Here is a 72,089-nt window from a genome sequence, read left to right on the forward strand (position 1 = left end):
AAAGCCAAAAGTAGAATTGTGGCTCAAGTAGTAGAGCACTAACCTTGAGCAAAAAAGCTCAGGGGCAGTGCCCAGGCTCTGAGTTCAAGCCCTAGGACCAGCATAAGCAAACAAAACAAACCCCAAATGTAAGAAAGAACATAGACTATTTTACTGACTCCTACTTGTATAGATGTTTATGCTTCTGATTCTAATTTTAGGTATTTTCTTATGGTTTTGAGTTCCTTAGCACACTGGTCACCCTATCTATACTTTAATTAATCACATTTCTAAGGGACAGCACCCAGGCCCAGAGTTCAAGCCCCATGACCAAACAACAAAAAAGAGAAATAGCTAGATGCAGGTAACTCATACACATAATCCTAGGTACTTGGCAGGTACTTGAGAGGAATGTGGTTCAAGGCCAGTCCCAGGAAGAAAAGTTTGCAAGATCATTTCTCAACCAATAGCTGGGTGCTGTCATGTACATCTGTCATTCTATGTGGTAAGACAAGGTCAGGAGGATCACGGTTCTAAGCCAGCGAGGGCAGAAAAGTCCTCCCTCTGTGGAGGAAGACACCATCTCCACAGAAAGAATCTACACAGAGGTGTGCACCTGTTAACCCAGCAAGGAAAGGAGGCTGAAAGTGAGTGGATCATATAGCTCAAGAAGTTGGACTCTCTCCAGAAAGTAAGCAGTGAAAACCTCAACTGGAAGCATGGCTCAGAAGCAGAGGCTCTGAATCTGAACCCCGGTCAGCGCTGCAAAACATAAAAATAAAGATGAAAGTGACTGACTCATTACTAGATAACTTGCTAACAAAGTTAAAATAGCAGTGTCTTATTTAGATAAATGAAGGGGACAAAGAAATGGGACTTCAGTTGTTTCTTTTTCTCCTTAGAGAATTCAAACACAATGTAGTAAACACAGAATAGGTTCAGAATTCATTATCAGATGTGAGAAGAATTTAAATGGTGTATATAAAATAGAAGGAACAGAGCTAGACTATGTACAACATTCCCCTAAAGATATACACTTAACAGTTGGGTGGGGGTAATGCACACCTTAATCCCAGCTCTTAGGAAGCAGAAGTTAAGTGGATGGTAAATTTGAGGCTATACAGAATGAAATCTGCCTCAAAAAAAAAAAAAAATGAGGGAGATACTTAGCTTTTTTTTTATGTTATTTTAATTGTGAAAGTACCATACAAAGGGGTTACAATTACATGAGCAAGGTAATGAGTACTTTTCTTACCAAGAATTGTTGCCTCCTTTTTTTCCTCTTCCCATCCCTGCCCTCCCATTACTGCCGCGCCCCCCAACCCCACCCCCCGTCCAAGTTGTAAAGTTCTTTTTTCGACATAACATCCTGTACATTTCATTGTTGCAATGGGTCCATCTGTATCCCTATTTAAACAATTTGATTTTTCCCTTCCCCTCCACAAATTATACCAACATCATCAAATACAGTGAAAACAGGGGTTATACCTTGGAGGACGGACATACAAAGCAACAAAGAAATCATCTTATAAATATGTTAGAAACAATAGCAAGAAAGAAAAACCATTTGAGTCCTTACCTTGGGGTTCATTTGGCCTAACATCATGCTCTTCATTAGATTCCTAGCTATAAATACTAGTTTCTAAACAGAAGTATTTCATAGCAACATGCAGAAACATAGCAGGCAAACTTTCATTTGTAACACAAAACCACGTCACAGCTTTCTAACACACGTGGTACTTCCTTTTTCTTAGTCATTATGAAATAAAATCACTTCTGAAAGAAGAAAATCTGTGAATATTCTCTTATGTTCAAGCTGAAAATCTTGCCTAACTTTCCTAAATAAAATTCTATAAAAGTACAAGCTTCAAGAAAACTTTTCAGTCAAGAAGAAATTATTTATCTGCTTTAATCACCAGAGCATGACATTCAAGAAAAGGATTTGGAAATTGTTAATATGACCCATCAACAATTTGATAAAATACAATTTTTTGTTCTGGGGAGACAAAAGTTTTTGGGTGTCTTATGTTTTTTTTTTTCAAAATTTATGTCACATTATGTTGAAATATTTATCTGCTTTGTTATTTATTTCAGGATATTTGCCATTTCTGTATAATTGCTGAGGAATACTTAGTCACATTTATTTATATTAAAATAACAAAATGGGACAAACATAAAAAGGCATTTTGAACTTTGCTATTTTAACCACTTGATACCCTGAGTATACAACTTTCCTTTATGATAAAATGTACCAAGGCAGGGGCTCAGTTAACTTTATTCATACAACACTTGCAAAACTTGTAAGATTTTGACAATATAAACATCTCAGTTCCAGTGCATTGTTTGGAGGGAGCATTATCCTTCAATATTTAACAGATGCAAGTGAGGACAACTGGGTGGTAGGAAGGAATTATTTTTACTATGGAAAGATGGGGAAAGAGATGGATCATTTTCAAAAAGAAACAGATCATATTTATTAAGTAATTCCCTTATAAACTTTAGAGCTTGGGCCAAGTTTCACAGAAATTTTGGATGGGTATTAAAGTCTTGCTTTCTTTCTCTTTTCTTCTTGTTTAACAACTACACACCAAAGGTCATCCAATTTCATAACCTTTCGGACAAAATATGGAAGCAAGTCTCAAATCTGATGCGGTATCTGATACAGATTACTTGTTTAATGATTCCATCACTTCGATGGTTGGCAGTCTATTACAGAAAACTTGAGCTAATTGAATAATCAGAGGAGGGAAAATAGAGAGCCACTAACTAAAGCATGCTAAATATACATCCTAATTCACTGGATAAGTCAAATATGAAAATTTCTAACTCAGTAACTGATGCAAATACCACCTAACTACTTATTATTTGGCATATAAAAGGGATAAAAGTAGATTTCATGTTTCTTAAATGCCATTTTCACTAAAATTAAAGGCAATACTCCAAATGAGAAATATTATAATTTTTAATTTTACTACATCAATCTTCTCAATAGTTTATCAAAACAAAGAAACAGGACACCAATTATTTCTTTATAGTACAGACACTGACAGGCAGAGGAACATGAACTTGAGAGTCCACTGTAATTAGGTGCTGGTATTGTAATTTTAGCAACACACCAACAGACATAATCAACATGTATAAACATAAAATGATTCTAGCAAATACATATCTCTTGTCAAACAGAAATGTTACTTTGTACAAATTCTGAGGAAAAAATACTTAAAACTTTACAAAGGCTGAAAAGATAACTTTTAAACAAATGTTTCCTATAAACCAGGAACAGTAAAGCAGGTAAAATTCTTGTCTTCATTAAAAAACATTTAAACAAATGACGTCTATATAATTCCCTGTCAGAGGATGAAGCATTTGTTTCCTACGCTATGTGTCAGAGTCACTTGCAGATAGATTCTGGTCTGCCGTCACTCTGGGCCATCACTCTCCTTGTCCCAGTCTTTCATAGATGCTCCCATCATGAAGTCATCGCGGAGGATCGTCCAACCCGGGCCCTCTTCTGACTTCACTTCACTCTGAGAAAAATTAGAATCAAAATATTCAGAAATCAATTAAACCATAAGAAGATTTAGAAGTCCAAGGTACAAAACAAACTTCTCAATGCTTAGGTTTACAATACAGGTGAAACCAAAATAACTTTTAAGTTGATTTTATTTACACAAAATAATGAATAGGCCAATATATAATAAAGTACTACTTAAAATAAAATGATTAATACCCTATAAACGATGAAAGCAAAATAAAAAAATTCTGGAGCAAGGTAAAAACATGCAATCTTGGTCTGGCATCAATTTTTATAATTTTGACAATAAACATACAATAAAACAATGTAACCTTGAATGATAATTTATTAGAAAAAATTGGGGAAATTATTTCAATACAAATAGAAATTTAACAAATGCCTTTAAACCAAAATAAATTAAAGGCAAGAAAGAGAAATGAACCTCAGTATTCTGCTAGGGTTTTAATAGATGGTATCTCATTTAGCATTTTATAAAAATTTGAACCAAATGTTCTTCATTTAAGCTATGATCCCTCTACCTGATCCAATCATGTAATCAAAGACTAATCACATGCTAAATTTATAAGTAACTGAAACAGGCAATAAGCATAACAGGCAGTCAATTCGTTGCACTGTCCTAACAGGATTTATGTAATACATGAGCCTAAGAAACATGCTTCCATTCCTCGGGACAACAGTACCACCTTGTGGTATTAATTAAGTAATACAATACCAATGCATACAGAACTCTAAGAACTATAATCAAGTATATTTCTCAGTGTTCCGGAGACCGTGACAAAAAAGAAGTCCTTGTCTTACAGAGTTAACAATCTATATATGTCTATTTATTCCACTTAAAGATTACCGAACTTGAATGTAAAAAAGCAAATTTAAAAAACCATGTTGGAAACATGTGCTAGACTGTTTATTTAACTCTGCTAAAGCTTCTCTTTTTTCTTTTTTGAAACATTCATTCTATTAAGGAGGGGAGGCATTTAGACAAATAGGAAGTTTACTGGATCATTCCTATATTCCTGGAATCAAAAAATACTTTGTACTTAAACCCTATAGACTGGACAGCAAGTGATTCTGGGTGAAAACTTCAGAACTTAATATTCACAGTTGTATAATCTGACCAACATAAAGAAACAAAACATCTATGCTGAAATATTTTAGAATCAATCACAATGGATTTTTTATTTTATTCTGTTTTGTTTGTGTGGGTCCTAGGGCTTAACTCAGGGTCTAGATTGCTGTTCTTTTACCTTTTTGCTCAAGGCTTGTGCTCTACTGCTTGAGCCACAGTTACACTTGAGGCTTTGTGGTGGTGAATTATAGATGTCTCATGGACTTTCCTGCCCAGCCTAGCTTTGAACTGCAATCTTAAGATCTCAGCCTCCTGAAAAGCTGTATTACATGCATGAAGAAGCACATGTCCCTGAGCTGACATAATAGCTCTAATGCTTTTCATCTTGTACTAAGGGGAATAAAATGAGAAAGCAGCACTCTAATCATGATTTGTTAAACCTCTCCAGCCCTTATTTCTACAATATGAAACCTGTTGTCTGGAAACTGAAATTCTATTTCTACTGGATTAAGCTACTTCACTGGATAAGAGGCCGTTTTCTCTGATTCAATTCAAGCTTTGTCAATTTCTTCACCTTCATTAACAGAAAAGCTACTTTCCCCCCTCCTAATTAACACCCCCAATTAGAATACCTTTTCTATATAATTAGCAGTTCAAAGCCCTCAATTAAACTCTAAAAAAATGTACAGCTATCCAAATAACTAACTAGCAAAAATACTTGTCCTAACTTGATACTGTGTTTACTACATATCAATATCTCAATGTTAAGTCTCCAAACTGAAATAACTACACCTACCATTCTGTCAAGTTTCCAACCAAGGACAGGCCAATGGCCACATTCCTAACTTTTATGCAATAAGTCCACAGAAGGACTTCCCTTGACAGTTAGTCCCCTCTATTAGCCTGAGTTACTCTTACTGGTAAGCACCAGAAAAGCCAGAGGCAACAGATAAACCAATAAAGGGAAGAGAGGCAGGAAAGAACACAGGACAACACACACCTTAAAACACTGAAAACAGAAAAAGAAGATAGAGAGGGAGAGAGGAACATGAAGACATCATCTTTAAAAGCTGACCCACCCATGCCAACATTAAAATTAACATTATAATTGGCATCACCATCCAGTAGTAATGGTCCCATGCCATTACTTCTGAATAGGAAACTCTGGGAGATAGGGCCCAGAAATCCACTTATCCAAGCTATCCAGTGATTCTGATGCACATAGAAAATTTGCAAACCACCAGTTTATAGACAGATAAATACTTCTTAGCAACATTTCTGGCTCACTTTTATAAAGCCAAGTATACGGTATAGCTAAGAGAAAAAGACTTTTGAAAGTATATTAGATTTTGTAAATCTATCATCAAGACTGGGTTCTGTATGCCTTAAGACAGCCGCTCCTGAAGCCATCATTACTGTTGTGCTCTGATGCAATGATTTGCAGGAAAAGAAACAAAGGATTTACTGTGAACAAGTCTGGGTCAACATTTTTAAAACAGATATTCTATACAGCAACTGTCAGCAGGGCAGCTAAGAAAAAGTACTGTTTAAAAGGCACAGGGATGGCTGTCTAACTTTTAACACCTACATTTGGGCTCAAGAAACATGCAGTAAGAAAATAGGCAGATCGCCCATGGCCAGGGGTCAGTTTGAACATCAATGTTTCTGCTCCAGTGCAGAATTCAATAAAACTACAGAACAGTGACTTGTTTAAAAGATATAAGCTATAAGGACAGGAGCAGAGATACAACAGAAACACAATTTTAGAAGGTCAAGGGCTTAGGGTATAGGTCAAAGGTAGCATACTTGCCAGCATGCACCAGGCACAGTGGGATTGTTCTCCACAGCACCTCCACAATGAAATAGATGTAACTGAAGAAACTCTTTATATTGGAAGTAAAGGGTGCAGTACTGGGGTTTGAACTTAAGGCCTCATGCTTGCTGAGCTATTTTTCAGATAGAGCCTGTGCTTTTGCCTAGGTTCAAACCTCGTACCTCTAGCCTCCTACATCCACCTCCTGTGTACCAGTTATTACAACCCGGCCCATCATACTTCATTTATTTCTTTTCCACACAGAACCTCCTTAACTTTTTGTTTGTTTGTGTGCCCTGGGATGGCCTCAATTTACAATCCTCCAAATATACACTTCCTGAGTAATTACAGAATTACGGGAATGACACCATGATGCCCTATTAGGTGAAAAAACTAGATAAGTATTAAAGGAAGCTAAATCCTAACACTGCAACTGTAAAGTTGATAGTCAACTTGTTTACACTGCATCGTGTTCAAGAAATAGGAGCTGGTAGTCTTGGGTATTTCTGCAAGTAAGGGTCAGAGTGGAGAGACCAAAATTAAGTGAGTGGAGGTTGCTCTTGGAGAAACCAATCGACCTCCAGAGTCCCTTTCCACAGTCGTGCCATAGACTTGAGGTTTAATGTCCGTGGTCTACACAGTCAACCGCACAGGCACAGAACCGGAAGGAAAACCCCAACTCTTCTGACGTGGGGCTTCCACAACACTGGAGGGCAGACATTCTTCCCGCAGGCAGACTATGAAAAACCTCACCAAAATTAAAATAAAAAATTCCCACCAGAAAACTGTAACATTCATACGTTCAAACCTAGCAGCAAGGCACACTCAAAGAGAACATTTTTAGAGGAAAAAGTCACTAGTATCCACAGGAAAACGTTCTGCATAAAAGTTATATGAAACATGAAGTAGATAACAAAGAGGCTGGGAATGTGGCTTAGTGGTTGAGTGTTTGCTTAGCATGGATGAAACTCTGGATTTGATTACTCAGCACCAAATAAACAGAAAAGGCTGGAAGTAGTACTGTAGCTCAAGTGATAGAACACTACACTAGTCTTGAGCAGTTATTGAGAGTTAATGAGAGGCTCATTAACAGAGCCCAGGCCCTGAGTTCAAAGCCCAGCACTAGCCAAAAAAAAAAAGGAGGAGGAGGAGGAAGAGGAGAAAAATGAGGAGGAGGAGGAGGAAGAGGAAGAGAAAGAGGTGGAGGAGGAAGAGGAAGAAGATAACAGAGTATGAAATTTAAAACACGATGGTAGAAAAAAAAAACAACCAATGAGAGTAAAAAGACAAAAGCAAATGACAAAAAAGAAAAGAAAATAAGGAAATAAGGTAGATAAAATGAAGATCAGTAAATTCAATAGATAATTAATAAAGAATTCTACCCAAGAGTGAGCATAGACAGAAAGAAATTAATTTTATACTGAGTAGTCAAGTGTAAAAAGAGAATGAGGCATTTTTGGACATGCTTATACCTCCACAAAACAATGCTAAGACAGAAAAAGACATACAACAGCAAAACAGGTGGTCTACCACAGGAAAAATATCTTGAGGATCAAAGTGAAAGACCACTCCAGAAGGAAAGCTTCACATCAAGCATAAAAGACATTCTAAGCTGGGTGCTGGTGGCCTTTAATCCTAGCTACTCAGGAGGCTGTGATCTGAGGATTGCAGTTCAAAGCCAGCCTGGCAGGAAAGTCTGTGAGACTCTGATCTCCAATTAACCACAAGAAAACCGGAAGTGGCACTGTGTCTCAAGTGGTAGAGTGTTCACCTTGAGTAGAAGTGCTCAGGGACAGTACCCAGGCCCAGAGTTCAAGCCCCAAGACTGACAAAAAAAAAAAAAAAAAGACATTCTACAGCAGTGTGACTACAAGGAAAGACATGCTAGTGTTTTCACCACCATGCTATCTGCCACTGCACTACCATTCCTACTTACGGATGCTTTGCCAAAATTTAGGAGTAAATGGAGAAAAGACAAAAGTTACAAGAATCACCAATGAGAAGTCAGTCCAAGAGCAGTTCTGAAGATCGCAAGAAATTTAAATCCCAGAATAAAAACTAAACTCAAGAAAGCAATTGACCCAGACAAATGAGAAGTCTTCTAAGAAAGAATGTCTCATAAAAACTGTAACAATGAAGTTTCATTGTGAAAAGTTAAATAAACTGAGGTTAAGTAAATGCTAAAAATCAAACAATTATAAACTAGGAAAAACAAATGAAAAACACATGTAATATTAGTAGTAGACAATACGTGCACAGATATAATATTAAATGTCAAGTAACAATTAACTATGTTGAGAGCACAGAGAAGAAAACACAGACTATAAGAGAACTAAATCTTTCTTTACCTATAACAGGAAGTCAGTAAATAACAGAATTGATAATTCCAAAGCTACAACTGTATACACATTAGTTCTAAACAGAGAAGTATAAATGCCAACTAGATTACATAAAGGACAAGGAGTGGTTCCCTTAGGATAGAAGCTATGTAGTGGGCAGAATGAGGCAGGAAATATGTTTATTAGTAAAATATGGCTTTCAAACTACATGAAAAAATTAATGTAAAAGAAAAAAGCAAAAAAGAAAGGGGGGAGGGGAATATACCTATCATCTCTATAATCTTAAATTTCCTAAACTTCTTATAATGTCCTCCAAAACAATTCCCAAGAAACTATTTTTGGCTTTTTCTTAAAAAGCTATATTGATTCTGCTTTACTTTCCAACTTATTCAATGAAAGAAAAAAAAGTAAATCAATGCTAAAAGATAATCAATAAGAAAACAGCATATCAATAGCCTAATCATCTGAAATAACCTAAATGCACAGAATAAGAACTAAAAGATACAATGAACATGTTCAAGATAATTTCCATGAAAGTCATAAATTGAAAAAAAAAGACATTACATTTACTGATTACGTATACCAATTTACTGTATCTTGTCCATAAGCCTGATCTACCAGTGAGTACATTACTTGGAGTGCCTACAAGGGAAAGATGTATCAGAAATTAATCTAACAAGGGAAAGCCTGAAGCACATTCCAAATATGCCTTTCACTGGAGAAGCTTTCTTGGAGTAATTCCTGAATAGGTTTAAATAGTAAGTCATGCTAAGAATGAAGAGTTTTTACTTTATTTTGTAACACAGAAGTAGCAGCAATTTGATATATTCTTTTTACAACAGCAATAAAAACCAAGTGAGTTCTTCATTTGAATGTTATTCTGCGGATTTCTACAATGTAAGTCATAAAGTTCAGGAGGTCGAGTACTGAGAAATAAAACCTTTTTAAAGCTAAGCATAAAAACAGTTATATGCCAGGCACTGGTGGCTTATGCCTATAATCCTAGCTACTTATATGCCAGGCACTGGTGGCTTATGCCTATAATCCTAGCTACTCAGGAGGCTGAGATCTGAGGATCACTGTTTCAAAGCCAGCCTGGGCATGCAAATCCATGAGACTCTTATCTCCAATAAACTACTCAGAAAACCGGAAGTGGTGCTATGGACTCAAGTGGTAGAGCGCTAGCCTTGAGCTGAAGAGCTGAGGGACAACGCTTAGGCCGAGTTCAAGCCCCATAACCGACAAAATAAACAAAACAGTTATATATAGGTATTCAGTAAAGATCTTCCTACCCCTAGGATCAGCCCAGGATCAGTTAGTTCCACTTATCCCTCTCTCTCACCCTTTTCCTCCTTCCTTCCCTCCCTCCTCCTACTTCTCCTTTTCCTTTCCTTCTCCACCTCTCTCTCATGATCTCTCTTTCTCCTGAGCTCTCCTGATGATGACGCCTGTAGCTGTGCAAATACTATGCACACAGTCTCCATCTCTAATAAAACCTCATCCTTACATATAGGTCCCTGGAACACATTTCAAATCCAAACTATAGCAACTATGTTAATATCTAAGTACAAAATACAATCAAAACTGATCAACCTACTGAATCTTTCAGAGTGACTACAAAGTAACATAGATTAAATGACCTAAGGCAAACTGCAAGATAACTTTTCATGCTTACATGGAAAAGTAAAACTAAATACAAAAACTAAGAGCTTAATAAAAACCAAATGATTCAAGGAAACAAAATAGACTAGTATCCCCATTGCCCTGGCTTTATTCAAATGTTTAATCAAGATTATACAGTAGCAGTCTGTGTCAATTTTGACCAAGGAGACAACAATCAGCTTCTATATCAACAAGCATACACTGGAAAGTATTGAAAAGAACACTGAGCGAGAACATTTGGAATTATTCATTAATCTAACACCAAATAATTAAGAGCTTCATTTCATTTCATATGTTGAAGGAAGAAAATAAAGTCAAACCTTAAAAAGTCACATCTTTATTTAGCAATCAGCAATAACTGACTTCACTGCCTTCTCAAATAAGAAAGTTCACTTTTCATTCTAATCTAGTTTCATCTAAATTAAGAGTGCTAAATTAACCTACTTGTGTTGTTAATTTTTTTAATTAAGTTATTTACAACTTTAGTTAGTAATGTACCTATAACTGAGTAAAGCCTATTTGAAAATGCTTCCTGTGAAATAAAGAATATAAAAGAAATCTCTCTATTAAAATAAATGTTCTGGCAGACTTCATGTGTGAAATGTAGCCCTTGTTTTTATAAGTTGAATAAGCAACTAGATTTAGTGGAGAAGGGGGTTGGTTTTTATTTTTTTAACTATTCAAGACACTTTTTTTTTTTTTTTTTTACAATACTGGAGTTTGAACTCAGAGCCTCATAGCATGCCAGGCATATGTCTATTGCTGAGCATTTGATTTTCAGTAAAATTTGATTCCGTTAAATGACTAGAAAGCTAATTCCAACAGGTAAATGTATAAACATTTTCTAAATCAAGCTCTTTAGTTTTGTAGTCATTCACCCTACATCTGAATCCAGATTCTATTGACTACTATACATGGGAACTGGGTAAGTGATGTCCTGACCCTTAAAATGAGAGTTTCACTTCTTCTGAAAGACCTATCTACAACAAAGGAAACACTAATAAGCCATCTCCCAGGCCCTCAATTAAATACTTTTACTAGCTGAAGCCCACAGATGCCTTCTATCTCCAGAACTCCCAATTTGGGAATCTGTAATAATGTTCTGTATACAACTCATAAAGATAACACAAGTCAAGTTATGGCAGCCTCCTCTTAAAACCCATACTTACTTCTTGATAATGAAAATCCTGTTAGTAATATAGCTATTTCAGCACAACCTAAAATGAAGAACAAGGCAAAAATGGACCAATTTCTAGTTCTTCAAAATCTAGTTGAATTATTTTGTAAAAATTGTGCTTTACTAGATTCAATACATTCAAATAAGTAAAAAGTTTCCAAATTGAAACATAATTATATTAAAGTATTTTAAATATCTTTTCAAGTATCTAACAATTTACATAAGAAGTCTTTGAAGTTTCCTTTAATATTGGCTTCCAGCTGTAGAATTCTCCCTTGAGAAATATTTTTTAGGAAAAAATATGCATACTAAAATATTTGCCTGTGAATGTATATACAGTGCACCTTTCTAAGCACTCTGTGTCTTTCCATACTTAAGAGGGATTCTCAACGTGGCAGTCTAGTTCTAGAATCTTTGGCCTCAGTTGCACAATATGAGAATATACCCAACATGTATAATACACATTCCCCTCAAATATCCTTAACTGCTTACTACATGAAGTTCTGATTTTTAGCAAGAAACTGTATTCTTTTGACTTTAAAAAATGAACTGTAAGTGCAAGCCAGGGACCCAAGATCCACTTATATGGGACAATTATTTGCTTTTTAAAACTTCAGTATTACAATGTGAGTATATTTTCATACAATACGCCATTAATTTTAATTTCAAGTATCATTAACTAAAGATTTCTATGACATTCCATAATAAGTGGCTCTATCCTTCACTTACACCAAATTTCCATGTCAAAATGCTGATATTACCAAACATCAACTCCCATTAATTACAACTGCTGTTCAGGAGAAACTACACTCCCCATGAAAACTAAACTGCCAATTAGAGAAGTGAATACAATGAGAAACTGGCTTCACACTCTTCCTCTTCCCATGAACCGTAATGTGTACAATCCTGCTCATGCTCATTTTAAGCTTGGGAGTCTGCAGCTTTTGTCTCAAATCTAAACTATTTAAGCATTTTCAGTAAACAAACATTAAGCTGAATTATTTACAAAGTTTGGATTCCACACATTCCATTAGAGCAGCTTTTATGTGAAGTAAAATACTGTTGCCCTGCAACAGGGGCAATTAAGGACGGGATCTTCTCACCCCTTTGCAGGACCCTCCACACCCCAACTCCACCTGAAAATTATGTCCTGAAAAGGGCTTCCTAACTACCTGTATGTGTGGAAGTCCTCCCATTCCTAGACTTCTTTCTTTCAGGAGCAAGAACTCTGCAGTCTAGGAAGCAGAAAGTCTGGGTTATATATCAACACAACAAAGAGCTTGTAAGATACCAAAGAATCCAAGTATTTGAAAAGCATTCCCAACACTAAATACTTAGCTATGAAGAAATTACTAGGTGGCATTTAAAAGAAATGTATGAGAAACAGAGCCTCCTAACTTAATTCTGTTTGACATTTAAAGAATTCACCTTACAAAAATCAGACAAAAATAAACACTAAGAGTCTTCCTTCTGGACTTTTGTTGAAATTTGTTGTCTCACAATCATTATGGAAATTACTTTCCTATTAAAACTAGCTAGCATTTTCCCACACTACAAAATTACTTTTGTGGCTTAATTGTAAGAAAACAAAACCTGAACATGATAGTTTTTTTTTCAGCTACAAGTATGTAATCCAAGAGTACAAGTAGCATATAGCCCGTGCTTTCCCAAGAGCAGTCCAAGCACCACATGTACTTGTATCCCGCCTTCAGGTGAAATGAAATCCTACAGAATCTGACAGGATTTAGTTGGCTTTAAAAAAAAAAAAAGAAGCAAAAGGAATAATGACAACATCCAAGACTAAAAAATAACACTAATGCCTCTTCATTCATAATATCTTGGACTCTTGATACAATCAAATATGCTATTAAAACAAATGAAGATGTGGCTCGAGCACCAGCCTTGTGAGAATCAAGCCAAATGAGAACATTAGGCCCTGAGTTCAAGCCTCACTACCTGCAACAAAAACAAAAATCTCTTTGAATAAGTATAGGATCAGAATGGGAGAAGAAACATATTATTCACTTATTAACTTTTTAATATGGTCCTTAAATAAATGTAGGTTATTTTGTAGCCTTAGTGTCTAAACCCAATGCATCCTGCTGTACACTGGTATGTGTACAATGTGGTTGTATTTATTTGGTCTTAGGGAAAGATCATGTGTTCTGAACTAGGAGTTGCCTCTCTCTCTGAAAATTAATTCTCTATAGCTAGACACTTTTCAATTTGTTCATGGAAAAAAACTCTCTGAAATGTATAATTTACCTTTCCAGACTTGGCCAACAGGCTGATGTCCTTAAAGACACAGAGCAGCAGTTCTGGCCACCAGGGTCACCAAGGCATCCTCTGCTCCTGAGACATGCTGTTTCCCTAACTACCGAAGTCCTGAGCTTCACTGTCATCCTTGTCGCTTCTCATGAGGCTCTGCAGCAGGCACTGCCGCCAAGTCTCCACCTTTCAAACATGCTCCAATTTTCCTACTCCTGATTTGGGGCAAAGCTGTCACGTATCTGAACCAATTTGGGAAAACTGTGAAGGTCACTTATTTGCAATTCCCCATTTCTTTTCTGCACAACATGCTAGTCTCAAATCAAGTCATTCTGGACCTCCACACTGACTTCTCAAGTTTTCTGGGTTTTGTTTTGTTTTTCTGTTTATCACCAATACCCCTCCCTCCATCCTAATACTATTTTTTGTTTTCAGAGACAGAACCATGATGGTTGGCCTTGAACTTAATCACCCATCTCAGCCACTGCAGTGCTGGGATAGGCATAAATGATAATGTCTGAACCAACACAATCTTTATTCAGATTCTCCCCTCTAGATTGGATTATGTCAGTAACTTCTCACTAGGTGGTCTTATGAATCCATCTTTCCCTTTTTGCAATCCTTTCTTTACCTTATAAACAGTCAAATCTGGGGCTGGGAAGGTAGCTCAGTGGTAGAGCACTTGCCTTGCATGCCTGAGGCCCTGGTTCAATTCCCCAGCACCACATAAACAAAAAGAAAAAAAGCCGGAAGTGGTGCTGTGGCTCAAGTGGTAGAGCGCTAGCTTTGAGCTGAAGAGCTGAGGGACAGCGCCCAGGCCCTGAGTTCAGGCCCCATGACCAGACCCCCCCCCCAAAAAAAAAGAAAGAAAGAAACAGTCAAATCTGACCATGACACTTATCTGATGAAAATTGGCCCCTGACTAAAAACTAAATTCCAAATACCTTAATAGAAGATCTGAGATTTAAAGTTTGATCTCAACCTACTTCCTCAGAATCTTCTTTATCCCCATCCATCAGCAGACACCCTATATTCCAACCTCTATGTGAGAAGAAAATAGAAAAGAAATAAATTAGTTGGTTCCTGTTTGGGTTCCACTAACCATAGACTAAAAGAACTGTATGTACACCAAACATGAAGGAAATTGTTCTTCATTATCCCCTGAACAAAGCAACACTAACAACACAATACTAGGGACATAGCATTACACTGTATGATAAGCAACCTAGGAATTAAAAGACACAGTAGTGAGGTTATATTAAAATACAAAACCACTTTATATAAAGTATTTAAACAGTCCTAGATATTGGTGTCCACAGCAGTCTTGGAACAAATCCTCCAGACACTGAAAGACAACTATATAAAGAGCAAGAAAAAAACAAAATTGCAGTCTGTTCTTCCTCTATCCTATTCGCTTCATGACATGTTAAAATTAAAGCTATGTTTCCTAGAAGTACATCCTTCCTGAGAGTCATATTTCCTACAAACATCACCACATCACATTTTTTTCCAGCTTTCAGTCTTTCTAGCCAGATGCAATGGCTCACACCTATAACCTCAGCTTCTCAAGAGGCAGAAATCAAAATGATGGTTTGAAGCAGGCTTGATAAAAAGATAAGACCCCACATTTCAATGAAAAGGCTAGGCAGGTGACATGCATGTCACCCTGGCTACTCTGAAAACAGAAGTAGGAGAATTGTAGTTCATTCTAGCCTTGGCAAGAAAGCCCAAAACTCTACTTGGAATAAAAAGGGGGAAGGGGTACAAGGCAGTGTCTCAGAGTAACTGCCTAGCAAGTGCAAGGGTCAGTTCAAACCTCAGTACCACATATGCGCACACATGTGTGTGTGCAGGCACGTATACACACATAAAAGGCAAGATCTTCTAATTATATGTGTAACACATTTACAGCTAGGCTGACTTACAAAGGGTTGCTTTCTTGTTCCTAAATGAACTACTTACTTGGTGGGTTTATTCACTCTGGAGACCAAAACTCCAATTTGACAATCAATCCTTAACCCCAAATTTTTATTTGGGGGCTAGAAATTTTTCTTTGCTTGGACGTTCTCTATTCATCTATCAGTACTCCTTTACATAGCTCTACATAACAAAAATAAAATAGAATAAGCTCCTAAGATTCATTTAATAGGATTATAATATGATATGATAGTGGGAAAGAAAATGAGCACTGTAGAGAAGCAGACCATGGGAATGAATTCACTTCCTGTTTACCTGCACCTACACAGAGCACTGAAACATGAGTCATTTCAAAGAAGAAAGCATTATTGCTAATGTGTACTGCCAAAGGTGTCATGTGTTTATATTTGACAAAGTCATGTATATCCTCTATACAAATAACTGATCTAACATGGAAGTAGAAAAATTAAACATTAAGTATATAACTGAAGAAATATCTCATGGCTGTAGATGACATATTACTTAGAAAAATAAGTGCCCTGAGCTCTAGTTGAAAGCCCTCTGATTTATAAGTATTAGCTGTTATCTCTTCTGAAATGGGCCCATCAAGTACCGTTTTGTTTTACTTTGCAATGTCCAGGCTCAGCTCCAAAGAATAAAGTATAATTAGTGACTCAAACATAATTTATCACTTTGACATCTTTTAAAATACTTCTAAGTCTTCTAAAAATCTTTCCCTAAAAAGATTAAAAAGCTATTGGTTATTTTTCCTTAAAAAAGTTTTCTGAAACATAACTTTCCAAGTACTTTTGCTTCACCTTGTATATAACCACGGTGCATAATAAAATTAGAAAATAAACAGATGAGAAATATCTTAAGGATATTATTCAAGACAAAAGGATCTGACTAAAAATACCTTCATAAGAGCAATTCTAACAAAAAAAAAAAAACAGCTATAAAAGTGTAAAATGACCACGGAGGAATTTAATCAAAGAGTATCTACAAACTGTACGACACCAACAAAAGAAACTGAAGAAAAGAAAACAACAGAAGCACCCACATTCATGGAATGGAAGAATCTTATTAAAATATTGACTACTCAAACTGATTTACAGAACCAATGCAATTGCTACCAAAATGCCAGTGACATTCTCCATAGAAATATAAGGCACTCCTAAATCTGTGTGTAATCATCAAACCAAAGACCCCAAATAGCCAAAGTAATCCTGGGTAAAAAGACAAAGCCTAAGTCATTACAACACCTGACTTCACATTTACTACAAGCTTACTACAAAGCCACAGTTAATCAAAAGGCACAGTCCTCGCATGTATATAAAAATCTAGATAGTTTGTATGTTAGGTTGTTCGGTTTTCAAAACAAGGTCTTCTTCCTATGCAGCCCAAGCTGGCCTCAAATTCAAATCCTAATTCAGTCTCCCAGGTTCCTCGATTACCAACATGTATCATCACATCTACCGCCAACACATTTTTGAACAAAGCATCAAGGGCAAGAGATGAAGGAATAAAATATGGATGTGATATGTATGTCTGTGTGCTTGTTTATACATACAATGTACATGTACAAATGTATATAATAGATATTTTTACAAACACATTGTGATGAAATAGGTACTATTATAATGGTATATAATTTGGCAAAAAGGGGAAAAGCAACGAAATCTTGTCCTTTTTAACCACATGGATGGATCTGGAGGTCTTTAAACTAACTGAAGTAAGCCCGGCACAGAAAAACATCCCACTTGTATGTACAATTTTTTAAAAATGCTCTCACACAAGTAGATAATTACCAGAAACTAGAAAAAATAAGGGGCCAGAGTAGAAAAGGGCTGGTCAATGGGTACAAAGTTACAGTTAGATAGAAGGATAAGTTCAAGTGGTTTTTTTTTGTTTTGTTTTGTTTGCTTTTGTTGTTCTGTTGGTCATGGGGGCTGAACTCTGGGCGGGCCTAGGCACTACCTTTCAACTCTTCAGCTCAAGACTAGCACCCTACCATTTGAGCCACAGTGCCACTTCCAGCTTTTTTCTGCTTATGTGGTACTGAGGAATGGAGCCCAGGGAACCCAGGGAACCCAGGGAACCCAGGGCCTCATGCATATGAGACAAGCACTCTACCAATGAGCCAACTTCCCAGCCCAAGTTCTAGTGCTTTAAGGCTGATCACAAAGCACTATATATCTCCATTTAAATACAAGAAAGGATTCTGGGTACACTCACTATTTACAAAAAAGAAAAAGGTAATAGAAATATTTAATTAACTTGACTTAATCATGTATACCTAATGTATACGTGAATCGAAAAAAAATTACACTATACCTCATAAATCCCTACAATTATGATGCATCAATCAAGAAAATTAAAATATGAATTAGGCAAAATGGCAACCAAATGGCATAGTCTCTAATGCTCTTTTGCTAGTTTCTAAACATACACATTAAGGGACAGAAACTGTTGTGTTATGATTGACTAAAGCACAACTATATACATCATAACTTTTCTTTAACCCAGTCCCAATGAGATTAAAATGTAGTTTACACCTTTTCCCTCAAAAGGTTAAAGAGCCAGAGAAGCATTTATAATCATAATCACCCAATCACATGATCCTCATCAACCCACTTCAACACAAAAATGATGTTTGAAGCTTTGACTCTTTTTTTTTGGGGGGGGGTGGAGGTCGGTTGTGGGGCTTGAACTCTGGTTCTGGGCGCTGTTTCCAGCTCTTCAGCTAAAGGCAAGCACTCTACCACTTGAGCCACAGTGCCATGGTAGTTTATTGGAGATTAGAGTCTCACAGACTCAGGCTGGGAAGGTGGCTCAGTGGTAGAGTGCTTGCCTTGCATGCATGAGGCCCTGGGTTTGATTCCCCAGCACCACATAAGCAGAAAAAAGCCGGAAGTGACACTGTGGCTTAATGGTAGGGCAGTACCCTTGAGCTGAAGAGCTGAGGGACAGTGCCCAGGTCCAGAGTTCAAGCCCCATGACTGACAAAAAAAAAAAAATGCCTAGTTGAGGCTCATGGACTTTCCTGCCCTGGCTGGCCTTGAACCGAGAGCCTCAGATCTCAGCATCTTGAGTGGCTAGGATTACAGGCATGAGCCACCGGGGCCTAGCTGCTGACTCTTCTCAATTTCACATCATCACATTTACCTCAGTGGGTAAAACTTTTAAACGAAGCTGCTGTCCTCACCCACCATAGGATTTCAGATAAGAAAGATGCAAGTCCCACCTATGATGATTTACATGATCTATCAGGCTCTTGAATTCTAATAGCAAGGACATGATATCTACAATTGGTAACTTCCATCTTGAAGAAATTGTCATGCTATGGGTGTGAAGCAACTTGAATAAAATATAAAAAGAAAACAAAAAAAATTCTGTACATTATACTTTTGGTCCATTTCAAAACTCTTTAGTTTAGGAACAAGAGTCTGTTGTGCTGGCTCCAGGTAAAGGTCTTACCTGTTTGGCTTTGGGATTCTTCTCATTTGTGTTCCCATCCATTCCTCTCAGAACACTGATGAAATCTTTCTTGGAAACAGTAGATACCAACTTAGCTTGTTTTCGAATAGAGCCTCCTGCTTCTTTTACCTTTTCATCCACATTCTTTTGATGTTTCTGGACAGCATTAAATAGCTGCACCACACCCCTAAAGAATGCAAAGTGACCAGAACACTGAAGTTTATTAACATTTGCAAAGAAAGTCTTGAATGGTTTAAAAAAAATCTGAAAATGAACATAAATTTCACTAAATAACTTTTGTGCAATTATAACTAAGAATTACTTTTTATACAAAATATATGTAATGGGTAAAGACACACAAGTAGAAGGAAGAGCCAGGATTTATGGTTTTGTTGACTAAAGCATTGGACACTAGAAAGGATCTGCTGTGACTTAATTTCATCTGCAAATTGGAAATTTAGAAGGTATTTATATGTATTTATCTTTAATGTTTGTGTTATGAAACTAATTTTAAAATCCCATTTTGAGAGCTAGAGACACTTGCCCAATGCACAAAGCCCCGAATTTAATTCCCAGCACCTCCAAAAACTTGCTTTTAAAGATACTCAGTTTTAAAATTTTGTCCTAGATAAGTTCATGCCAAGATAAATCTGAAGACTAAGGGACAAAGGTGGTGTATAAGAGAACATAAGTAGGAAGCCAAACACAAAAGTTTACCTGAAAAAAACTAAAAGTAGAATAGAACTGGAGATGTGGCTTTTGTGATACAGTGCCTGCCCATCAAGCAGGAGTACAGGCTCCTGAGCACTTGAAATGCAACTGGTCTGAATTATTATGTGGTATAAATGTAAAATACATGATGAAATTTTAAGGACTATATAAAAAAAGAAAATTTTTAAATCCTATTGATACCTATTTTGTATTACTTTTGAAATGTTTTAAATATATTAAATATTATCAAAATTAATTTCCCTCACTCAAATTACTTTTATTTTACAATAAAGCTACGAGAAAGTTTTAAATTATGGAAGTGGTTCACATTATAACTCTTCCGGATAGCACTGATTTATTAATCTATTCCAATTCTAAAATTCTAGAATCTATAGCTCCTTCCTAGAAAAATTCTTAGTAGCGGCAATCTGCCATGGGCCAGCACATCCTGAGTATTCTTACCAAGTTTTGCAAGAAAAGAAGGAGCCTGACTGTTCTTTTATAAAGTGACTTCTCTCCCAACAAACCATAGCTTTGGCAAACCTTATAAAACCAACATTCCCCAGCATAGTGTGCCTCTCTTGCCCCTGTGGTACAAAGATGACCAGTGAGAATATGAAGCTCCAGCTACAGCTTTTGCCATGAGTAATGAAGTCCCTATGTCTTGGACCAAGAAATCTCTTGTCTTCTAAAATACAGGCTGGATTGTTAGCTCGGAAAAAAACCCATGCATGCCCTTTAGCAGGGCCAACACCACAGTGAAACAAATGAAGTGCCTACAAAATTTGAGGAGATACTCCTCTCATTCTCCTGTGCTAATCCTACAGTTCTCTAACTCAGAAAAACCAAACACACTGGGGAGAAATTAGGTGTCCCATGACACACAGTAAGTAAAAGTCAGTGCTAGCATTTCAACTCTTTCAAGCAGTCTGGTCTTATCATATATGCCCCTAATCATCACACCACCTCATTAATACCTAGATGGATTAGAAAATGACCAAATTAATCTAAGTAACTAACACCAAACATAATTGCTATACTCCTTAAGTAGCAGTTTCAATGTCATCTCCTCTAGAAGCATTCCTAGCTCACTGGAAGAATCTCCTGTTGTGTGTTCCTGCAACACAGAACATGTCTGTATCCTCAGAGAGACGAATTCCTACTGATGAAATGCAAGGACCACCCAGCAGCCACCGGAATTTACTTATCTTTGGATCCAAAGGCATGAAATAAGTGTTTGGTGCCAGAGATTTTAAAAAATAAAGTAAAAAGTAAAAGAATAGCATGAAGCTGTCATAATAGAGTAACTTATTATCCTATAAATAAATAGAAGATAACAACAAAACAAAAAAACCCTCTAGTGCCATAAATTCAGATAACTATGATTAGAGAAATGTTCTTGTGATTATAAAGACAAGATGACCTGAAATAGGTTCATACTAAATACACAAAGTACATTCTTGCCTCATAAGACCACCAGAATGTTTGATTGGATACAGTATTCAATAGCAGGCTCAGCTATATATCACTTAGATCTGAGAAGGCAGTTTAGTGAGTCAAATCTGGTGAAAAATAGATCACAATCAAAGCTTTAGTCTATTTATTTTGTAAAGGGGAAAAACACTATCTTACCTTGTTGCAATTCTCTGAAGATTTCTTTCTGTTTCTTTGTCTTTGACAACATCTGGCTTTACTCTGCACATCATTTCCCACTCCCGCTTCTTATCAAGCTGTGTTATAAATATTGTTATGTGAAGGGGTATTAGGCATTTTTCAAAGTGCAGCAAACTTTGATATGACACTCTATGAAAGGACAAAGGTAATAAATCATTCTGGCTTAGGTTGTCATGGGGACTTTTTCAAAAAAAGAAAACCACACTTTTCGGGGTTCAGCTCAGAGAGCCTATGGTTAATACTCAGCTTGCCACATGAGAGGCACAAAGTGAGTTTCTGTCAGGGTCACTGACAGCAGGAGTCTGGAGAGCTGCCAGCATGGCCAGCCAGCACACAAGGTAGGATGTCAGACAGCCACACAACCTGACCTGCCGCCACCACAACTGCAGAAGGACACAGGCAAGAAGCCAAGCTATCTGCTTTAGCAACTCCAAGTTTAAGCACTCCTCTTTATTTCCAAGAAGTGACTTATCAATTGTGACTTCCTAAGACTATGTATTAGCTTTTAAAAGAACTGTATCAGCCAGGCTCATGCCTATAATCCTAGCTACTCAGTAGCCCGAGATCTAAGGATCACGGTTCAAAGTCAGCAGGGGCAGGAAAATCTGTGAGATTCTTATCTCCAATAAACCACCAGAAAATTGGAACTGGCACTGTGACTCAAGTGGTAGAGCACTTGCCTTGAACTGAAGAGCTCAGGGACAATGCCCAGGCCCAGAGTTGAAGCCCCACAACTGACAAAAATAAATAATGAACTGTATCATACCCAGATATTCATACAGTGATCATTTTTCTCTGCACAAAATCATTTAAATCCACTTCTCCTCTCACAGAACATCTGACCAATACTTTTACCATTGGGCCAAAACAGAAGGGGAGCTGGGAAATAAGAAACCCCCACAGAATATGGTTCAGAATGGCCTCCAAGTAGTAGCCTGATTTGCTTGGTACATTGTTCCGGTCTGTCAGGCCAACATTTAAGCAAACATCAAATATACTGATATAATGAACTTATTACCTAGAAGCTGATAGGCATGAAAAACATTCATATTGGGATAGGTGGGAAAATGTCTCCTTTTATTTCTTCCTTTCTCTCTCATCTATTTCTCATTCTGTACTGATGAAAATATCTAACAGCAAAACTATATTCTCTGTGAAGATTAGCCTGATTCCTTCCTAAATAGATTCTTCTCCAAATCAGAAATCGTAATGCTAATTTACAGTCTCCACCGGAAGATGCTGTATAAAAATATTTGTCACTGCTATTTTGTGTTCCTCAGTATAACCAATATGCTAGCATTTGAGAAAAATTATAGAATCTTCCTGGCTTTAGAAATTCTTGTCTTCACAAGAATTTTGATTAAATTAAATTAAAAATTCTAATATTTAAGGCCTCTTCTAGCTTTATCCAATTAATAAACAATTATTCAATTTTTAGTTGAAATGCTAAAATTTTACAGATATTTATCTTTTTCTTTTTTTTGGTTCATCATAGGGCTTGAACTCTGGGCCTGGTGAGCTGTCCCTGAGCTCTTCAGTTCAAGGCTAGCGCTCTACCACTTGAACCACAGTGCTGCTTCCATTATTTATTTTAAAGTGGAATGAGAGTATTGAATTAATAATAGAATATATGTTGTGTGCTATGTTTCTAAGATGTTTAAAAATGTCCATCTTTGTAGGCTTTTACACAGTGCAAGCATTTGTTTTGAAACAAGATTAGTATGTGGTAAACAAAAGGAAATAAATGTCACTAAAATCTTTTTTCTTTCATTGCTATCTATAAAGCACTTCTTAGAAGTTCGCAGTTTATATTATCAGTCACTTTTCTCCCTTGAGAAAAATCACACTTTTCCTAGTAATCAAATATTTTAAGGGAGATACTCCGTCAAGTACAAGGGACTTAAAATGTTAAGTTTATTTTTACACTACACAACAGAAAACATGCCTACCTTTTTGGCATTTTATTAAGGAATTTTAATCTTAATGATGATTTAATGAAAGGCCAAAAGGTTTAACCAAAGCATAATGAGTTTATCTAACAGAAAAATGGCATTTTTAGGATCACAACCAACCTGACTTGAGTCATGTATTTAATTATTTTTTTAAAAAAGGGTTTTCAGTAAAAATTAACAAAATGTACTTCTCATAATTCCAACACTAATGATGCCAACACATGGACAGCTAAAACAAATAATACATTGAGGGCTCAGAGTTCCTGCTCCAAGTATAATTACTTAATTTGAGAAAGTTAAATTTCCTCAGAGTTTACATTTCTATTTCTTTGCTTAGATGACTATAAGGTAAGCATGCTCAATGGAGTCATTCAGACTGTTTCTGAATGTAACATTGGTTAGCCACCATCCACCCCCACCCTCACCTAAAACGCAGGTTTAAAATTGGAATGTCAGTGAGACAAACACAGTAGGAACTGTAAGGGGCAGATAAGGGCTATACCAGGGAAACAATGTAATCTAAAGACAACTGAAAAGTACACACCTGTTTTCTTTTCTCTAGTCTTTCTTGCTTTAGCTTTTCTTTCTCCTTCTCTAGATCTTTGTTTCTGATGAGAATGGTAGACTTGCTTTTAGGAGTTTTTTTGTTAAGGATTCTAGCCATGGCATCCGCCCAGCCTGTGTTAGTCCCAGTACTCGATTCCGCAGCATTTTCCATTTCTTTGTCACAGGGTTCCACATTATCCTCATTGTCAGCTTCTACTGCTTCTTCATCAGACAACTGATCCACTCCCCATCCACAGCTTCCCTCAGAACCTAAGAACAAAAGCAAGCTTCAGTATCCTCTTGAGCAGACCTCTAGTTCCCTTCTTGATGTTTCCCCTGCCTTTACTCTTGTAAGGACAGACTTTTCTGCAGTAACTATGGGGAGCAACAGGAATGTCTGTCTTGTTGGTATCAACCCCACACTAGCCCTGCCACACTTGACAGGGAGGTCTCTGGTGGCTTCAAGACCAAGGATCCAGCAGCAGACACAAACTCAACTCCAATCAGGTTGGTAAGAGATGCAGCTATGGAACCCAGAAGGAAGCACCCAAGACACAGATCTGTGTCATTAAACTGAAGGGACTAATGAAGACTATGTCAAAAACAAACAAAAACTTTGGGGGAAAAATAACTTTCTAATGATGTGTGTAAGATACGAAAGATTCAACTGCACTGTTGGGTGGCCAAATGATAATACCAACTTCTTAGTTCAAAGTAAAAATTTGTATGTGTACTGCTGAATTTCATCACTGAGAACCAACAAAGACTGTCAAGCCTGACATTGGCTCATCATTTAAGATTCAGATGGCTAAGGTCAGCAGACTGGCAGAAAAAACAGTGTAGTTAGTTCAGCCTGGAAACCAACTTCTGGAAAGCTGTGGCTTAGCAGCCAGCCTTTCTTCACTTCTGAAATGACTTGCCTACTTTCCTCTGAAACCTGAAGTTCATGTCAATACAATAAAGAAGACTTGGGGTCATGGCGCTCCCTTATCGGTTGTGCCCAAGAAGCCATGTTGACTTTCTCCTTTCTCTGCCCTTCCCCACTCTTTTAACAGGCACATTGTGACAAATGGCCAAGACTAGTCTGTTGGAAGTCCCTGAGCTGAAACTTTTACCCTAAAACTCCAGTAACAAATATATTAGGTATAGTGCTCAGAGTCAGCAACATTACACAGAAACACTACTTTTCTCTAATAAGCACACACCAAAATGTAAAGAAGTCTAATGGCTCAAAAGTTTATGTGAATGAGCTAAAATAAAAATCTTTACCAGTTTGTGGTAAAGTATCAAAACTACAACATTGACGTCTAATGTTTCATTCCAGGTGCACTTACACACAAATCATAGCAAATTTCAACACTACTGTTGTCAGCCAAAATGCATTATGTTTATGTAAGCCACTCCAATTCACGTCTGAAATCTTGTCTATCTTTCTTTGGTGAGCTTTTTACTCAATTTGGATTATAACATGCATCTGATGGAAACATAAGAAATCTGAAAAGTTTGTAACACTATCTTACCCCTACCATGAAAGAAAGAAATTTCCAAGGAACTTGCAGAAGTCATAGTTTTTGATTTTTAAAGAAGTCTCTAGTCTGACATTTGTTACATATGGAAATGATGTTTTATATGACTAAATTAAAACTGTCAGCCTGGCGCCGATGGCTCTTAACCTGTAATCCTCACTACTTAGGAGGCTGAGTTCAAAGCCAGCCCAAGCTCAGCAGGAAAGTCCATGAGACTCTTAGCTCCAAGTACCACCAACAAGCAGGAAGTAAAGCTTTACCTCAAGTGGTAGAGACCCTGCCTTGAGCAAAAAGCTCAGGGAAAGTACTGCCTAAGCCCTGAGTTAAAGCCCCAGGATGAAAGAGTGAAAGGAAGGAAGGGAAGGAAGGAATAGAAGGAAAGGAAGGAAAGGGAAGAAAGGAAGAAAGGAGGGCTGGGAAGGTGGCTCAGTGGTAGAGCGCTTGTCTTGCATGCATAAGGCCCTGGGTTCGATTCCTCAGCACCACAAACAAAAAGAAAAAAGCCGGAAGTGGCGCTGTGGCTCAAGGGACAGCACCCAGGCCCAGAGTTCAGGCCCCATGACCGGACCCCCCCCCCAAAAAAAAAGGGAAGGAAGGAAGGAAGGAAGGAAGGAAGGAAGGAAGGAAGGAAGGAAGGAAGGAAGGCAGGCAGGCAGGCAGCCAGGCAGCCAGGCAGCCAGGCAGGCAGCCAGGCAGGCAGAAGCAAAGAAGGAAAGAAAGAAAGAGGGCTGGGAAGGTGGCTCAGTGGTAGAGTACTTAGTACTTGCCTTGCATGCATGAGGCCCTGCGTTCGATTCCTCAGCACTACATAAACAGAGAAAGCCAGAAGTGGTGCTGTGGCTCAAGTGGTAGAGCGCTAGCCTTGAGCTGAAGAGCTGAGGAACAGTGCCTAGGCCCAGTTTAAGCCCCACAACTGAAAAAAAAAAAAATAGAGGGAGGGAGGGAGGGAAGGAGAAAAAAAGAGAAAGGAGAAAGAGAGAGATAAGGGGGGAAGGGAGGGAGGAAGAAAAAAAAATGTGTTTCCAGAATACCATTATACTAACACTTTGCAAATCAAAGAGAAAAGGTTCTTAACTTTTTACTGAATCTTAATGATATAAGACTTTCCTCAATTCTCACTAACCAGTCTTTAATAGCAGAAAGCACAATTCCAGGCATCTAGGACACAGGTAAAAATCACCAGACAAGTGAAAATTTCCTTTAGAGTCCATTATTTCTGCACTCTGAAAGTGTGGAGATGAATGGAGGGCACAGAGGACACTTATGGGAAATGACAAAAAGTTCCATTTATGTCAGTGTTCCAAATCAGAGCTACCCAGGACCCAGAAGCTACAAGAGGCTATGCAGAATGCTTCAAATATGTCTAGCATGACTGAGAAATTTGTTATCTCATTTTAATTTCATTACATTTAAATAGTCACATTTGGCTGAGACAGAGCAAAATTAGACCTTAGAGTTACGAGGTAGATGGAAATCTTTCTCATCTTTTACCGTCTTTCTCTCAAGCCTCCAGCTCCTTTTCAAACTTGTCTGCCCCTGACCCTAGGCAGGACCAAGAGCTGGTGGGAAAGAGCCATTTTTCCTTGGCCATTAAAACTGAGACAAAGTTTAAAGAAGATGCACAGTCCCAGTATTTACTAAGCACCCATAAGTGATAAACGAAGAATAAAGAAATGAAAAAACTAAATCTAGGTTTCTCTCCTTGAAGAACTGAAAAAGTTTAGGAAGAGAAAAAAATTATGATTAAAAAGTGTTCTTGAAAAAAAAAAGCAATGAAGAAAGGGTGATTCGGTATATGGGATGTATTAGAGAAAGTTTTACAACGATATTCAAATTTGTTCCTAAAAGGCAAAGTAAGAACAAGGTATGAAAAATGAAATGTGGGCAAGGAAAGGAATTAAGATTCTGTACTCCAGGCAAACTGAGCATTAGATCACTGAGCCTAACCAGAAACATACTAGATCTGAGTCAGAGATCTGTTTGAAAATTACTTCTGTAATTCTGAGCAGGAGAAATCAGCATGTCCAAAGGCACTAAGAATCTTAAAAGAGGGTGACATTTTTATAAAATGGCAAAAAGTTCAGATTAGCTAAAATATGAAGATTTGAGGACTAGATGGTAAGATCTGAGAATAAAACAGCAGACTGAAAATCTTATAAAAATCTGATTTATGGTCCAAGAAATTAAAAGTATATATTAACTAAAAAATTTAAATGAAGGGTTTAAATGTTCTACACTATAGGTATGTTCTTCCAGGGAGAAGTTCAACTGCTGATTTTTTTTTTTCTTCTAGTACTTACTTTTAGGTTTTTATCCTTTGAAGTTTCATTAGATAAAGGTTTTTCTCTGAAAAATGCAATAACACTTTGGGGCTCTAAGCTGCCCAACACTTATTTCACACCTTTGAAATTTACCCTATGTCAAGTAGAATCCCTCACATAAAGCTGATTGAGACCAGCTCAAAGGTCCTCTGGGTTCAATCTCAACTCCAAGAACTAAGCTAAGTGATGTTTTCCAAGTTAGGTAATTTTTGGTGTTAATTTCTGCAAAAAAAAATTTATATATATATATATATATAAACTACCTGCTTCATCAAGTTCTCATGATCATTAAATGAGCTAATAAAGTTCTTAATGCCTAGCCATGGTAAACACCATTAAATTGTGGATTACATAGCACAAACACATGCATACACAAACAGACACAACAGGCACTGAATTTTTACATGGCTGTGGTAAAGAAGGAAAAAGGAAAGAAAACTGCCAATATCTGACATTTGCGCAATGTAATTGAGTTGCTGAACAAGAAAGTTTCTGTGATCAGTTACAGCAGAGTCAGGCCTGGCATTCTGTCTTGATTCCATTGCCAACATCAAGTTACCTAACCCCTTTGTGTCTCTCTGCTTCTTTATTACTGGAGTGGGAATAAAAGCTGTACCTACCTTACAGAACTGTTTGGTTGATAAATGAGCTGCACATGAATAGCATGTGGCACATTTATTTAGTGCTTACTGAACAAATGATAACTGATGTTCAGAGGGCACATAAAGATAAAAAGAGGATACAGATTGACCCACTGCAACAATGAGATGTACAAGATGCTATGTCGAAAAACAAACTTTACAATTTAGGTGTATGGGGGGGGAGCGGTAAGCTGAGGAGGTAGGAGGGAAGGGATGGTAGGGGAAAAACAAAGGAGCAGGCAACAATGCTGGATAAGAAATGTACTCACTACCTGCTCATGTAACGGTAACCCCTTTGTACAGTATTTTCACAATAAAAACTTAATTAAAAAAAAGAGGATAGAAAGATACAGCAGTGGAGGAAATGCAAGAGCTTAAAGAAGAATGCCCAAAATGAAAATTCATTAAAATGGCCTAATTATGCCTCAGACCATGATTTCAGCCCAGGTGACTACCATGTGCATGCCTTCCTTCTTTATTTCCACCAGTGGTCAATGCTTCTGTCCCACAGCTGTTTAACATATAATAAAATAACAAAACCACCTAAGTTTAGAGCTAGCTAATAAAACACTTTTAGGCATTATAACTGTCCTTATTGTTCTATTTACATAGGATGATTCTGAAACTGAGAACAGTTAAAAGCAGGCCAAAGTTATAAAGCTAATGGGGCAGAATGATGGGGCTGTTGCATGTCTAAGACATTCCAAGGCGTGGAATCAAAGATTCAACTCAGACTCATGTGTACTGAACTAATACAGTTGAAATTAACTACTTTAAAGGATAGTTTACTAAAACTTGAGTACAGAAGGTATTTCTATCTGAGCCTCAGTGAAACAAGAGTCCACCCCTTGTCTTCATGTTGATTTCAACCTAAGCATGCATGCACAATCCCCCTGGTTTTCCTAAGCTTGGCCAAAGTACTGCTCCCCATGCTGTTGTAAATCATGTTTTACTCAGGCTGCACAGACTTTCCTGCCAATTACTACTAAATTTAGAATATTACAAACTTGATGCTTTAAATTGTCTTTAAAAACACTAAGCTTTGAGAAAAAAAATGAAGACATTCCAGCTTTCCATAATAACCAAAAATAAAAGGGAAGGGCCACCATGGGACAATGCTGTCAGATGTAATTACAGGAGCTATCAGGACAAGCAAAAGCAGAGAGAGCCTGGAAATCATCTGCTTCCAAAGTCTGTCCTGTAAATTGCTAACCCACTCAAGTATGGCTATGATATACTTCATTTCTTAGGCATGTCCCTTTGCTATTTTAAGTTACTTAAATGATGAAGAAGGCTATAAGTGACAGACTGATGAAAAGCACATTTATCTGCTAGGGTATTATACCTTAAATACAGCTTTGTAGTTTATCAAAAAATGAAGGGATCTCTCCTAGGACCTTCTAAATTGGATTTTTATCAAGTCCTGGGTTAGAAATAGATGACCATTTTCCCTATATGTGAGTAGAACAATCCAGGCTTTTTTTTTTTCTGTCAAAAAACCCTGCAATTACCATCCCCACCATTTTATAATCACTTTCTATGGGGGAGAGGTCAATCAGGATCAAGGCACTAGATAACAACCATGAAGGCTTTTTTACCTGGTTGAGTTACTGACCACAGCAGCTTTTTTCCCAGGCTATATAAGCGTAGTTAGTATTGTGTCTAGATCTCCTTCAATGTACTAAGTCAATAAACACAAATAGTTCAAGGGTAACTTATAGGTTGAGTCTACCCTCTTCTCCAGATACTATCAGCCATTGTTTTTACTTTTCACTTGAGGAAACTTACTGATTGGAGTTTTCGTTTCTATTTAAAATTGCAAACTTAAGAACCAAGTAGATACCTCTAACATTAACCATGTAATAAATCTAAGCAGTTCAAAGGTAATCCTGTTAGGGGCATTATCCTCCCGTTTATACTGCTGGATAGTCATGTATTACTTAAGGTGCAGGCTGCAACATTTCACCTTCTAGTTAAAAAATCAAGTATCTCTGATCCAGCTTAATAGTAACATGTTACAATATACTTTAATAATGTCTATAGTTTGCAGACTCTTCATGTGCCCCACCCTTTCTACTTTTTCAGAATCATCATCTGAAAACTTTGACTAATAGCTCTACCCTGGCCATGTGCACATAATTATCTGAACTAGAAAAGCCATTCCATGGGTGACCTTTCTAGAAATACATGATTTCACAAGAAGAAAACAGATTTCTTAGACTAAATAGCAAATTCTGAGTTAAACCAAAGAAAGATGTACACCATAAACCAACTTACACTACTGAATTTATTACACGAAAAGGCCTTTATTATTATTTATCACAGATGGCCTGAGTCCTGAAAAGAACTCTGAAGAGATGGCAAGAGGCTGAGGTGAGGCCACAATGAAGTAAAAGAGGCTGGGATTCACCCTCTCTCCACCTCTCCAAGTCCTGGGAGCCTGTGAAGGTGTTTTGTTTTCTCATTATCTCTTTTAATGAATAAATGAACTACACAGACTGTCAACATGAAACATCATCCACCAGAGGTAGAAATTCATGAACCTCACATATCAAATCTAAAAAGAAGCCCAGATAAGAGAATTAAAGGTCAAAAAACTAACCCAAGATGCTACATGCTATGGTTTTAAAGATACAAGACCCAAACAGATTATCCAGACATGGAGAAGTTGGATAAAGTGGAGTTTAACCTAGTGCAATAAACAGTTGAACCTAAAAGTACTGAAAGACAGTTTAAAAAGCTGCAAGAAATTTTTGAACATATTCTACATCTTAATGAAAAGGAGAATCCAAAGCAAAGTGAACTCCAAGACATGGACACAAGAGGTTTTTCTTTGCTGTTGTTCTTAATGTACTGTGTGATTTCTTTTTTCTTTTGTGATTTTTCGCCCTATGGTTTATTCCCTGTTGTCACTATATTCGATGTTGGTACCATGGGTATTTTATGTACGTTTATCTGAATTAGGGATGGGAAAGGGAACAACAAAATGGTGAGACAACGGACAAAGAGGGAACCTATGCAACAGTGATTCTCACAAGACTGTATGTTGGAAATGATCTGTACAACTTGTGGATAGGGAGATAAAAGGAAGAGAAAGGGGGAGAAATACGAGGGAGGGGGGACCAAGACAAGAAATGTACTATCTTACTTATGTAACTGTAACCCCTCTGTACATCACCTTGACAATAAAATTAATTTTAAAAAAGGAGAATCCACATATTTACAAAGAAATTGAGAAATCCAGAAGTGGAATATGAGAAGAAAAAGGCTAACTTAGCCACGATTTTGATGCTGTCAATAATTCTTCGTTTGTGGAAGTACATGCCACATGCTGCCTCCATCACCCTGATGCAGGACATTCCATCCACATCCTGATGTCAAGCCATTCTCTATCCTTGAGAAAACCTCAGCCTGCTTTACTCCAAATGGAGTAGTTTCTATCTTTCCTCTTCTTGGACATGGGGTTCTACATTTGCCACCATACAGAAAAATCCCTAGACCTCTACATGGTCCACCCCCTCCCCTAAGTCTTGCAGATGTATAGCCACAAAGCAAGTTTTTTGTTTTAAAGATGAGGACACGTTGTCAAGTCCTGAACTTGGTCTAGCAGGGTCAAAATGATGTTTCCAGCACCAGTAAAGATGATAGCTATATACAATACCCATGGTACCAAAATCAATACCCATGGTACCAAAATCGAATATAGTGACAACAGGGAATAAACCATAGGAGGAAAAAAATCACAAAAGAAAAAAGAAATCACACAGTACATTAAGAACAACAGCAAAGAAAAACCTCTTGTGTCCATGTCTTGGAGTTCATTTTGCTTTGGATTCTCCTTTTCATTAAGATGTAGAATATGTTCAAAAATTTCTTGTAGCTTTTTATACTGTCTTTCAGTACTTTTAGATTCAACTGTTTATTGCACTAGGTTAAGATGATGGATCAAGATAATGACACTAGCACTGATGAAAGTGGCACTGACTCATCAGACAGAACAGTGAGGGGATGAATTTGTGCATGAAGATGATAGTGAAGGATACACCACTGAAGAGAAAAAAATTAATTTGTTTAATTTGCAAATATCCTTGGAAAGCCAAGGAAGAAAAAGAAAACCTAAAGTGGCTATGATGCACTGAATGGCCAGACGAGGTATCCCTGAGGGATGGAAAGTAGAATTTTCAGAGGATAATAAACTTCATTCTGAAGCAGAAAAAGTCACAAAAGCAGCATAAAGAGGATTCTCACTCTAATCACACATCCACTGCTTTTTCACAGCCCCAGGATCCTCTTCCTCCCCGTGTGCTCCTCCTCAGATACAAGCACCTTCCTTGCCAGGACAACCTCCTCTTGGATCACCTCTAGGGGTCCTCTATTCCTGAGATCACCTGGAATACCAGGACTCCAGGGGTCCAATTACCCCTTGGCCCACCACCAGGCCCTCTTCCAGATGGAGAAGCTGGGTGAAAACAACTACATTGAAACCTAAACGACACAGAAGCAATCGTTAAGAGACAGTGATGCTGAAAGAGCATGCTACTAGCACAGCATAAGCAGGTACAGGATATAGGAGATAGCACACAGAGTCCAAGGAACTAGGAGCTCAGAGTACTATGGCACAAGCCACCTAAGAATGAAGTGAGCCCCAAGCAAGAAGCCTAGGGATGCCAGGTGAACAGGAAGCCCCTGGTCAGATCATACAAATTGGACATGCACACTGGTCGGTCAGTCATAAAGATATTCAGCCCATCTGTTATTTGTGGCTTCTGTATTTGTGAAATTACTGACATGGCAATATTTATTTGGGAAAAAAAAAAAACAAAAAAAACTTATGCTTTCACGATCATCTACAGACAGGCTACCGGAGTGGTAAAGCCTTCCCTTCTTAGTCTCCCTGTGTCCAGATACCCAGTAAAGGTCACATTCTGGCTTTTTGTTTCAGCTTTCATAGTGTCAACAGGTGTCCTGAATCTATCCCAAGGCACATTTTTCATAGTTTTGTGCATACTCTTAGTAAGAAATATATAAAATGCTTGCAAGGGCACTACACAGGAAAGTACTGTCTAGTGTCCCTAAGCCAAAAAATAAATAAATAAAAACAACTTTTTCCTTTGTTAGACAAGCTTTACTCAAACACAAGTTATATTGCAGTTGGCCATGAAAGCTTAATGTTAAAGTAATACATATTAGTAACCACAACACACCTAATAACTATTCAAGGACAAAAAGATCCTGACTAAGGCCTCATGGAGGCTATCCCTGCATTTCTCCCAAAGCATTTGCCACGCCGACTCCAGTGGAGTCTGCTTAGCATGGGAAACCATCTATCAGACCTAAGATAGGGGCTTCAGAGACCTATCTCTGAGTTTTGGGACTTCACCAAAGTCTACCTCAGAGAATGGGGCTTTACAGAAACCTATCTCCAAGTTTTGGGACTTCACCGAAGTCTACCTCGGAGAATAGGGCTTCTAAGAGGCCTACTCCTGGAAAAAGGCTGGCAAGCCCCTGGGAAAGATGTGTTTCTGCCTTTCTTTTCCTCACTGTATAAGAGTGCCTATTAATCTTTTACTGCTTCTGCTGTTCATTGTACTTACTCATTGTCAACGTTCCCTTATTCAGAGCTCTTTCTTAAGAGTGTTGACGACTCCAATATCTGATGAGTGTCTTAAAAATATGACTAACTCACCAGAGTTAAGTGCTACCCTGCAACCCCTCTTATGAAGGCTAGTAGACAAGTTATAAGTAATATAAAAGTATTGGGGGTTTCACAAAGTCACTTCAGCAGAAGGAGTTATCTGTAAGAAATTTGCAAAAAACTGTAGGCGCGGCTAGAACAGAAAGAATGTATGGCAATTGCGGAGATAACTACTTAGGAGAAAGAACTTCCTGTTACTCTCATTTACTAAAAGACTTGCTAGATCTAGGCTTCCGTGACCTTACTATTAAAGAAGGAACAGGAAAAATCTTATGGGATAATTAAGGCCTCTATAGAAATAAGGTAATGGTTAGATGGTAAGCCGGAAACAAGTGCCTTTCAGGCGACCAGCTGGTGACCACTCAAGAATGAAGCCCTGCAGCAAGATTGTGTAAACTTTTGCCCTTTCAGGCGACCAGCTGGTGACCATCCAAGAATGAACCCCTGCAGCAAGATTGTGTAACCTTTTGCCCTTTCTTATGGAGACTTTTTGCTATAAAAGTTTGTTATCCTCTGCATTAAATCGCACTCAGCACTCAGCACTCAGCATCCACTCCTAATGTGTGTGAGTTGTCTGCCATCTCCCCATCCTATTCCAGGTTCCTCCCCTAGGTATCCTCCGTCCTCCCGACAGAACCCGGTCCGCGGCAAGCATTAAGTCTTTTTTTTCTTTCTTTCTTTCTTTTTTGGTCAGTTGTGGGGCTTGAATTCAGAGCCTGGGCTCTCTCTGTCGCTGAGCTCTTCTGCTCAAGGTGAGTGCGCTATCACTTTAACCACAGCACCACTTCTCTGGTGGTTAATTGGAGATAATCTCACAGACTTTCTTGACTGGGCTAGCTTTGAACCGTGATCCTCACATCTCAGCCTCCTGAGTAGCTAGGATTACAGGCATGAACCACTGGTGCCTGGCTCTAAAAGCATTAATTCTGTGTTATGTGTATAGAACATTATCATAAATAGTGAAAATCCATACATTCATAGAAATAATAATTTAATCTTTCATGTCATTACCTAGAGTTGCTGCAACATAACAATCTTAATTGTTCACTGAACTGAATAATTAAGTTTCCACATTATACAGAAACTTCCTTAACTCATGATGTAAATGACCAAAGAGAACCTTAGAACTTAATCAGTATTTGTAATAATGCATTAACAAAAAAAAGAACTTTCCCACTTCAAATTACAGAGAACTGGAACAGATACATCCAATTTCCACCCAAATTTGTAAGCAGTACTGATATTTTGTTCCAAATCTAATAGCATTTCTTTCTGTTACAATTTTCTTGAGTTCAAAAATTACCAGAAAGCTAGGCACAGTGGCTCACATCTATAATCCAAGCTATTCAGAAGGCTGAGATCTGAGGATCATGGTTTGAAGCCAGAACAGGCAGAAAATCTGTGAGACTTTTATCTCCAATTAACCAGCAAAAAGCCAGATGTAGAACTGTGGTTCAAGTGGTAGAGCACTAGCCTTCAGCAGAAAAGCTCCGTGACAGCTCCCAGGCTCTGAGTTCAATCCCCAGGACCTTATTTATCAGATAATCTAATTCCTGCTCTATGAATCGTTTTTCAAATCTCCTTTGGCAGAGGAAGAGAATTCTACCTAAGAACTCCAATTGCACACAACAGTTTCTCCTGCATTCATTCTTTTACTTAAAATACCTGTGGGAAATCCAGTCTGCAGTAGGCATGGGAGACACAGTAACTTGTATTTCTATGAAACGGATATAATACATGTCCAACAGTTTGAGAAGGCGTGAGAGTGGGGAATAATGGGGTTAAAAAGTGTAAAAAAAAAAAAGAGAGAGAGAGAATGGATCAGAGATTGACAAGACTGTGAGAAAGACATCTTAAGAGTATTCCAGTGAAGCTGTCATAAGCAGAAACCTCAGCACAGGAATACTCTGAATGCGTCAAACCAAGAATATCAAACCAAGAACATAAAATCTTCATGCAGGCTAAGGATTTGAAATCTTGTTCTGAGATAGGAAGCCACTAGATTATCTTGAGCAAATAAATATATGATCAGGAAAAGCAATTAACTCTTCCAATTGTGTAGCTATCTCCTGGAACAAGGAACAGTAACCGGTCAGTGGGAAATAAAAGGTTGCCTGCAATTCCTTGCAACCTGAAAGACAGGTGCCAAGAATTCAGGTAACTAAAGAGAAGCAGCAGCCAACCTATCAGTGTTGAAGCCTCAAAATGTAACCTTTCTTTCATTACCAAGCGTATCTGATAGGATGTTATCACAGATTATTTTTATTTATTCCCCCCCCCTTTTTTTTTAACCACTTCAGTCTTTTTTTTTCCCCCTTCCTGACTATCTGGTCCCTAACTCCCAAACGCTACCATCCACCTGATGAGGAGGACTGGTCAAAAATACCTTGCTTGCCTCTTCGGAACCTTCTGCTACTCGCCCCCGGGGAGCTATCTATCCACTCCTACCATTTCAAACATCCCACCTCCCTTCCCCTCATGCTTTGCTGGTAACTGTCTCCGTAGCACAGGTTAAGTTTCGCCCGTGTCCCTTAATAAAGACGTCCCTGGCAATAGCTAATAAAACAATAAGAATGCAAAATGACGAAAGTCAGCGGCTCCCCGCACCACACCACCTTCAAAGCCTTTTCCTTCCCACGCCGGGCGCGCAGTCCGGGCCCACGGCTCCAGCACAGGCCTCACCGCCCGGCTTTCCCCTCAGCCGTCAAAGCTCGGCCTCCACGGCTTACCTTCGCTCCCGGAAACAGCGCCCACTTCATCCTCCAGCTCCGACACGACCGCGCGAGCTACCTTTTTCATTTTCTTCTTCTTCTTCAGGGTATGTTTCAGTTTCTTCCCCGCACTCACACGTGAGTCTGGCATGGGCGCCGCCATGTTTCCCTCGCCGGAAGTGCTCCCGGAAAGTCGCCTCGGGTGGCAACTAAAGGGACTTCCGCCTGTAGCTCCGGAAGAAAAAGGTTCCGGGCCTTGTTTGTCGAGCCCTAAATCCCAGGGTTCGAGCCTACGAGGGTCAGCGAGACGATTGAATGAACCCTTGGGGGGTCCTTAGATGAAGTCGGTTCCAGGAAAATATTAGTGGATGGACAGCCTTAGCCGACTGTTCTGCCATCCCGCCCAGGTCCTACCCTATTCCGACCCCATCAACTTCCTGTGGCGTCTTCCCTCTGCTGCCTTATTTACTGTGGTTTAGGAATGTCCCTTAAAGCAGGAAAAAATGCGTTCAGAATCGATAATGAGGGAGGAAAAGGAATCCTCATTTCCCTCCCATCGAAGACTATCTCGCGAGGTCTTATTTATTTATTGAATCAAAGAGGCTGCTTCTGAGGAATTTCTTATAAATGTCTCCAGTTGCAAACTCAGTGGAGTATCTCTTTCTTCTCAGTCTAACAAGTTGAAAGTCCCCAGGAAACAGACCACCGACTCAAAAACCAGATCTTAACTGTGAGGTCATTTATTAGCAGCGAAAAGAAATCTATCAATAGCCAATTATAACCAGCTGGGAGTACTTCTAGGCATCAGGAACCCCAGAGCAGCCCCAAATAGCCACAAGCAGGGGGAAGGAAGGGGGTGTCATGTAAATGGAATCATTCCAAATCTCCTATGTTTTGCAAGCCAAGAGAATACAAAAGCAGAATACAGAAGCAAAATATCTGGGTGTCAGCAAAAATTTAGGTGTCAGGCCCACCGCTCAGAGTAGAATTGGCTGCCCACAAACAACCTCTGGTCCTAAGTTCTTCCTCTTAGGGGCTTTTGTAACTTTGTCTAGCAGTTTCTTGCTATGGCTTCCCAGCACCATCATAACCCCTACCCTGGCTTTCCCAGCATTAACATGGCTCCTCTTATGCGGTTGAGTGCCTCATTTTATTTACCTTATTTTACCAGGTGTGAGGAAATCTACCTGCACTGTCTCCCACCCAATGTCCTAGGAGCAGAAAACTGGCCACAGACTGGTAACAATAACAGGTACTGCCTGCCTCTGCCTACTTCCTTTGACTTTGGCCTCTACCCTCAGCTAAGAATCTGCCCCTTCTGTTCCACCTAAAATTTTGGATTCTTTTGTTGTTGTTGTTGTTGTTGTTCAAGACTGGGATTCAAACTCACTATCTGATGCTTGCTTTCACTCATTGGCAAAAATAGTAGGTCCACACTATTTATACCCAATATAGTTGGAATAAAGATCAAATTCCAATATGGATCTTTAAAAAATGTAATCATTGCTAACAAATCATAAGCAGATCATAAAAGAAGGCGTCTCTAGATAGGTTAAGACTCAGTGGTAGAGCATTTGTCTAGCACACACGCCTGTCTTTATAAAGAGACTTGAGACCTAAGTCAGACATCTTACTGCAAACCCACACCTATAGCTCTTGGGTGCTCTTGACTACTGATTTTGTTGCTGCCTATTAATACAGATAATGTTTTTTATGTTTTTTTAATTGTCCCACTTTAGCATTAAGAAACCTCAATGTCTTTGCTGAAGGAAAGGGTTTTCATCTCAGCACCAATATTATCTCCAGCTGCCTTTGACTATGGTCTCATAGTAGTTTAGTGCCTTTTGGGTTGTTAATTACACAATACAGCACACTGAGTAAATCTAAAGAGAAGAGGGTTAGTTCAACTATGGTTCTCGTCTCCGATGTAAAGGATTGCAGTGATGGCCTGGTTGCTGGTAGAGTTCTGAACTGGTGCAAGGACTCACATATGTGTGAGTCTGATTCCCTTCTGATTTTTTAAAAAAATTAATTTAATTTATTTTTGATCCTGGAGATTGAACCCAACACTGTGTGCATGCTAAGTGGGTGCTTTGCCTCTGAGCGGCACTCCCAGCCCTACCTCCCTTTTCTTATAAAGCCTCTAGTATTCAATCTTGAGTGCCCCTGTTTGCATCTAATCCTAGTCACCTAAAGACCGACCCCCACCCCCCACACATCACAAGCACACCGCTTTCTGCCATCTTTATAGTTCACAACAGAGGTTCAATTTCAGCATGGATTTCAGAAGGGACCAGCCAGATTCAAACCACAGCAACTTTTAGATATATATTAGGATGACTTTGGGTCAGAAGCTATTTTAGATAACTACCTGAACAGGAAATTTCTTTTTATTTCATTCTATTGGGTAGCTCATTATTTTTTAAGTATCTTTTAAGTAGTTGTGCAAAAGAGGAAGGTTCTTTTTAATATGAAGAATAGTAATTGAATCTGCAGGGATGGGAATTCATATTTAGAAAAGGCATTAGTAATACCTTGCTACTGTTTCAACATCTATTGATGCTCTGTTCTCACTCCCAGGAAAACCAACAACAATGACACTGAATATTTTTCATTTTGTAGAGGGACTCGGTAATGGTCCAATTATGTTCTCTAGTAAAGGGTTTCTCTAATTAGTGGGTAGAACTTGCAGGAAAGCTATGACCTTTTGTTCCTTCTTTCGCTAATGGAAAAGGCCTTGTACAGTGTAAGGATGGGCATAATGAGACCATGCTGAAACCCACTAAATAGGGTAATGAATATATTCTGACTATTGTTGATTTTCTCCAAGATAACCAGAAGACCATTCTGTTGACGTCAGCAGATGCTTTGTGTGTAGCAGACTTACCTATATTTCTTCCTTTGAACTTGAAATTTCTTCCTGAGTATTTCTTATAAAATGGAGATCGATTGGGGTATTAGGAGCTAATTTGACTAGCTGCTAGAAATTTTGCATCCAGAAGAAAACAACACACACATACAGAGAGAGAGAGACAGAGAGAAAGAGAGGGAGAGAGAGCGAGAGAGAGAGAGAGAGACAGAGAGAGAGAGAGAGAGAGAGAGAGAGAGAGAGAGAGAGAGAGAGAGAGAGAGAGAGAGAGAGAGAGAGAGTCAAAAGGGGCATGTGTAGCCTGTTCTCACTGGAAAGGAGTGCAACAAATTTTCCTCAAATCGCAGTTCCAAGGTCAATCTTAATAAAAGGTGGAATGAAGAATTCCCTTCTAATATAGTAATAAGCGAAGGTTACAGAATCTGAACAAGACAAGATCCATTGACATCAGGCGTTGTATGACATTGAAGAGCCCAGTTCAAGACCTGAGGGAGAACTTGAGAAAACAGGAGAGCAAACATGTTCATAAACGTGCTGGATGCCCTTACATTCTTCCCAGCCCTCTCAGTTCTATTGTTCTTCCTCTGTCCTTACAACATCTCAGTCAGTCCAAACTTTCATCATCGCTCCAGTGGACTTTCTGCAGTCAGCTCGCAGCAACTCCCCTGCGTAGCTTAGGGATATGGTGTACTTTAAAAGTGTATGCCGGGCAGTCATTTCTGCTTCTCTTTTGGCCCTTTTGTAGCCTTGCTGGCCCTACAATAGCCCCACAGCTCAGCACTCCTCAATCCGCAGAGGGACAGCATCTATGAGCATTTTTGACTGTCACCTTAGGAGTGTGCCATTGCCATCTAGTGGCTATGCTGCTGAACATCCCACAAGGCACAGGATAGATCCTCCCTCACCAAGCATTATCTGGCCCCCAATACTCATGGTGCTAAAATGGAGAAATGCTGGACATTAGCCTTGGCTCACTACCTTTTCTTGGACTGCTCCTTCCTTGGCTTATGCTTCAGGCATGCTGAATTCAGGTTCCATACATTTATTCTCTTTCCTCCTATGTATGCTCCTTTGAGCGTGCCGTTCACTCTGAAGGATGTGCCTGTTTCCCCAACAACTCCTTCTCATCATCTCATCGCTACCTTCAGAATTCCTTTTGGAATTTGCTAGCCTGGGGAAAAGATAGCCAACTGTATTGGCCTTTGCATTTTCTTTGCACAAATTAAATCATTCATTCTTCATAGCTCTTGATCTTCTCATGACTATTATTATTAGCTCCAGCTTTATAAAGGAGGAAAACAGCCTTGGAAAAGGTAATGGAGTAAAGTAAAATTTCATCATTAGCACCTTCATGTCTCACTTACTTGGCTGTTGTAACCCCAGGGGCTGTGTTTACTGGGTATTCACTCTACAATTTTTTGTGTGCTAGTACTGACACTTGAACACAGGTCCTCACACTCTTGCTTGGCTTTCCCTGCTTAAGACTGATGCTTTACCACCTGAGCCACGGCTCCACTTCCTGCTTTGGGGAAGGCAGGGAATTAATTGGAGCTGCGAGGTTCATGAATGATCCTTCCCGGGTTGGCTTTGAACGGCGATCCTTACTTAGATCTAGGCCTCCTGAATAACTACAATTATAGGCAGGAGCTACTAGCACCAGCAACTATACATTTATTCAATGAAGAAGTTTACTTCTACAGCAAGGAATATCGCTTGCTAAATGAGGACTCAGACTTCTTACTTTCAAAGTCCATATTCATTTTACCACATCATGATACATCATGAATCTGTAGTTACCAAGGCCCATCCTTAATGCGCTTCCATTTCTGCTTTCACTGAAGGTCTACCTGCCTACTTGGCTCTTAATCTGTGAGTCATAGTAATAGGATATATGATAACAGGGGAGGAAACATTCATATCAGCGAAGCAAGAGGAATGCACATGGTGGTTCTTCATTTCTCTATCTTCCTTCAGCTAGATGGAACCCCTGGAATTTTGGGCTGGTTCTCTAATGAATCTCTTTGGCCTCCCTGCTTATAATGAAATATTCCATTTTAACAGAACTTACCTTATTGCACAGAAAAACTTACACAGCAAGAGAAAAGTTCTTTAAAGCTATCCATGTTTCATTTCTACAGTCAAGAAATGTGCATTTAAGTAAGTAAAGATTCTCCTGCTGGCCTGCTAGATGTGTATATGTATTTATAGCATAGTAATCCAACCCTGGACAAATCATATATAATGGAAAATGTGTGTGTGTTTATGTGTTGTGCACATGTATGCATGCATATATGTGGGAATCAAACCCAGGGACCTGTGCATACTAGGAAAGTGTTCTACCACCAAATCATCCTCAGCACTTCAATGGAACTTGATAAGAAATCTGTTATTCTTAATCCCAAACACTTTACTTTCTGAGCCACAGCTGTGTGTTCTGGTAACTACCCCAAATTGATAGGGCTCTGACTGTCTTACCTTAAAATGATAGCTGCTACTGGAAAGGTTTGTGGGAGAAACTAAGAAACAGTAGCCTTGTGGAGAGATGCTGACATATTTGCTAGGGACAAAAATAGAAGGAATTGGTAGATACATTTTTCCATTTCCATTTCACCAAAAAGAACTTAAAGAAATTCTACATGTAAGACTTAGGCTTGCCTTTTCCTGTCGTTCCTAAATAGCATTGCTATAGTGGTGTGACATTGAATAGATGTTTAGAAGATGAGGGAGAGAGAGAGAGAGTTCCCATGTAATCCAGAACTGCCTTTCACACAGAGAATCAGACTCAGGAATAGAGACCCTTGTCCAGGGAACAGGCAGAAGAAACTAGGAAGAGAGAAGTAGCCAGGCTTCCTAGGGTTATTAAAAATACCACAGACTTAAAATAACAAATTATTTTTTTACAGTACTGGATATAGAAGTTTAAATACTGCTCACCTTTGTGAGCAGTATTATTTCCTTCTGAAGTCTCTGATGGAGAATGAGTTCTAGACCTTTCTTCCAGTTTCTGGGCATTGCCAGCCATTCTGGGTTATAGATGTATTATTCCAGTTTCTGCATCTACTGTCACACGATGCTTTGTCAGTAATCTCTGGTCCCTGAATTTCTCTCTTTCTAATAACCAGAGTTGTTATATTTCCATTCCCCTCTAACCCACTAAGAACCTGATCTCAATTTGAATCCATCTGCAAAGACCCTGTTTCTAAATAAGATCATAGTTATAGGGACTGGGGATTAAAACTTCAATGTATCTTTTGGAGGTTACAATATGAGCAAGTAGTCACCATCTCTTTCACCTCCTGGGACTAAACTCTTGTGCCATGTGTCTTCTTCCTTTTTCCTTCACACATCTAGCTAGCCACTCCACAGGCCACCAGTATTCACAGCCTTAGTGGATGTATGCTGTGAGCATCTATTTCAACTGTCTTTTGCACAGTAAGTGCCACCTCAATTGGAACTGGCAGGTTGAAACTGTGATGATCGGCTGTTTGTTGTTGCTCTAGAGGAGGGAATGGATGGAGTGAGCGAGTGAGCAGCCAGCAGTGCTGCACTGGTCTAATTATTCCCAGCTCTTCTCCAGGCTTGGTGGCTACAGTTACCCCATGTCTATAAGCAACCAGGACCCAGCATGCCTCTGAGCAGTGGCTATTGAGTTTGTGAAAAGCTTGTAGTCATTAAACATCTCTTGTTTTTTATAGTGTGTGTGTGTGTGTGTGTGTGTGTGTGTGTGTGTGTGTGTGTGTGTGTGTACTTTTTTCCTTGTTCATTTTTTTTTCATTATTGCTGGTCATGGAGCTTAAACTCAGGGCTTGGGTGCTGTCCCTGAGGGTTTTTTGCTCAAGACTAGCCCTCTACTGCTCTCAGCCACAGCTCCACTTCTGGTTTTTTGGTGATTAGAGATAAGAGTCTCTGGGATTTTCCCGCCCAGACTGGCTTTGAACCACCGTCCTCAGATCTCAGCCTCCCGAGTAGATAGAATTACAGGCATGAGACACTGGTGCCTGACTTTTTTGTTTTTTCCTTTTGGGTGGCTTACTAAAAAACCAATCTACCACTTAAGCCATGCCTCCAGCCCTTTTTGTGTTTGTTTTATCTTTCAAGTAGCATCTCACTTTTGCCCTGGACAGATCCTCTTACCTCTGCCTCAGGCATTGCTTTGATTATAAGCACACACCACATTTTTTTAAACCAGGCTGGCCTGACTTTCTTCCTGTATAGCTTGGAGGACATATGTACATCACTATGTCTGGCCTTTATTTCTTGTTCTTTACCCCACCTAGACTCAGACAGAAGAAAGGACAGAAATAAGTACTTGCCAATAAACAAGGATCCTATTATGCTTGAAGTCTCTATTGCAATTCCAATATAAAATATCTTCCTTTCAGTAATATTTCTCAGGACCAGGAAATCCTAGAAGAAGGAAGAATGATTTTGCTATTATTGCCGTATCAATTTAAACCTATCAATATATCAATATTCTGTTGTTGTTGTTGCTGGTACTAGAACTTGAACTCAAGTTCTTAGTACTGTTTCTTAGTTTTTTTCCACTCAAGGCTAGTGCCTTCCCACTTGAGCCACACATCCACTATGGCTTTTTGGTAATGAGTAAGAGTCTCATGGACTTTCCTGCCTGGGCTAGCTTTAAACCAAGATCCTCAGATATCAAACTCTTGAGTAGCTAAAATTACAGATGTGAGTTACTAGTGCCAGCTCTATAAATATTATTTAAAAACACATAAGTTACAGATTATAATACTGATGCACAGTGACAGGGAGTCAGGATTTGGAGATTACAATTTCATATTTTTTTTATCATAATTGGGGAATGGAAGTCCTGCTATAATAGAAGCTTTAAGCACAAATAAATATACTTATCCCCCCTGGAAAACTACATTATAACCAGTTAATTAATTTAGTAGTAAATATACATGAAATATAGATTAGACTCATGTAATCCATATTTTTTTTTTTTTGGTCTGTCGTGGGGCTTGAACTCTGGGCTTGGGCACTGTCCCTGTGCAAGGTGTGCGCTCTACCCCTTGAGCCACAGCTCCACTTTCGATTTTTTAGTGGTTTATTGGAGATAAGAGTCTCATGGACTTTCCTGTCTGGGCTGGCTTTGAACCTTGATCCTCAGATCTCAGCCTCCTGAGTAGCTAGGATTAAAGGCGTGAGCCACTGGCATCCGGCTCGTATTTAATTTTTATACTATTATTACTTTCAGATTCTGGGCTTTAAACCCAAGGTCTTGTGCTTTCTAAGCTGTACATCTACCACTGAGTTGTGACTCCAGCCCTTAGAATGATATTTTACTTTTTTTGGGGGGTGGTGGTGGTCTTGGGGCTTGAACTTTAGTCCTGGATGCTGTCCCTGAGCTTCTTTTGCTCAAGGTAAGTACTCTACACTTGAGCCACAGCACCACTTCTAATTGTTGTTGAATAGTGTATTGGAAATAAGAGTTTCATGGACTTTTCCTGCCCAGGCTGGCTTTGAACCACCATCCTCAGATCGCAGCCACCTGGGTAGATAGGATTACAGGTGTGAGCTACTGGTTCCCAACTCTTAGAATGAATTTTTAAAAGCTTTTGAAGAAGTATTTTCCGTACTGACATGGAAATTATACAGACTAAAACAGATGAAAGTTATGTCCCTCTAGCTATATCTAAATAACAAAAAAACATATAAAATTCTTAGTATTTTATCATTACAACTACAACATATTATATATATATATATATATATATATGTATAGTTTGTGTGTGTGTGTGTGTGTGTGTGTGTGTGTGTGTGTGTGTATGTGCACTTGCAAGCGCACTAGCATGTTGGTCCTGGGGCTTGAACTCAGGATCTGGGCTCCATTCTTGAGCATTTTTGCTCAAGGCTAGCACTCTACCAACTCTACCACTTGAGTCACAGCTCCACTTTCACCTTTTTGGTAATTAGTTGGAGATAAGAGTCTCATGGGCTTTCCTATCCATGCTGGCTTCAAACCATAACCCTCAGATTTTAGCTTCCTAAGTAGCTAGTGTTATAGATGTGGGCCATGAGCAGCAGGCAAACTAAAATATTTTTAAGTTGAGTTAATAAGAATTATTTACTCCAAGAGATGAATTTCTCTAGAGATCTAAGGGAGAAAAAAATCTAGGACAGTCACATTTAAATTAGTGCCCTCTGCCAGTCTCTTTATTTGTATTGTACTGTATTTCCTGCATGACAGTTTTGCTAGTGTCTTTAATGTACAGATGTGCAAAGCTATTTACACTACTAAATTTATATACCAAACCTACTAAATAAGAAAGAGTGTCATTTCCAAATTATAGACTTATCAACTCACTACCCTATACTGTCTTGCCATAGCTCAATGAAAAAGTTGGCCATGTCTGAAATCTGAAAATGTTCTTTGCCATTCCCACCACCCCTCTGTTCTTTCACCCTCCCCTCCCCCTACTCTCCTTTCCCCTTCCACTCCTTCCTCTGTCTCTCTCTCTCTTTCTCCTTTCTCTGTCTCTGTCTCTGTTTCTTGTCTCTGTCTGTCTCTGTCTCTCTCTCTCTCTCTCTTAAGGATTACCACCCCAGATCTCACTTTTGCATTCTTTATTTGTATGCGCTAGCCTTTTTATTGCAAATAGGGTTCTAAATCTTACTTTAGAAATGGATATTGCATTGCATGTGAGTGCATGTGTGGGAGAAGCTATCAATAATGTTAGTTATGAAAACTGATCATAAGTGTTTTTAGTCCATTAGCCATTTCCCTTTATTTATGCCCCTTTCAGGAAGGATTTGAAGCCAATATTCAAAAGATGAAGTTTGGATGAAGAGCAACACAAGAGGATATAAAACACTGTCACATTTTTTCAGCCTGGAAAATATTTCTTCCTTATATTATTTCTTTAAACAGCTCCTTGCAATAAGTAACCCCTGGGGGAATAAGAAATGGAGAGAACAAGGATTGTGCCGAGTTAGTATTATTTAATATTTACCTTTCTAACTTTCCTTTAAAAATCATTATAATTACTCTTAAATTTAACAAATTACATATTATGCCTCCAATAAATATGCCAATAGGCAACTCACACCTATTTGCTCCCTTTCATCTAACTGAAATTCAGTGCATGATTTATTAGTAAAATCTCATTGGCTCTTCTACTCCCCATAACATGCAAGATGAATAGTTGAACTTGTAAGGAGATAAGGCTTCCTGTCCCTTTCTTGGCATAAGTGGCTGTCAGTGGTTGAGAACACACTGGTGAGTGGTTACCAATTTAATGCCTCCTGGAGGCAAATGCTCTGTTCTGCTGCAGGGAGAAGGCTGTGGAAATGGCAGCGTGTGGGCTTCTTGGTACATCACCCACGCTGTAGGTAGCAGGACTGTGGCAATCACCTCCCAGAGCTTTGGTGATAATTTTACAATGCCCAAGAGAGAAAACAAGCATGACAGATAAAAGTAAGAATACTTCTGCTGCAAATAATAACCCAGCATGCTTTCATATCATCATAAACCCCACAATAATGTATATGTAAAGGACGATGCATTTTCTCCAATAGGTTAATATGCATCTAGAGGGTCTTTTAGGGAAAGAATCAAATGTTTAGCGGAATGTCTAATAAAAAAAAAGCAGTGTTGTAAGTCAATGTTGGGCCAAATGTCTCACTTGAGTGTTAAGCTCAATAGTGAGCCTCTGACTCCTACATTAATTTCCATTAATGATGATGCAGATACCTTGTTGAAAATCTTCTTGCAGACCCCCAAAGAAAGCAATGTAAGTCACCCATTCCTTCTCAGTGGAATCATTTTCTAATTGAATGTTAAGATCAAAGTTTAAGTTTATAAGAAAGAAAAACAAGTGCAGATAAATAGATATTATCTGCCATCCTTATGAAAATTCATGACCTGCAGTTTTATCAGAGGCCTTATAAGAATTCTAATTGTGAAGTATGCAGAGCTATTAAATGGCTAGTCTGCTTCAGTCTCTTGATAAGAAGTGAGTTAAATAATTGTCCTGTTTAACTTGAGCTTGTTAACCTTTAAGGTCAACTAGTTTGAACATACGTTTAATGAAATCCTGGAGCCAGAATTTATGATACTGCTGCTGAATGTTAAATTGGACAATTTACATAAGCAGGACATTAACCTTCCAAGCACTAAATAGCATTTTAGCACTTAGCCGCTGGGGACAATAAGGGACATGTTCTATATATTTGTGATTAGCTTGCCTGGAAACTCTCATGATGACCAATTGGCCTACCAAGTTTAGCAGCATAATTAAATGAATGGATTCAGCCTAAGTAAATTATCAGTGCTGTGTACAGTATATCATTATAGTAGGAAAGGAAAAAAAGATATGAATAATTTAATAATACATTACTAATTTATCAATGCTAAGTGACTTCCAGGAGGCTCTTTGTAGTTCATTGTCTTAAATTTGATATTTGATTTACTGTTCATGGGATTAAAGCTGAACCTATTTCCTCTCTTAGCAAAACTGTGTAGAAGCAGGTTTTTATTTTATTTATTTGTTTATTTTCATGGAGAAAAATCTGCCTTTTTCTGTGTTGGTGATATTACAAAATACCTACTACTGTGTGGTGATGAGCAGGTCAACTAGTAATTTGTCACAATCAGATGTATGTAGTCCCCGCTACTCCGCAGCCTCATAGAGGGGAGGGCATAAACCCCCCTGAGGGTCTCACAAGCCCAGCTTGCAACACAGCAGCAATTATCATTATGGCTTGGAAGGGTCAGGCACCAGGGAAAGCAATTTGCGCTCACCTACGAATGTTCTGCTGACTGTGGACAATCAGTCTGTTGGGCTGACTAGCCTGCAGTTACCTTCTGTAAACTCAGTTGAACACAGCAGTGTATTGAACTTTAATGGTCAAGTAACTATTTGGAGAAATAGTATGTCACTCTTAAGTCAGAGGGCCCTGGATCCTTAGACATATGAAGTGTTCCAAGTCACCTCTCAATTGTGTCAGCCTCAGTCCCCAAGTCTTCCTTTTATTCGCAGGATATGCTGGGTTTCTACCTCTCATCCTTCTCTTTCAGTTGTATTCTAATTTTCCCTGTCTCCCCTTTGTTCTTGAGAAATCCTCTAAAACATGTACTTTATCTAGGGCATCCCTTGCCTGAAATCTACACACCTTCACCATTGAGAGGTTTAAATGTCCAGTGACAAGGGTGTATGTGTGTGTCATATTGCTGACTTCCTAATCTTTTTCTAATCTCAATCAGCATGCTTTCATCTCTCCCCTGACACTCTTTCGTCAAAGAAACAGACAATTTCTCCTCATCTCACTGAGAGGCCTCTCTGATTTACCTTTTCCTAATGAGGACTCACCCAAGAATGGTGCCAAATACATATTTTGCCCTTCAATGAATTATAAATACTTCCCCCAGCCAATTGCAAAACAACAGCACATAGGACCGAGAGGTGGCTAGTTAGCAAATATTTAGTTGCTCTGAAACTAAATTAATTAGCTATTAATTTTTTTCCTTTCTGACATCACAGTCTCCTGATGTGAATCAGAACCTGCCTTACAAATAAACAACAGTGACAATAATCATTATTCCTTGCATTTGTACACTTCAGAGACTATTTTACCATATATTATTGCATCTGATCTGTAAGATGGTATATAGTAGTATCAATTTCATGTAAGAAGACATTGTGACAGAAAATTAAACCCTTACACTAAGAAACCTAACAAGTGTGACAGAGCCAAGTTTAAAAGAATCTGTTCAATTCCCAGACCAGTGCTTCTGGTCTCATGGGTCTAATCACTGCTCAGGTCCATAAATACTGACTAGAAATTTATCTTTTTTATTCATATTAAAATACTTTTAAATACCTATGCAGATGATAAGGTAATTAAAACAACACAAATAATGACAGAGTAAATATAGCCTATTTCCTTGGTCAGACTGGCTGTTAATTCTCTCCAAAGACATTACCGGAATGCTATAGGTCCTTCCAATGACATCCTGTTCCATATAAATTTGTTTATACAAGTTTTAAGAAGCAGTTGGTGGGCTAGGAAGGTGGCTCAGTGGTAGAGTGCTTGCCTTGCATGCATGAGGCCCTGGGTTCAATTCTTCAGCACCACATAAGCAGAAAAACCCTGAAGTGGCACTGTGTCTCAAGTGGCAGAGGGCTAGCCTTGAGCTAGGGATAGCACCCAGGCCCAGAGTTCAGGCCCCATGACTGACAAAAGAAAAGCAATTGGTAACAGACTAGACATACCAGTCGGCATTTTTATTGTTTACTAAGCAGTGTATCATAGTTATTGATCCATATTAACCCATGTACATCTAGCTGGTTTCTTTTAATGATTGTACAGTATTCCACTGTATATAATTGTTCCCTCTAAAAAAAACTTAATTGTTTCATTCTTTTCTGTTTTAAACAATGTTAAAATCCTTGAGGTCAGTCACGGTGGTTCATACCTGTAATGTCAGCACTTAGGAGACTAGGACAGGAGGATTGAGTTCCAGACCAGCCTGGGCTACATAGTAAAAGCTTACATCAAAAACCAAACAAATAATTTGTAACCCCTCGGTACAACTCTAGTAATAATAAGGGGGAAATGGAAAAGAAATCAAATAAGACAATACAAATAAAATAAAATAATATGGTACATCTTTTCATAGAAATTTAAATGTGTTTGGAATATTTTGTGTGTGTACACTGGTTGGGATTGAACTCAGGGTCTGGGTGCTGTCCCTTAGCTTTTTAGCTAATACTCTACCACTTGAGCCAAACCTCTACTTTAGGCTTTTTGATGGTTTATTGGAGATAAGAGTCTCACAGACTTACCTGCCGAGGCTGGCTTTGAACCAGGATCCCCAGATCTCAGCCTTCTGAGTAGTTGAGTAGTTAGGATTACAGGTATGAGTCACTGACACCTAGTTTAGAACATTTGTTTGAAACATGTTTCAAAATATCTGAATGATTTCATGGTTCTTTTTCTGTTTTCTAGCACAATGTTAGCTACTGCTGCTTTTGAATACATATTCACTATATTCATGAGACAGCTTTTCTTTTCTTCTTATTGCTCTTCTGTCTTCTCCATATTCTTTATGTTCCTTTGACTGGGATAAAGCACTTAATTAGGCAAGGGTTAACCTTACTTTAATCTTAATAATACCTGAGAAATATACACAAATGGACTTCTTAAAAGATCTCACATGTACAAGATGTTTTGTTGAAAAACGAACTTTACAACTTTGGGGGGGGGTGTAAGATGGGAAGGGATGGGAAGGGGAAACAAAGGAGGAGGCAACAATGCTTGATAAGAAATGGACTCATTACCTTGCCCATGTAATTGTAACCTCTCTGTATAGTATTTTCACAATAAAAAAAAGAAAAAAAAAATCTCACAAAAAAAAACCCTCAAAAGAATTTGAAAAATAAAAGTATTTCTGCAGTTTGCTGAAAAGACCCAAAACTCTTTTAACTCTTTGCAATCATCACTTGCTTTGCAAGGAGCATCTTTCCTGTTATTTGCAAGGGAAAGAAATTTCTCTGACATGTTTTCCACCTAGCTTTCTTCAAGATAATTCCTTTCATTGCTTTGGTAAGTCAATCACACTAACAGGTACCAGTTATTCTGTACCTGCCTTGGGCTAAATAGAGCAGGTGACAAAAGCTCTTTCAGATTGTCAGATATTAATGTAAAATACCTCTACACCTCACAGCGTATTCATCTTTATCGGCTTGACTAATGCTTTTCCCGTGCTGTTACATGTTGGTAAATTAAAGGAACCTTCCAGACAGTTCTGTCAACAGTTTACTGAAATGTACCTCATTAGTGAGGTTGAGCTGTCATATGAGTATAATTTAATCCTATTGAATTATCACTCAAAAATGCCTAAGTGTCCGGGTTTTATATATGGGATAGAAGGTTTGCTACTAACGCTGTCACATTTCCATTTGATGAGAGAGGAAACAAAAAATATGCAGCATCCATGTGTCCCCATGTCTCCGCTCAATGCACTGATACTTATGTCAACTCCTGAACAGAATATTATATTTCAAGATGATCAAAAAAACATGTCCATGGATCATTTCCTCTTCAAATCTAATAGGTGAAGAGTGAATGTTAAGTTGCTTTCTTTTCAACTTCCCCAAACAAAAGGAGTCATTGATACAAAGCCAGTTTCAATAAGAAGTTCAGGTTTTCCAGTGTTGATGGGACCTTCCTTGTTGTAAGGTATTTGGGGACTGCTGTAGGTGGGGCTGTGGTTAGGAAATGACAGTATTACCATGGGAGGTTTCTCTGTGATTGTCACTATCTTCATGATGATGTTTGTGCTTTTTGTAGGTGGGCTGTGTCAGGAAAAATGACAAGAACCAATCATTGGAAGAGTACTTAAATAGAACAGGGGCTATGGCGTAGTTAATCTCTCCTTTTTAGAACACATTAGTAACTCTCTTCTTAGTTGTTATCCAGATAATTGTGGTGAAAGGATGAGTATACACATCTTTAGTTTCTGTAATGTGCCAAGTTGATCAGCCAAACTTCTAGAAACTGAGGAATGCTTTTAGTAGCTAAAGACAAGTTGCCAAAAGCATATTGGTAAATTGAAAATTCCAGCCTGATATCACAGATATACCAGGGGGATTTTATGAGTATTTAATATTTCTTGTGCACTTACTGTGTGCCAACTCCCGTATTATAACTATTTTACATGGGTAAGTATTTTTAAACTCTCAAGAAGTCTAAGGCTTGGTTTTATTCTTGTTTTTCTACTTTTTTTTTGTCTTTTTAGAATTGGGGTTTGAACTGAGAGCCTTATAAGTCCTAGGCTGGTGTTCTACCACTTGAGCCATACATACCTTCAGCCTTACATTTTGCTGGTTATTTTGCAAATAGAGTATAGCAAACCTCTCTTCCTTGACTGGACTTAAGTCATGATCCTGCAGATCTTAAGTAGGTAGCATCCCAGAAGTGAACTACCAGCCCTCAGCATTTTTTTCCTATCCAGTCCACAAATGGTAGAATTAACATTAGAATGCAGATCTCACCCGTTTATGTCTGCTGCAGCACCGCATCAACAGCGCCAGAGTCACAGCCTCAGAGACTGAGCAAAAGTTTTGCATATTCTTCCTTGTCATGCAGTTCGCCAAACAAATCAGGCAGCCAGAGAATGCTGGTTCTATCCTTGGCATTTGACTTCCCACTTATTGTTTCCTTATTCTATCATGACAGATTAGCTACAGTGTGTGAGATATCTGTGCACTGAGACTCAGGTCATGTGATCATGAAAGAGGGTCTAATAGCTGATAGAAGCCTGGTTGGTGCTCCCAAGATAATATGCCTGATCTTACTTGTTTTCTGGGCTTTTATGGACATAAGGATTGTAAATCACCTGACTACTTTCTTAGATCTCCTGCCTTCCTCCAACTTCCCTACACTGACCCTCCATGTAACTGTCAGGTGTCACTGAAGATGCACTAAATTTTAGGTGGTAGAAAACTGACTGCATACCAGAAAGGTAAAAAGAGGCCAGAGTCTTCTATTCCTATTTGGATGTTGATGGCAGACAACTTGGCCTGAGAAATAAAAAGGGACAGGAGCAGGGGAAATAATTTCAGAGAGAACATTCTATTTTCATACTCACTTTTCTCCTTAAATGCAGAGCAAAGCAGTAAAAAATCACAAATCAAAGTAAAAATATAGGAGCATTTCTTCTTGGTTTTCTACTGATGGAATGAAACCCATATGCAATGCCTGAGATTGCTCTTAGATCTCACCATCTATTTTCAACAGAAGACCCAACATTGGGGAGTTTCTGGTCATTTTTCTAGGTCTTGGAAACCTTGTTTGGATGGAGATGGTGGAAAAGCTGAATCTGAACTCTGGATTCTAGTCCTACTACTACTAATTAAGCACAAAATGCAAATTGAACTCTATATATGCACTGATCTATTAGGGCATGTATATATATATATATATATATATATGATTCTCTAAAATATTTTTAATATGTCATCATCTCCTTTTTGGAGCAATGCTATCACGTCTTGGCACAGAAACAAGAATGGAGAATGATGTACCAAAATGCTAGATAAACTCATCACAGGACTTTTAAGTGAAGAAATAAGTGGCCAATGTTTTCTGAGGAATGGCAGGAAACTGAGACAAGTAAAGAATAATAAAGTAACATAAGGCCCCCTGCTTACAGATGTTCCAAATACTACCAATGTCCTAGAATTCAGTGAAAGAAATATAAGCAGTTCTAATAATTCTGGGGATGTTCTTTATAACCAAATGTCAAAGTAAAACAACATTTCATTATTTCAAATCTAAACTTTAAACTTTCAGGTAATTTTTTTTAACTAACTGAAGAAGAATTATAGGGTTAAGTGTGACTTGGTTTTCTTTCTTTTATTTACTTCTTCCTTTTTTCTTCCTTCCTTTCTTCCTTCCTTCCTTCCTTCCTTTCTTCCTTCCTTCCTTCTTTCCTTCCTTTTTTCCCTCCTTTCATTCCTCTTCCCTCCCTCCCTCCCTCCCTCCCTCCCTCCCTCCCTCCCTCCCTCCCTCCCTCCCTTCCTTCCTTCCTTCCTTCCTTCCTTCCTTCCTTCCTTCCTTCCTTCCTTCCTTCCTTCCTTCCTTCCTTCCTTTCTTCCTGCTTTCCTGCTTCCTTCTTTATGCTGGGTGCTGTAATCCTAGCTACTCAGGAGACTGAGATCTGAAGCTCAAGGTTTGAATCCAGTCAGGACAGGAAAGTTTGTAATACTCTTATCTTGGGGCTGGGAAAGTGGCTCAGTGGTAGAGCGCTTGCCTTGCATGCCAGAGGCCCTGGGTTCGATTCCTCAGCACCACATAAGCAAAAAGAAAAAAGCCGGAAGTGGTGCTGTGGCTCAAGTGGTAGAGTGCTAGCCTTGAGCTGAAGAGCTGAAGGACAGCGCCCAGGCCCAGAGTTTGGGCCCCATGACCGGACCCAATAAACAAATAAATAAATAAAATTAAAAAAAAAAGACTCTTATCTTCAGTTTATCAACAAAAAGCTAGAAGTAAGGTGGAGTTTAAGTGGTAGAGTGCTAACCTTGAACACAAATAAGCCAAGCAAGAGTGCTAAATCCTGAGTTGAGTCGAAGCACTGGCACAACAACAACAACAGAAACTTCACTTTTTATTCAAAAGATGGAGCATTGAAGTAATATATACTCATATAAAAAGGAGGGCAGTGCCAACAAATTAAATCATAGTGACAATGCTAACCTTTCATAATTATAAAAATGTTCAGAAGTCATATTTAACCCAATTTTTGTTACTGATTGTTCATTTGGATACTTTTGTAGTCTCTATACACAATTCTTTTTAAAATTAATAATCATAGATATGGGTGATTTCAGCAGTCTAAAGATTTATACAACTTTTCTTTTAGAACAGCAGATACAGCCCCAATTTCTCAAGTACCCAATTCTTCCTTTAAGAACTAACTCCCATCAATCCTCCTCTACCCCTGCCACCTGCCCCAGAACATAGTATCAGTGGTGGATTGGTAAAGTATAACAAATTAAATAGATGACCATCTAATGTTGGTTATTTGATTGTTTACTTGATAGACACATTTGGGCCTTGACTTGTATTCTAGGCAATTCAACTCAACAGTCAAAACACAAAAAATATAAAACCAAATAGTAGTCATTGGTGCTGCAGATGGAACTGAGGGCCTATGCCCTCTGATCATTGAGCTATACCCATAACCATCTAATAACATTATCAGTTATCATAACTAGGAAGAGATCTGTATAGTACTCACTAAGTAGAGGACAGAGAGACTTATAATGTACAAGAAAGGCTTCAAAACAATAGCTATCCAGAAAAACTGTTAATAAAAGCTGAAAAACCCTAGTATGTACAAGCACATAGAAGGTGAGCAGAGAAGGGTGGTTATTACTGTATCCTATGGTATTTTGATGCTACATCTTACATCTAACACAAACGTGGGGAATAGATTAAATATTTCTCTAGCCTGTAAACTCAACACACCCCATAGTTTCCTTAGAGATGTTCATAATCAGTTGTGTGTGGCTTAATTAACTACCATTCTCAATATCTAGGCTGTGACAGACTTCTGTCAGTATTATGTCAGTATTACGGTATGCATGACAACTAAAATGAAAGACCCAGACCCTCATTGACGGAAAATATCATTTAAAATCATTCGTCGAAGTTTCCCAATATATTCTGTGTCATAGTACCCTGATTAGTCATTTCCACTGTCACTTACCTAGAAGCTTTCAGCATTCATCTTTTACATTACCTTCCCAGGACAATTAGGCTTTGTGACCAATGAAATATCACATTCTATTTTTAAAGTAAAACATAAAGCCTTTGGACTTGATATTTCCTTAAATCAGTCCATATCTGTTGTTTCCTCTGTTTTCTTTATTATGGAGTTGTCCTATGATGAGTTTCTGAAGGAATTTCTGAGAAATTAGAGGAGTCACAATGAATGACATTGGACTCTCTTTTGACATACCAATAAAACAATGTCTTTTTTTTCCTTTTACTTCAGTCCATTAAATCAGATTCTGACATTTGAATATTGATATTCAATTATCTGGCTTCTCACACACCGTTTAATGGAATTTTGTAGAATTGATATCCCATTGTTAAAGTTTTCTTCTTTGTTTTGTCATATGACAGTCTTGAAAATCATTTCTTTAAAAAAGCCTTTCTCAACCTGCTTCTATCATGTGTTCCACCTCATCCTTTCTGCTTTACTCTAACTGTTATCACTGCAAGCATTTCTAATGTTGCTCATGTCTTCTTTGATTACTACTCTTTTATCTTCATTTTGCACACTTATTCACACTAGACTTACAACAGTGGTTGTTTTATTCATCTTTGCATTGCTTCAGGCTCTAGCACAGTGAGAGCACACCATAATACCACAGTAAAAGTTGACTCAATAAATGGAGAGTGACACACATTCAGCCAGGTTATATCAGCATTGTTGATTCCCAGAATGCTTTGTTTATACTTTCTAACCAATGCCTCCTTACTTCTTTCTGTTTAATATTGAAAGCATTAAGTATGATTATGAACATATTATACTCCGAACTTCCCTGTAAATAGCATCAGATGCATTAGATCATTGAGTCGATCTACGCTTTGTAGCTATAAAGAATATTCTTAGAACAAATATTATTAGATTTTTATATCTAAGATCTGTGTATAGTATGATATGTATGTGTATATAAGCATGATATGTATGAATTGAAATGAAATTGAACAGAACAATAATTTAAAATAAAGGAAGGTGTTACATTAATGCACTTAATTATTTAGCTGCACACCAAATGCCACTAGCCCCCAAAAGTCTTTTCCAAATTTAACTGAACAGCACACTATTAAAATAGAGGATTTCAAGATAACCTATTAATAAATGTTATTAATTAAATCAGAGGAAATAATTTAGACTTTTCTTTAACCCAGCAGATATTAATTGAATTACTACTGAGTGTCAGACACTATTCTAAGTATGTGGAACAATGATCAATTTTCTGTCCTTAAAGTTTATGCCAAGTCCATATTCATTTTCAACTGGTATAACATGGAAACAGTAGTAACTTGCTTCCTAAATATATTATTAAATACATGCTTTGCATTTTTCTGATATATTAGTAGTTTGATGATGTGGATTTCACATGAAAGAATTATATTGCTATTATATTGCTCCATCTAAATTGTTGAGAAGGAAGAGTTCAAAAGCTGTTTCCTAGCCTACTTCAACTAACAGTTGAATTCTCAATCAGTATAATTTTCTATTCTATTTTTCTAATCTACTCTTTTATTTACATATAATCACTGATCATTGTCTTATAAATATGCAACAAATCGTACCATCTTGTCACATGTTCAGGTTTTAACCTTTTGTTTTAAAATAAACAAATGGAGAAATCGTCTGAGGGAAGGGAAAAATAAGCAGAGGGGGAAAAAAATCCCTTACCTGTGGTCATTAGTGTAAATCCAGTTGTCTACCCATTATAGGGAATTAGTCGCTTTTTAGAAAGAGCTTTTAATTGCTTAATCTAAGTAATGTGGGCAATGGCATACGTGTTTTATTTTAGGATCTATCTAGCACACTCAGAAAATGTAATGGACCTAATTTTCATTTAGTGTAGGTCTGTGCAGTTCCTAAAACATCTAAATGGCTATTAATTTAATCAGGTAATTTAACTATAGCTCTAGAAAAGGCCACCAGCTAGTTGTCACGCAATGATTATGAGGATGACATTTCTATCCCACGATGCCAGAGGCAGACTTTGATACATCATTTTCCTTTTGAAGGTTAAACTCAGATAACCTGCCTTTGGCATTTAATTAGCTACATATTAAACACTCTTTTAATAATAAAATGATTAAAAATTTTATTGCTTCTCAAATGAGGCTCTTTTAGGTAGATTTAATGACTTGGTTAGAGCTCTGTAGTTTGTGAACCAAACCTTACTTAGACCAGTATGTAGTAATGATATGCTTTATGGCTTACAAAATCTGCATTTTATTCAAATGATGGCCGTAATTATTTTGGCCAAAACTTACAATGCTTTCTTCTGTATTTTTAAATCTAACTGTTAAATGTCATTGGAAAGTAACAAGAAACCCATTGATCCAAAATTTCCATAAATTACCAAGTCCAAGATTAATAGAGGCTATGAAATCTGTTTAATGTGCTGTATCTTATATACTAATTGTTTACCCTTTGAAAATTCATTTTTCACCATTAAGGACTGGCGTGCACTATCCTGTAAATGATGGAGCAGTATGAAAGGATTGCAAATCTCCACCTATATTTTTAGTTAATTTTAGCTCTTCGGTGAAAATGGTCATCGAGAGACCATTCATTGTTCATCCTTAGCATAAACTGGGACAGAGAGGAGAGGAACAGTAAGCTGTCTGTAAATGGAGCTGAAGAGACAGCATTCTGTTACACAAGCTCATGAAGTATCAACTGAATGCAAGTGATCATTTTACTTTTACACTTGCTTTCATTTTAATTTAACATATTTTAGTATTTAAGTATGCACAGCTTTTAAATATGCTACAGTTTGGCCTTACCAAAGGCCCATGGATTTGAGGTGCTATTGGAAGGTGGTGGAGCCTCTTGCAGGCATGCCTTTGGCTGCGATAGTTGGATACTGGCTACTTCCTCTTTTTCACCTCCTGGCCATAAAATGTGTGGTTTTACTCCACCATACACTGATGCCATTGTGAGCCCACGCTGGCTTCAATCCAAGATCCTCAGATCTCACCTCCTGAGTAGGTAGGACTATAGATATGAGCCACAGGTTTTTGGCTTCTGTGACTTATTGAATTCACAGATCTAGAACACACGAACACAGCATGCCATTGCTCTCCACGACCAACTTTTAATAGCTACCAGTGAGGCCTATGATCCTAACATTACCAAGGAAGAAGGGAATTTTCCATTTTGTTCCTCTTAACAAAAGTACCCATTTCTGTAATTCCACACAGTTTGCCTTTGGCAGGATCTATTTACGAAGCATGACAAACACACAAATACTTCTAGTTAAATGTTTCACTTGTAAATTGGTTATATATTGTTGTCGTTGTTACTAGTTGCAGAGACTTGGTTGCTTCCCTTCCCTTCTATAGGTGGACTCTTTTTAGAAAATGTCAAAATTGAATCTTTGTCTTCCTTTATTTCTTCCACCAAATGGCATTTTCTATTCCTCCCAAACAAGATGTTTCAGTGTATTTAATAATGCCATGTCTTCATAACACCAATTGGATATTGGTTCTGAAAAATTGTCTTGGCTATGAGGAAAGACCAGCTAAGCAGCAAGATTCTTGTTCTATAGGAGCCCAACTAGCTGATGTGTTAGCGTTATTTGCACTGATAATCTTTGATGAGATAGGGTTTAAAAAACTATTCTTTCTTTCTTTCTTTCTTTCTTTCTTTCTTTCTTTCTTTCTTTCTTTCTTTCTCTCTTTCTTTCTTTCTTTCTTTCTTTTTTCAGTTTTACTTGTTTTTTATATACTGTACAGAGGAGTTACAATTACATGGACAAGGTAATGAGAACATTTCTTATCAAGCATTGTTGCCTCCTCCTTTGTTTCCCCTTCCCATCCCTTCCCATCACCGCCCCCGCACCCCACCCCCTGCCAAAGTTTGTTTTCAACATAACGTCTTGTACATCTCATTGTTGCAATGGGTCCACCTGTATCCCTATTTAAACAATTTGTTTTTTCCCTTCCCTTCCACAAAGTATACCAACATCAAGTACAGTGAAAACAGGGGTTTTACCGTGGGGGAGGGACATACAAACAACAAAGAAATCATCTTATAAATATGTTAGAAACAATCGCAAGAAAGGAAAAACATTTGAATCCTTATCTTGGGGTTCATTTCGCCTAACATAACTTATCTGACTGAAGAACTATTCTTAGCATACAAATGTTCATGAATAGAACAACTGATTTCAGAACTGTGGTGTCCAGAGCTCTTTGTATAACCTTATCAATTGTGGTATATACATCAGAGACTTAGGTGGTCTATGATATAGCCATTCAAAGCAAAGATGCAGGAGCAAAATTGGAGCTCTCCCACCTCCCATCTGTTCCCTAGACACTCACCATTCTGTGCCATTTCCTTATCATTAAAATCAGATAATATTAGTAATTAAGTCATGGATCTTTTCTGACAATTAGACTATTGAAAAGTTCTGTGGAAAGTGCTTAGCATATACAAAAACTGTTTGCCGCATTTTATTTTATTGATTTTCTAATTTTCATTTATTTACCTATCTGTTTTGGTGCCTGTATTGGGACTTGAACTGAGTGCCTGGGTACTGTCCCGGAAGCTTTTCTCTCAAGGCTTGTTCTCTATCACTTAAATCACAGCTCTACTACTGGCTTCTTTAGTGGTTAATTGGAATAAGAGTCTTATAGACGTTCCTGCCCAAGCTGATTTCAAACCATGATCCTCAGATCTCAGCCTCCTGAGGAGCTAAGATTTCTGGCATGAGCCACTGGCACTTGGCATTGCTATACATTTTATATAGCAATAGAATTTAGGGGTACTTCTGATTAGAAAGATTTCTGATGCTGACAACTACTTACGTGTCTATAGCCTTGGATAATCAGTGCTGTGAAGACCTTCACCTAGCTCCCTACATTTTCTGTCAACCCCAAATTGTTAGAAGTGAGTTATCTCTTCTCTTAGTGGGAAAAGATTTTTGAAATAGGAGCTGTAGTCAGAATTTTGTCTTTCTCTGTTTTGTCCTTCACTGCTCATTTTTCTTTTAAATGAAATTTTTCCGAAAAGGAGAATACAAGCCAGTCATCCATTGGTGTCCACTTCTTCAATCCAAGATTTTGGCCCAATGAATAGAAATTTTGTCTTGGAAAAGAATGGCTCTGGATTGTCAGTGTAGTAGAGAGGATACATGTCAATACAGACAATAGACTTCCAAAGGTCTCCTTCCCCAGGTGACCAAAAGCAAGCCAACTCGTTGGGCTTCTGTCTCTTTTTTTGAAAAAGGATAATATTAACATGGGGTTGTTATAAGAATAAAGTGAGTTAAATGCGTATAAGAGTGTAAATGTTGTACTTGACCTAAAATGAGTCCTCAGTAAGGGTTTTGTGTATTGTTAGTTGTGTGTCTCTAAACATCTCCATAAATTCCTGACAACCCTTTGTTAAACTGAATTGTCTTCATATATCTAATTTTCTATCTCGAGAATTGTTGGGGCACCTTTGTGGTTTAGTCAGATTTGAAGAGATTTGTCATAGAAGGATCTATGCATTACCAAGCTGGCTCTGCAGGTCACTTGTTTATCCCATATGGTCTAGATTATCCAGCAGATCAAGTAGTAACTTCTCCAGTATAATCTTGGCTAGGATCAAGTGTGTTTAATGTACTGTTGTCTCTCTTTCAGCCCATCTCTACTTGTCTACAACTATGAATCAACATTGTAAAATGTGTTTTCATGCTACAAGTCTATACAAAGGGAAAAATAGACTTGATTTCCTCAGTGTCTGTTGTACCTCCCTCTGGGCAAAGCAAGATCAATTTGTTTTTAGGGTAACAGGTACTATCAGTGCCGTATGAAAATGCACTTTTCTGGTCAACAAACATTCCCAGGCAGGGACTTGGATCCTGGTATAGTATGAGCCAAATGTGTATTTAATGAGTTAGGTCCATCTTTTTAGCTTCCAGTATGGCATCTACAGATTGAAGATATTTATTAAATTTATGATGAAATACTTTTCTACTGAAGTCTTGTGATTGATTTGTAAATACCTTAGAGTTTCAAATAAATAAAATTGTAACAACTTTTTAATGTGAACATTGGGATTGATAAAATAAATTATAATATATCCATATAATGGAGTATGTTATCTTCATTAATAATGCAGTTTTGGCAATGTATTTATAGACATATAAGCATGTCTTAAGTGAAAAAATGCTGTTCTGTGAAAAGGTGACTTATAAAACAATCTTAAGAGTATGTCTCTGAGCTTTTAATGTTTATGCACCAAACTATTGATGATTATTAATTTAAAGTAGTAGGAAATGAAAAAATTTTATTCCTGTGAGTGTGTATGTGTGTGTGTGTGTGTGTGTGTGTGTGTGTGTGTGTGTGGTACGCGCATTGAGTATGTGTGCATGTGCACATATAGGAGCAAATTTCAAGGCTTGAACTCAGGGCCTGGGCACTGTACCTGAGGTTTTGTGCTCAATGCTAGTGCTCTACCACTTTGTCCCACAACACTATCACTAGATTTTTGGTAGCTAATTAAAGATGGAAGTTTCACAGACTTTTCTGCCCTGGCTGGTTTCAAGCCACGATCTCATATCTCAGCCTACTGAGTAGCTAAGATTACAGGCCACCAGTGCCTGACCGTTTTCTAGTTCTTGTGCAATAAAAAAATATATAAATTGTGAAAGATATATTGAACCAAGTTATAATACATAAATACAATGAATGCTATTTTGATTGATATATTTGTGAATGTGAAAATTGAAATAGAAAATAGTACAAGTGGCGCTGTGGCTCAAGTGGTAGAGTGTTAGCTGTGAGCATAAAGAAACATTAGGGGCTGTGCTCAGGCACTAACTTCAAGCCCTAGGACTGGCAAACAAACAAACAAAAAAGAGTCTTCTTTAGCTGGGCACAGGTGGCTCATGCCTATAATCCTAGCTACTCAGGAGGCTGAGATCTGAGGATCATGGTTCAAAGCCAGGTTGGGCAGGAATGTCCTGTGAGATTCTTATCTCCAATTACCACCAGAAAACCAGAAGTGGTGCTGTGGCTCAAATGATAGAGTACTAGCCTTGAGCTGAAGAGCTCAGGGACAACACCCAGGCCCAGAATTCAAGACCCATGACCGATCAACAAAAACAAGAAAAGAAAACAAAAGAAATTAGTATGAATTAGTTAACAATGCTTTCACCTCTTGAATGAATGGTTACTATTTTTAAGAGTCTAATTATATAGCATTAACATGAGTCTTTAATTAACATTATCACATTAATGGTATCTCCTGTATTGTTTATAGAGAGAATGAGAGAGTGAATGCATGAATAAATGATAATGAAGTTTTAGAAATGTCTAAGGCATTAGCAATGAGACTTCTGACTTACTGTTAAATTTAAAATAAAACTAAAAAACAAAAAGTTAAGTTGTTTAGCTTCAGAAGCGGCCACAGGGTAATTTGGAATAGTATGATCTTGAAATTGCTTTCCCAGCAGCAGGCTGCAATGCTTGATAAGAAATGTACTCATTATCTTGCCCATGTAATTGTAACCTCTCTGTACAGTATGTTCACAATAATAAATAAATAAATAAATAAATAAATAAAAAAGAAAGTAAAAAAAAAGAAATTTCTTTCCCAGAGAGAGTTTTTATTATTATTTGCTCTCAAATTGTTATGATTTTCTATGGGAATACTTATTCTTGCTAATCATTCCTCGACATTAATCATGAGTTAGTAGGAAATCTTTGGGCAGGTTAGAAAACATGTTAACAGGGATTGTGGTAATGAGGAGGAGCTCATCATTACAAGTATGTTTTTATTTGTCCTCTTCTCTCTTTAGGCTGGTGGACAACTCATGGGCTTGTCCAAAGAAGAAACTGCTACTAGAATCAATCCAATCCATCCAATCTATCTTCCACTGAAAAACTGTGCAGAATTGTCCTATTTTCCTGGTTCTGGTGCTATATCCTACTAAGATTTGTTTGGGTAGAATATTTATACCACTCTTACCTGAACCATCTCTCTCTTTGGGTTTGTCTTCTAGAAGTATCTTATTCATGCTAGTGTCATGATTTGGGGGCATATTTTTAGTTCTGTTGAAATCTGTGCATTTCAGTGGTCTCCAGAAGATAGAACAAAGATATTATCATAAATTTGGACTTCAACAGAGACCTAAGAATAGAGGGAAAAGGTGAGTTTTCTGCCTCCCTGTAATTTCACAAGAGTGACTATCTCTGCATTGCTGAACAGAAGACACTTCTAAATGCTAACAGATTAACAATACACATTTTAGACCAAATATTCAGTATAGGAAAGTGACATTTCTCACCAAACATATCCCACAACACAAGGCTCTGGTATACCTGAGAATGTACCTGTGATCATGTTCCTTGTGGCTGTCTCAAATAACCTGGGACCTGTGCAAAGGGCTCCAATGTGTAAGGGTTGAAATTGCTTCCCAGATGTGGCCACAGCAGGGACATCAATCCTCATCTGTTCCCCACCACTGAACTGTCCAGTGTGACCTAGCAGCACAGTGGTTACCACCACTGGACCCTGGCTTTTAGAAGTAAGATTGAATGGTTATTAGAAGGGGTGATGGCTGAAACCTAACACTCTGTACAAGGAAGTCAGGGTAATGCAGTCAGCACAGGCAGAGAATTGTACAACTGGTAGCTCCCTAGATATAATCCTGGCCTTTCTCTTCATTTTACAGGTGAAGAAACTGAGGTCCCTGGAGGTTAATTGACTCATCCACAGTCACTTGGTGAATTATTGTCCTATTTTTGATTCAGGTCACCCTTAAACAACAAAAAAAATGTGTATAACAGCTTCTAAGGGTTCAGAGTTCAGTCTACAAGAATTTGAGATACTTGATTTTAGGAGTCCATCATGCTAAAAGATTACAAAGCAATTTATTAAATGATTCCCACATTCCAGGTGATTTTCAAAAAAGGAAATGCTATCCCTATACTGATGGCTCTTACAATTGAATTGATGGTTTTAGAATTATATAAATAGCAAAAAGGGAAAATAAAATGCTTGATGACATTCATAAGAAAATCTATTATGCGAGGAAAACTTATTGAGTAGGTGCCTTCACCTTTATCTTAAAGAAACTTGGAAGTGGAGCGCAAGTGCCAGTCTTGAACACAAAAGCTAAGGGAAAGCGGCCAGGTACTGGAATCAAGCACTAGGACTGGCATGCAAGGAAAAAAGGAAGGAATGAAGGAAGGGAGGGAGGAAAGGAAAAGAAAGGAAAAGAAGGAAAGAAAGAAAGAAAGAAAGAAAGAAAGAAAGAAAGAAAGAAAGAAAGAAAGAAAGAAAGAAAGAAAAAAAGAAAGAAAGAAAGAAAGAAAGCTATGGATTTGTATTCATATGCAGTGGCACCAGTTTCCTAGCAAATGTAAACCAAAGAAATGTGTATACCTTGAGACTAAACCCACTACATTATCACAGCAATGAGTGACCCAAAATGGAATGTAAAACATTCTGGGAGATTTATTGTTAAATCTGCCAAAAGCCCTGATGTAACCTTAATAGTTTGAAATTATTTTAAGTGATAAAATACCATTGAGGCTTTTTTTCAATTGCAAACAATCTTTTGCTATGAGTTATTATTTTAATATATGCTTATACTACACTGATAGAGCATGGTGCTTCACCATTGATAATTTTATAAAAGCCACTGCTAGAAACACTGGCTTTATATCTATGTACTATGGAGCTTATATTTCCAGAACAGATTTGGGTTAGTTGTCATGAACTACATTGTGTAAATCAACGTTTTGGATCCATGTTTTAGAATCCGAACAATCAAACGCAGGTTACACAGGCTGAAATTTAACAGACAGAGCATGCATTTGGCATCCCTCATCCAACTGCTGCATCCCTTTTGTCCACACTTCACAATAATTGTCAGAGACAAATAATCTCTCATTATCTATGTGAACTCTTCCAGGGCTGCCATCATAATTTCAAAGCCCCAAGTCAGCAATGTTCATTTAAGCAGCTCCTGTGACTGATAGAACTCTTATTTACAGATGGTACTTGCTGTGTCTTTCTTTTTCTTTCCTTTTTCCTTCTCTTTCTTTCTTTCTTCTTTCTTTCTTTCTTTTTTCTTTCTCTCTCCTTCCTTCCTTCCCTCTCCCACCCTTCCTTCCTTCCTTCCATCCTTCCTTCCTTCCTTCCTTCCTTCCTTCCTTCCTTCCTTCCTTCCTTCCTTCCTTCCTTTTTCTCTTTCTCTCTTTCTCTCTAGGGTCTCCTGCTTGCTAAGCTCATGTATTTCTGAGCCTCACTTCCAGCTTTGTTTCTCACTAGCTTTTTTTAAGATAGCATCTTGCTTCCCACCTGGACATTGCCTGAGCAACCATCTCTCTGCTTTTAGGCTTTGTATTATCACTGGGATCACAGGTACTTGATATTGCATCTCACTTCCCTCTGTGGAGATGGAATTCTATTGGGATTTTCTGCCCAGACTAACTTGGTATCTTGATTCTCCCAATCTCAGCATCCCACGTAGCTTAGGATGACAGATACACACCACTCTGCCTAGCTACGGCACAGAGAGAAAAACTCTCATGAATTGGTTTTTTTCTTATCCTCCCAAGTAACTAGGATTACAGACGTGAGACATTAGCTCCTTGCTAAACATGTACTTCTCTTTATTAATCAAATTAAAAAGAAGAAAATTAGCAAACTAAGTAGCTTGTTTAAGACTCTTCTAGATAACAGTAAAAGTGAGATTTGAAACCAGTGTGTGGTCCCTCGGGCAATCCACGAATAACCACGTGGTGTTACCACCCAGCTTGCCATATTCTAAAAAACAACATTTGCTAAGTTACTTTGAATAATCAGACATTAGACAAAGTATGCCGAGTAGTGTGAGATATAGGTAGGGGTTGGAAGTGAAAGAATGGGTTCATGGTTATTGATATAGCAAATATCAATTTTACTGAATATGAATTTTACCCCAGTTTTGGTGTTTGGTATATCACCAAGAGCAGAGATGTTGGTGAAAGGACGAGCAGACATCATTCCTACGAAACCCTCTCTTTGCAGCATCTAGTTAGGATTGGAAGAGAGTTCAGAAGCCACTTTGTTATTTAAATTTCTGATCACAGCATTGTATGAAATACTGTGAAGAACTCCTGTGCAGTGGATTCTGTCGAGTATTAGCATACCTCCTGGCCTCAATCTAAATAAAGGTCTTTAGTATTTTATATGACCATGCCAACCCCTCTTTATTGTTGTTAAAAACCATAGAGAATCCACAATGTAACTGGCCAGTTTATAATTGCAACTCTCTGACCATCTGAAATGGACTATTTTAGTAGCTTATCCCTTAGTAAGCATAAGGCATTTCTTAAAAACAATGTATGCTTGCATTACAGCTCATTAAATGTTTTGCCTTGAAAGAGAAAATGTGTCCTTCAAACAAGTTTATTCCAGGGCTATTCTTACACATCAACTCTTCGGTGATGACTTCTCTGAGTTTTCCGTTACGGTCTTCTCAGAGTTCAGTTCATTACCCTTGTTCATTATTCAATTTGTTGGGCCTTGAGCACCTGAATAATTGAAAGCTATGGAACTATTATAAATTATATTGTCTAGGTTCATAATCCCTGTTTTAGAGTTTATAGCTTCATTGTAAAAATTCACTGTGTTGGAATCTTACTTACAGGGTCTTATCTTTAACACAAATTAATTTGTAAATATGTATTTTTCCTTCCCTAAATTGATTTTATCAAGTCCTGCATTCTTCATACGTGGTTTTTATGGCTTTCACTACCACAATAGACCAAAGAAAACTATATTTTATGTATTTACTTTTCATACTTTTTTCCCCCAACAGATAGCTATTGAGTAACAGTAAGGGACTAGAATGAGGTCAGCCTGTTTCTCTTAGAAAAGAACAAGGATGACAGGCTTGTCAGGCCTATATCTTATGACTGCCTCCTTCCAAGACCTTGCCAAATCAAACGAAAAGAAAAAAGTAATGAACAAAAATCTCTGTATCCTCAATATCCTCCATATCCCTGCCTTCCTAGGTTCTATGCTTTAGACATGAGAGCTAGAAGATTCTTTAGCCTTCTGAGGGTAAGTAACCAAATACACCATTCATATGATGAAACAAATTTCTCAGTGTGAACAGAGCTGTGCATTTAAACTTTGAAAAGAAGCTGGGTGCCTGTCACTCACGCCTGTAATATTAGCTATTCAGGAGGTTGAGATCTGAGGATCACTGTTCAAAGTCAGCCCCAGAAGAAAAATCCCTGAGACATTTTTTTTTATTGTAAAGGCTGTACAGAGGGGTTACAGTTACATAATGAGTACATTTCTTTTTCAGCAGTATCACCCCCCCTCCCTCATTTTCTCCCAGTTTTGTCTCTCCTGACCACCCCTGCCCCAAGTTGTATAGTTCATTTCCAACATAGAAAAGCCAGAATTGGGGCTAGCAGCAGTAGAGTACTGTTTGTACTGCTCAGGAACAGCACCCAGGCCCTGAGTTCAAGCACCAAAAACACAAACATACAAATACAAAAATACCCACAAACAAAAAGATGAACAAAACTTTGAAAAGAAAAGAAGAAAAACTTGTGGGTTAGATTTAAAAGACTAATGTTGGATTAAATCTTATGCATGCAAATCTGGTATGTTTCTAACTTCAACACTGCCTTTTGTTGCTATTGGTTGAGTTTATTAAAATAGGAAAAAATATTTTATTACTTTTTTCTCTCTAAATATGTGAGCCAAAGTGAACATTCTCCTTGAAAAAAAGTTGAAGCAATGGATAAAAACATGTAATACAAATTGAAAGTAGCCTGCATTCAACATCAGATTAGCAACTATGTGAGACACATATACTATATCATGTGTGCCTTGAGTTCTCATACATTTATTTCCAGTTTTAGAACAAGTTTAAACATTCACTTGCTTGTTGCCATCTTTCTCCCTTCCCTCCCTCCCTCCCCCCTCCCGCTCCCTCCCTCCTTCCCACCTTCCTCCCTCCCACCCTCCTCCCATCCTTTCCTCCTTCCCTCCTTCCCTCCTTTTCCTTTTTCTTTTTTTCAGTTGTGGGGCCTGATTCCAGGGCCTGGGTGCTAGCCCTGAGCTTACTTGCTCAAGACTAAGGATTTACCACTTTGAGCCACAGCGCCACTTTGTTTCCTGGTGGTTACTTGGAGGTAAGAGTCTTGCAGTCTTTCCTGCCTGGGCTGGCTTTGAACCATGATCCTCAGGTCTCAGCCTCCTGAGTAGCTAGATTTGCAAGCATGAGCCACCTACACCACTTAGGAACTCTGGAGAGTGAGACAATCCATCAAAGCACAGTGAGAGGTGAACAGAAGTTTATTTACACCATTTACACCAGAAAGGGGTCCTGTGACTTTGTGCTGGGCTAGATACCCAGAACCAAGAGCAGCCTCAAGCACCAAACCTCCAAGCCTCCAATAGGCAGCCCTGATCCCCCCGACCGTTATTAGTTGGTCTGCAAACCACCAATGAGCCAGTCTGCAAACCTCCAAGCCTCCGGAGATAGCTCCAAAGCTCCAAACCTCCAAAGGGGAAGGCTTTCCCTTTCTTCCCTTCCTCCTCCACTGCAGGCCTCTCCCCTCCCCACAGGCCTGACCTGCCTTGCTCTGCTCCCGCAGGCTTCCCCCTCCTGCTCTCTCCCTCCACTCCTACTACTCTCCTGGTCCCTCTCCCTCCTCCTTCAGGACTCAAGGTTTTCCCCCCAATGGTTTTCCCACTGCCATCCATGCTCCTCCCCCAGGCTGCCCACTGTCCAATCACTTCTTGACAGCTAGCCATGTGGGGCTCCACGCCCCACCCCCTCCAGTAGAACCCCCCGCCCCTTTCAGGGGTATACCCCGCCCCTTCCAACCAGGGGTCCACTGACTCTTTCCAAATTGTCTCCATAGCAACCATTAAACTAGATAATCCTGATAGTCCTGAGGGACTTCCAGCCATGGCTACTCTATAGTCAGAGTGTACTGACTCACCTTGCTTTCCCTGGAACAATCTGGCTTCCATTTTTTTGTCCCAGGAAAGTTTTTAATAGTTACCCTAGTTGCTCTCTAAAATACTACAGTGTGATTCTGAAGTTGTCTTAAATGCACATGACTTGAAAGCTTGGTGTTATCAGGAAATAGTGGAACTTCTAAAGGGGGAAGGGGGGGGTCTCAAAGGAAGGTGTTTAGGTCATTAGAAGTATATGCTCCAAAAGGATTGTGGACACCTACCCTGTTCTGCATTCTCTCTTTGATCTATGGCCTTGTGAGTAGATGTGATTTGTTCTTCATGCGCTGATTACCTGTGCCTTGTCACAGGTATACCTTGACCTCCGGCTAAAATCTCCAGAAGACCAAACAACCCTTTTCATTTTATAAGTTGACTATATCATGCATTTGTTACATATCTGTGCTGTGAGCTTCCATCTGCAGACATTGTTTCCCTTTGTGGTGCTTGATTTAAGGGGTGTAGCTCACATCTGTGCACAGCTCTGCTCAAGGCAATATCTTGCTTAATTTTGAAATGATGAGGGGGAAAGTCTAATTAGGATATTTATCCTATGGTAGATTAGCTGCTGTCATGGTAATATTTTTATTCCTTTAAAAAACTATTTCAGATACACAGAGATAAGAACAGTAGTAATGAAAAGCTCATGTTTTCAACATCTGGAGAAAATAGTAAAACATTGCTAATCACGTGATATGGTGTTCTATGATCCAGGATGCTTCCCCAAGATGGCAGCAGACATTTCTTTGCACTCTGAAGAATGTACTTCTTTTTATTTATTTAACAGTTAGTATTTAACAGTTAGAATGACTTCATAGATAGTTTTTCTTTCATTCATTAAAACCTTTATATAAATGATACCCAATGAATTTTTTTTCAATGAATGTTTTTCAGACACTGAAAAAACATGTCTCCTTATTTAGGATGACTGGAGCATGGATCTTTGATAGCTTTTCAATATATTGGGACATTGTTATATGCATATACCTTAGTTTAATCCATTCTACTCTTGTTCTCTTGCAAGCTATGATAATAAGTGCAAAACCAAATTGTATTCAAATAGTTGTTCTAATGCGTACTCACATCAACAGTGCCTAAGAGGCTTTATAGCATTATAAAATGTTTATGCCACTCAGGAAATGAGGCAACCAACTAACATTTATTGAACACCTGTTTATAATTAAAGTAATTGTCCTCAACATTGAAGACACTTAAAAATATAAGGAGAGTGGGGAGGGTGGGGGGAAGAGAAAGTAGGAGAAAAATGAAGGAAGAGGTAACAAGTTTGACAAGAAATGTATTTATTACCTTACTTATGTAACTGTAACCCCTCTGTACATCACTTTGACAATTAAAAAATGAAAAAAAATATAAAGAACAAACTAAATACTTGTTGTTCACTCATGTAATCCTAATTACTTAGGAAGCTGAGACCTGGAGAATTGAGTTTTGAAAGGAGCCTGGGGAAAAGGTCTGCAAGACTCTGTCTCTGATTAACTAACAAAAAAGATGGACTAAGAGGCATGGCTCAAGCTGTAGAGAACCAGAGATGAGGGGTGAAGCTAAGTGAGAGTGGAAGGCCTTGAGTTCAATTCTTGGTACTGGCAGATACACACAAAGACACACACACACACATACAAATGTACAAATATACAAAAAAGATATAAGCACATCTTTGCCACCTGAGTTAGCGTAATAATATATATTATATAATGAAATTTATTCAAGGATATATTTATTGTTAATTACTTCATACCAGGTACTGTTCTAGGCCATTGGAAAATCAAGTTGATTAAGACACAGTATCTGTTCTCAAAGCTAACAGGCTCAGGTTAGCTAGGGTTCCCATTGTTCAGAATCAGGTAAAAGTTGTCTACCTGGGTTCAGAGAGGGAGGGTATCCCAGAGAGTGTCAGATTTGACCAAAAAGGTAACAGTCGAGGTGGAATGAAATT

At 38.3% G+C, this 72,089-nt stretch overlaps 1 protein-coding gene across 1 annotated transcript; it reads right to left on the bottom strand.

Moving 5' to 3' along the window:
* Positions 1–1,287: 1,287 nt before the first annotated feature.
* Rrp15 (ribosomal RNA processing 15 homolog) lies at positions 1,288–37,193 on the bottom strand. The gene is made up of 5 exons (XM_070041481.1): positions 37,029–37,193; positions 24,115–24,386; positions 21,577–21,674; positions 19,234–19,420; positions 1,288–3,506 (listed from the first exon to the last, which is right to left on the bottom strand). The coding sequence occupies exons 1-5, from the start codon at positions 37,171–37,173 to the stop codon at positions 3,399–3,401; spliced, it is 810 nt and encodes a 269-aa protein (XP_069897582.1). The 5' UTR covers positions 37,174–37,193; the 3' UTR covers positions 1,288–3,398.
* Positions 37,194–72,089: the final 34,896 nt, after the last annotated feature.

The sequence above is a fragment of the Dipodomys merriami genome, unplaced genomic scaffold (genome assembly GCF_024711535.1).
Source record: "Dipodomys merriami isolate MVZ:Mamm:240054 unplaced genomic scaffold, mDipMer1.0.p SCAF_31, whole genome shotgun sequence".
NCBI lineage: Eukaryota > Metazoa > Chordata > Mammalia > Rodentia > Heteromyidae > Dipodomys > Dipodomys merriami.

Bases quoted from the DNA above. Each gene is read 5' to 3' on its own strand.
- Rrp15 (XM_070041481.1), bottom strand. From the start codon at position 37,173: ATGGCGGCGCCCATGCCAGACTCACGTGTGAGTGCGGGGAAGAAACTG. The intron at 19,421-21,576 runs GTAAGATAGTGT...TGCATTCTTTAG, and splicing joins CTTCAGAGAATTGCAACAAG to GGGTGTGGTGCAGCTATTTA. The intron at 3,507-19,233 runs GTAAGACCTTTA...AATTTTTCTCAG, and splicing joins AGAATCCCAAAGCCAAACAG to AGTGAAGTGAAGTCAGAAGA.